At 33.8% G+C, this 72089-nt stretch overlaps 3 protein-coding genes and 1 long non-coding RNA gene across 7 annotated transcripts; 3 read left to right on the top strand and 1 right to left on the bottom strand.

Moving 5' to 3' along the window:
• The first annotated feature begins 23751 nt into the window (after positions 1–23751).
• Positions 23752–33026, top strand: LOC105636105 (uncharacterized). The gene is made up of 5 exons (XM_089722841.1): positions 23752–24353; positions 28401–29109; positions 29643–30009; positions 31876–32245; positions 32777–33026. The coding sequence occupies exons 1-4, from the start codon at positions 24062–24064 to the stop codon at positions 31924–31926; spliced, it is 1419 nt and encodes a 472-aa protein (XP_089578967.1). The 5' UTR covers positions 23752–24061; the 3' UTR covers positions 31927–32245; positions 32777–33026.
• A 10753-nt stretch (positions 33027–43779) lies between these two features.
• LOC149495692 (uncharacterized) lies at positions 43780–47204 on the top strand. The gene is made up of 2 exons (XR_016321165.1): positions 43780–44278; positions 46911–47204. It is a non-coding gene; the product is annotated as an uncharacterized LOC149495692 (long non-coding RNA).
• Positions 47205–50936: 3732 nt separating this feature from the next.
• On the top strand, positions 50937–52182 carry LOC105636108 (hypothetical protein). The gene is made up of 2 exons (XM_012219280.4): positions 50937–51022; positions 51688–52182. Exon 2 carries the CDS (start codon positions 51709–51711, stop codon positions 51928–51930), a length of 222 nt encoding a protein of 73 aa, XP_012074670.1. The 5' UTR covers positions 50937–51022; positions 51688–51708; the 3' UTR covers positions 51931–52182.
• On the bottom strand, positions 51958–63012 carry LOC105636107 (Zn-dependent exopeptidases superfamily protein). 4 transcript variants are annotated; one of them, XR_016321289.1, is made up of 11 exons: positions 62696–63012; positions 62519–62591; positions 62162–62297; positions 61428–61700; positions 60618–60765; positions 60196–60435; positions 59776–59908; positions 56005–56186; positions 54712–54824; positions 54364–54621; positions 51958–52331 (listed from the first exon to the last, which is right to left on the bottom strand). XR_016321289.1 is itself a non-coding variant. In XM_089722753.1 (10 exons), exons 1-10 carry the CDS (start codon positions 62870–62872, stop codon positions 52226–52228), a joined length of 1581 nt encoding a protein of 526 aa, XP_089578879.1. In that variant the 5' UTR covers positions 62873–63012; the 3' UTR covers positions 51958–52225. The 4 variants fall into 4 exon arrangements, 2 of the variants coding, with proteins under 2 accessions (XP_089578879.1, XP_089578880.1); XR_016321288.1 differs by having other exon boundaries at positions 54364–54605; XM_089722753.1 differs by lacking the exon at positions 54364–54621.
• Between the last annotated feature and the right edge of the window lie 9077 nt (positions 63013–72089).

The raw sequence follows: 72089 nt of genomic DNA, 5'->3' as shown, positions 1-72089 counted from the left end.
AGAACGAGGATCATTATCTCCTTCAAATATAGAATGCTTGAAGGTCTTGAAAGAAGCCGAGCTGGTCGGGTGCAGGACATATTCAGTTATGTGAAAATTGGTGGCCGGGTCTTTCTCCTTTACTGCCGCCATCTTGTCGAACCTTTCTTTCAGATCGGCGAGTTGCTTGAGCATATCATTTTCGACTGGGACAGTGTTTCCCACGGAAGCCTGATTACTTGACACAGGTTCCGGGGTCGGTCTCTCTTCAGCCACAGGTTGGCTACCCGAAGGGGGAGTATTCTGACTTTGGGCCCTGTCCTGAGCAAGAGCCGGAGCCACAATTTGAGCAATGGTCCTTATTTGAGCTTCAGAAAATCCGGTCTCATTTTCTGTGTTATCCGCCATTTCTGCTAGATCTGAATTGGGTTCTGAATCTGATGAACTGGACTGATTCACGGAGCTGACTGGAGCAAATTTGGATCAATTCTGATTAAACGCTGACCGGGGTGCCGATTCCAAACTCTCAAAGTAGTTTCCCGGGAAGGATCAATTCTGACAAAAAAATTCTGAGTTACAGAGGGTCCTGCATGTATGCATGTGAAAATGAGAGCACATAGGATGGAGAATGCATTTCTAATGCGCTAAAACCGATATGGAAATAAGATCTCGATTTCAACGACCGGATTAAAAATTCGATATAAATAATGTATCAATAACTTATTTTGTATTTGAACATTTCAAGCATTATCTGTTGTCAATCGTTCCTTTTAGATTTACGGTTGACTATTTTCTCTCGAATCCCTAACTTTTGCCTCGGAATGAAAGAATTTCCGAGCGGGATTTTACTTTTGTCGTTTATTATTTTTATATCCTTACTTTTTGCCTTGGAACATATGGTCCCAAGCAGGATTTTCTTTTATTTTGTTACAAAATTTTATAATCTCTCACTTATTTTCAGATAATGCAAGAAATGTTGAAATATAAAGGAACTGTAACCCCCTTATAACTCCCTTTTCTTTTGGGTATTAGTTCACTATAAGTGATTGTATTATATTATTAATAATGAATTTGAGATCCGGTCTCAACATCAAGATCAAATGTCCATACCGAGCATTAGCTCTTATTAATGCATGGCTGAAAAAGAAAAACGTTACATGGTGCATGAATGTCACAACATATGTACATTTTATAGCAAACAGGGGAACGGGAGTTGGGAAATGCATGCCTTCCAACCTTATTCCTCCCACACACGAATTCCATTGGCATAAATTCCGACATCTGTTTCCTAGGTATTGGTCTAATCTCGACAACCAACAGGGGGTTTTGAGATTGGCGATATAAGCTCTCGGAAATGAATGCGGCATTTCAACAGCAGATAGAATTGGGTGTACCTTAGGGGAAGTAACTAAGGTTTTGAACTACGTGCATGGGCTTTAGTCTTATTGGGCTTAACAAAGTCTAGGTTCCGCAAACAGGATTCGGGCTTTATTGGGCCTACTCCTTTTGACGCACCTTTAAGGTACTAGGCTTGCGGTTGGTAGTAATATTAATTCTCGGATGGATGCACCTAAATCGCATGGTTTAGGCTAGATTCACCGTCAAACTTAACACCAGTACCGAAGGGTGATATGGGTAGAATGAGGTGAGAAGAGAGAAATGCAAGTGAATGCAAAAATCCTAGAAAAAGAAAGGAAAGCAATTAAACACATACGGACGATTAATAATTTTCCATCGGTTTTTTCTAACCAATTTTTATTTAGAAATAATAGGCTTTTAGAGTCAATTCCTAATTGCAACTACTATATTGTTTATTAAAAACAACCGGGGATAGTGGGTGCAAAATCCCCAGTGAAGTCGCCAAACTGTTTTCCCCCCGGAGAAAATCGTTGTTTTTTTATTTATTTTTTGGTTTTGGTGTTTGTTTTTTGAAAAGTGGTGACAAAACCTTTGGATATACGATGCCGATAAGTCGGTCTTATAAATTATTTTTAGTCGCCACCCATTATTTCGGCAATGGGACCGTTTTGATTTTTATTTTTGTAAAAGTGACTCCATTTTAACCCGTTTTATTCAAGGCCTTTTTATTTTTAAAAACTGGTCAGGCGTACCAAGTACGATTCTAGGTAAGGGAATTGGGTACGTCGGCCCGTTGGAAGCCGACGCCCGGATAAACCGGCCTCTTTTAACCTACGATTTCTAATTGAACTTTATTTTAGAAAAACCGATTATTTAAACCCAACCCGAATAAATCGAACCGAGTTCCTATGTGGAAAATTAATTAACCGTCCCAATTAATTCATCCATTGCATTCATCACAAATAAAGCATATCATTCACCATCCATCTATAACACATATTAAGATAAAATAAGAGACCCGCTCTTGCCTTATGGTTAAAGGCGGGCCACAAACCGAATTTGATAATATGATAAATAATAAATAAAGAGAAATAAATCCTAAAACCTCATAATCATTAATAATTAGTCGATTTGATTTGATTAAATATTAATTTGCCCATGTTTGATCATTTTCTGAATTGAAATTAAAGTCTGCTTAATAATATGAAATTAAGATGAAATAAGGAAAGTATGCTGAAATTTTAGGACAGTTGCGTCACGCGGGTGTTCCATGATGAACAGTCGCGTGACGCAGCTCCCCTTATTCATATTGCTGGAAATAGGTACAGTTGCGTCACGCAACTATTCTACGAAGAACAATCGCGTGACGGAACTTTCAGCTGCGTGACGGAACTATTTGCGACTTATTGAAATTCTTAATTTTATTGATTATTCATCCAAAATATCACATTAAATATAAAAGTATCCTGGATATGCGTATAGCTGCGTCACGCAGGTGGTCCAGTCCGAATTAAAGGCTTTTGGACATGAACAGTAGCGTCACGCAGGTAGGAGCTGCGTGATGCGGCTGCTCTGGTCCGCAACTACCATTCAAACTACTCTTTTTACGTGTTCTTTTTATCAACAGAGGTTTAATACAATTCAGAAACGCTCAGAGATGGGCAAAATGTAGTTTAATCAAAACCAAACTAACTAAAATACTAAGAAAATGAGACTTTCACAAATAAATAACTAAAAATGCAAAAGAATGGTTTAGATGATTACCTAACCCTCAGATTTGAGGATTGCATACGATATGGTTGATCTAGGGATGAAGCTTCACGATTCCAGAAATGTTCAATGCCCAATCTTAGCAATAAAACCTTTCTTTTTTATCTTTTCTATCTTTTCCTCTCTTTTCTTTTTTTATGTCCTTTTTATATTTTTTAAGCTTTCAATCTATGTGCCTAATGGCTTAATCTTCCTCAAAGTTACTCACTGGAGTCTTTGAGGAAAAACCCTAGCCGCAATCGTTTTCTTTTAGTCTAAAATGCCTTTGTCTTTTTTGAGAGAAAATGAGAAGAGTTTTCAAAAGTCCCCTTTTTGCTGTGTAATGCAGTATTTATATGGCTAGGGCAATAGGGGAGTTGCGTCACGCGGGTAGGAGCTGCGTGACGCACCCGCAAACCTGTGTGACGCGACTTACTTTTTGTACAGTTGCCGCGTATCCATACAAACAGTGCAGGCCATTGCACGGGCGCGCACCAGAGGTGTCAGCCCTGTTGGAGCTGCGTGACGCAACTAAGAGTGCCGTCACGCAAGTATTAGCTGCATGACGCAGCCCGAACACGGGTCAGACTCCTTTGGGCGGTTTGATTCAATTTTTGATTCAGGCACTTCTGGTTTATTGTGAAACCTCATCCTTTGTCCTCATATCATCATTGGGTTAATTGGAGGCATAAAACTACGCGTCAACACTCTGGTCCGTAACTATCTTTCAAACTACCCTTTTTACGTGTTCTTTTTATTAACAAATGTTTAATATAACTCAGAAACACTCAAAAATGGGCAGAATATTGCTTAATCAAAACCAAACTAACCAAATACTAAGAAAATAAGATATTCAACAAATAAATAACTAAGAATAAAGAGGAGGGTTTAGATAGTTACCTAACCCTCAGATTAGAGAATTGCACGCAGTTTAAATGATTTAAGAATAGAGCTTCACGATCCCAGAAGTGTTTGTTACCAAGTTTTAACAATAAAAACTTTCTTTTCTTTCCTTTTCTCTCTTTTTCTCTTTTTATGACCTTTTGTTTTGTATTTTTAATCTATTATCTCTAATGGCTTGATCTTCTTCAAGGTAACTCACTGGAGTTCCTGGAGAAAACCCTAGCCGCACTAAACTCTTAAAATCTCTAAGTCCAAAATGTCAAAAAGTCTAGAGAAAAAAGTCCCGTTTTAAGAATGAAAATGTTGTATTTATATGGGTAGGGCAACAGAACAGAGCTGCGTCATGCAACTACCAGCTGCGTGCGGACCCGAGAGCTGCGTGACGCAGCTCACTTTGCGTACAGTTGCCGCGTATCCGCACAGAAAGCAAAAACAGTTACACGGGCTTGTCCAAGTGATGTCATCCTGGTTAGAGTTGCGTGACGCAACTACTAGTGCCGTCACGCAACTTATAGCTGCGTGACGCAACCCTAGCGCAGGTCAGACTCCTTGAACCGGTTTAAATCAAATCTTGGTTAAAAATACTTCTGGTTGACCCTGATTCCCTATTCCGCATCCTTATATCCTCATTGGGTTAGGCGGGGCATAAAAACACGTGTCAACAGTTTGCCCCCCCACTTTATCATTAATTGTATAAACGATTAATGTTAAAGTGGTCCATTGACGCGCCTTCAATCTGGCAATCATCCTTGAAGCTCGGTTTGATCGGCTCGAAAGATGTTGGGTTGATTTGATCATCTGGCCACCTTCTTAGCTCGGTTTGATCGGCTTTTGTCGGCTCCAGTCGGATTGGTAGCAACTTCTGAAAATCGGTCTGATTAAATATTAAGACACCTCCGAAGCTCGGTTTGATCGGCTTTAGAGGATTTGGCATAGAAATTGTCTTGATCAGCTTCGTAATACACCATCACTAATCAGGATTTGAGTCAACTTCGAAATACACCATCATTGACTTAATTAAGGATTCCAAAGCTCAGTTTGATCGGCTTTGTTGTCCACCTCCTCGGCTCAGTTTGATCGGCTTTAGAGGATTTGGTGGGCCCTATCGGTGTCGAGGAACCATCACCGGTTGACCTGAAAAATTATTCAAAAGAAAAAAGAGCAATATCTGTGTACAACTCAAAATCTTGTTTATTGATGTTTGCTGAACCTATTTGTGGACAAAAACGCATCCCAAAGCAATTAAGGTTGGAGCTTTGCCATTGGATATCCAAATCAGAACGATTTTATTAATTGTTAACATTTTGGTCCTCTAAAATGAAGTGTCTGGCACCACAGTTAAAGTGGCGGGCACCACACGTAGTGGCATCAGGCCCTTCCCTGATCAGGAAGGTTCCAAATTGGAATAGAGTCAATAGGGGCAGATCTATGGTGAAGTGGCGCGAGCTACTTGCGCCACTATGGCTATTAGCACGCCACACACGCCACACGTAGTGGCTTGCACTACTAAGACTATCAACACGCCACTTCGGCACAAAAAGCCTCTTTTAGTTGATCCCGAGTTTTCCTCACAACCAGACTCAAAAATGGTGATTTAACACCAAAAGAAAAAGGAAAAGAGATGGGGAAATGGATTAAAGGCCCTCAGAAACTACCTTTTTGAAGATTGTTCAAGTTTTTTATGAGAATAGATAAAGAAACCCAAAAGTTGAGTTTTTTATCCAATAATCCAAGTCTGAGAGAAACACAACTTCAACCAAAGAGAAACACAAGTTTAGCTTTGATTTTGATTTGAGTTTTGAAAATACAATAATTTCCTTAAGGTTTGGCCAAAAAATCCTCCTTACAAAATTCCCAATGCCCTATTTATAGGCAAATGGGAATGTATAGCCCTATTTTAGGGCTTACGAGACAAAAATGCCACTGGTGGGCCCCCAAATAGGATTGTGCCCATTTTGACAAAATTGGACTAGGTAGTATGCAAAATGAGACGGTGCACGGGATTTGTGCAGGTGGGCCCGATGCGTTTCTCGAGCCCGATTTCGTTACGAAACGCCTGGTGACTCGAAAAAGTAAAAATGGTTAAACACGTGTATTACCTCAGCCACGGACCATTGGTCCGAAAATCATGACGATCAGAAATCTCGATCCAAACTTATGTAAAAAAAAGGTTTACCATCATTGAGCCTTTAGGGGAAAAATTTGAGCATCTATAGTTAGTTTGAAAAAGAGCAAGGAGAGCTATGGTGTTGTGAGTGTTGGTTCAAAAAATATATTGGCAGAGGTTAGGTGCCAGCCCCGCCGCTCGCCATAAGTCTTTTACTATGGAACTGCAAAGTGCTTGGGAACCAGAATGCATTTCGTCAACTCAAAAAGCTTGTTCAGATTCAAGATCCCAGGTTGGTGTTTCTATTGGAAACTAGGTTGGTGGATACTGAGGTAGAGAGACTCCGCTGTAAATGTGGGTTTAAAGATGGTTTATATTTTCCTGGTGACAGAACAATTGGTCGTAAGGGAGGTCTAGCTTTTCTGCTCTGATTATTTCCAAGTGTAGCTTTTTTCTTTTTCGGCACACCATATTGATATAGAGGTTGATGGGAAATTGAGATTTATGGGTTTTTATGGATGGTCGGAGGAAAATAACAAGCATCAGTCTTAAGATTTACTATGGAATTTGCCTGGACGTTCAAATTTACATTGGTTGTGTGGAGGAGATTTCAATGAGATTCTTTATAACAGTGAAAAGATGGGAGGTAATTCACGACCTCAGGCTAAAATGAACGATTTCCATTTAGCCTTAGATAGTGGACACCTAAGTGATCTAGGTTATCAGGGATATCATTTCACTTGGACTAATGGCGAAGAGGGGAATGATAGGATTTAGGAGAGGTTGAATAAATTTACTGCATCCCTACTATGGGTCCATCTTTTTCCTGATTATGCTATTTCTCACTTGATTCATCATGGATCAGACTACTGCCCTATGTTTATGTCTCTTTTAAAGCCGAATATTGCCAAACGAAGGAGGAAGAGACCATTTCGATTTGAATATATGTGGCTGAGGGATGAAACATGTAAAGAGGTCGTGCAAGAGGCTTGGGAGGGTACACGGGATAACGCGGTATAGGTTCCGTGCAGGAGAAGGTTAAGCGATGTGGGGAAGCTTTAAAGAAGTGGGAGATAATTCATTTTGGTCATGTCTCTAGAGAAATCTTGGATTGTCAAAAACAACTTCATGAGTTGTAGATTGAAGGTCGATCTAGTGAGAGCTTTGCGTGCCAAAAAAGTCTGGAATCAAAATTGAAGGAATTACTTGCAAGAGAGTAAATGATGTGGCTTCAAAGGTCTAGAATTGATGGTTGAGGGAAAGGATAAAAATACTTTCTTTCATCAGAAAGTTAATAGGAGACAAAGAAGGAATCGTATTTTGAAGATACAAGATGAAACGGGTAGGATAATAAATAATGAGGAGGGGATTTGTTCGATTTTTTATGATTTTTTTACGGGTTTAATTTCCTCCTCGAATCCATCTGCCTACGATAATGTTTTGAGTTCAGTAGAGCCAAAGGTAACTATGGATATGAATCAATATCTGTGTCGTCCATACAACAGGGAGGTAATTATCGCTGCTCTGCGTCAAATGCACCCTTCAAAGGCCCCTGGGCTAAAAGGTATGCCCCCTTTCTTCTTTCAAAAATTCTGGTCTATTATTGGTCCTTCGGTTGAATAAAAAATATTGTTTGTTTTAAATAATAATGAATATCTTGTGTATATTGATTCATTTTAATTTATTAAATTAGTTTCCCTTTATTAGACCCATTTATCAATCCTCAAAAAGGTAATCCTTTTAAAAGGGATTTTGTAAACGACTCTTACTTTGGTAAGAGATTCTATTGGAGTCGTCACCCTCTTTAGGGAAAATATCACAAATTAATTATTTCTTTGAAAATAATTCAATTTTAACTAGAGACTGGGTAAGGGAGTTAAGTACGGTCTCACAAAGGTGTTAAGCCCCCAGACCGCCCGATTATAAACCGACCTCATTCGTTGTCTATTCATTCACAATATTGATAATATCATTAACTCTAATTGAGGTGTAAAGCATTTTTTATACAATTTTTGAAAACATGGCAATCAAGCATATTAATTATTCAAACATAACATATCATGTAATACCCACCGGCCAATCCCGGAGAACCAGACGGCGGATGCCACAATCAGTGCCGGAGCACCGTCTTATGTCACTTAGTAAAGCTAGATCACAAATTAGAAGTAGTTAAATTTTCATAAGGAGGCAAGTAATTAACATTTTGTTTTTTTTTTTTTTTTTTTTTTTACAAAAATAATGTTTAAGGAAATTCCTACGAAAATTTCGCAAGAGTTTCCCCTAAAAATTAACTTGCCACACAAAGAAAATATACACACTTCTAATTTTCTCCAAACCCCCAAAACTCCAATTCAAAACAACATACCACAAGCACTTCTAAATATCCATCAACATACGCATAATATTCTAAACACATTCTTTTCAAGGAATCTATAATCATCATACACCAAAAATATAATAAGATGTTATTTCCTTAAATAATCATAACTCTTAATGCATTATAAACTTATTATATCCAACCTCCACAAAACAATATTTATATACATGCCAAAAATCACCATTTACAAAATATCCTACCCAAAATATGATATCTACTCTTATGCTACTCCTCTGGTCTTGAAGAACACCCTCCGCTCCTAACCTGCACGTGATAAAAATCAACGCGCTGAGTGGAAGACTCAGTGGTGCTAAATAACCAACAATTTAATTAACAAAACAATTTAATTAACAAGAATAGCCAAGGCAAATCTTAAATTACTCAACTATATAAATACCGAAATCGCATTCATTTAATTCAAATACTTTGAAAGCAATGAGAAGATTATAAATACAAATATGTCTTCATTCTTTTATAGCAACAATAAAATTTCATTTTTTTATTAAGGCTCGTACTCATGCAGAATGAACATAAGCAGATTTGATCGTGGCCTATATTAGCGCCACCCCCATCACATACTCGTGGCCTATGAAAGCACCACCCCATCACACAAATAAGCGCGTCCGCCTATTTATAAGGGCTGATAACCCTAGCATATGATCATAGCTTCACAATAACAAAATCCATCTCATCATACGACGTCTCAATCATGCATAGTAGAGCCCAAATCAAAATCATTCTTTCACAAAAGCAATAATTCTTAATCAAAACCTCTTCATTTCTTAATACTCATCAGTTCAAAATGTTTACTCAAAACACTATAGATATATATATACTTAATATAGTATAAAAGTACATAAATCAAGAACTTTTCAGCATTTTCATAAACTTGCCCTTTGCTGGGTTTTTACAACATAACTTGAGTTATGGGCCTCCAAATTGAATGAAATCAGATTTATTGGAAAGCTAAGACAAAATGATACAAATGTTCAGAAGGGGCCACATCCCAGATCAAATGGTAAAATAGCAAACAAAAGCTAGGAACACAGACCAACAGATCAGACCTGATTCAACAGAACCAAGTTCAATGTTTCTTGAATTCCTACTTAACCAAACACTCAAATGAAACCAATCTAGAACGCGAGAAGTCTCAAGACATAGGGAAACAACTTTTATGAAGAACTCAGAACCTAATCTTGTCATTATAGTGGTCAAAATGGGCACTCAATTTAGTGATGCTTGTGGCCCATCACAACAGAGTCAGTTTGGGAGTTTCAGCCATACGTTGAGCTATGTATATCCAAATTGGATACAAGAGGATGGGTTGGAAAGATAAGAAGTACAGATACAACTTTTATGAAGAACATAAGACGTTATTTGGCCATTTGAGTGGTCAAAATGGACAATCATTTCGGATATACAGGTAAGACACCATAACAGAACCAGTTTTGGTATTTAACTCATAAGTTGAGCTACAAGTATTGGAATTAGACATAAGAATATGTTTTGGAAAGTTGAGAAATAGAGCTACAATGTTCATGAAGAAGTCAGAAACAGATAGGAAGTATAAAGGGGTCAAAAATGAGTTCCAATCCCACGGCAGAACATATCTCACATTAAAATTCATCAATTTAACCAAAACATACAAAGTTCCCAAAATATATTCAAAACCCTAACCATGTAAAAACAACTTAAACAAGTGAAAGTATTATTGCACTAATCTTATTAACAAGCTTGAATAAGCTTGGAAAGCCTTACTCCTTGGCTTTCTCTTTACCCTTTGAGGATGGTTCTCCAACCTCTTCAGAGTATGAGAAATCAACATTAAAAGCAAAACTTGACAAAAGAAATAGTTGGAGCATGATTTAATGCATCAATAACATGTCTAAACCATGAATTCTACTTAACAATTCACAAAACTCAAAAACCACAACTTACTTGCTTCAATGGTAACTTCACTTCTCTTTGCTTTTAATTACCAATCTCAACTTCTACTACTTAATTCTTAAGAATTAAGTCCTATTCTATGGTTTAATTAGGTAGTTTGGTGATAAATTTGGAGGTAAGAAAATGAAGAAAATGAAAGAAGAAGGAAGAAGATGGAAATGGCGTGGAGAAGGAGAAGAGAAGAAAGAAAAAAGTGTTGTGGTGTTACTTTAAGGTGCCAAAGTCAAATTTGACTTCCAAATTTCATGCCAAATGTGTGGCTAAGATCAAGTCCTAAGTAATCTCATCCAATGGCTCTAAATATTCCTCAAATAATTCTCTTCTACTTCTTATTTAACTCCACCAATTAATTAAATTAACTCCACTAAAATAATTCCTCATTTATTTCTTAATATACCACACAAGAAATATTATGCATTTAAGACTTAAACTCTCCAATAATATTAATTAAATATTTTCTACCCGCCTAAATCATGCAAACACTCTCTAAAAATAGTAAATAAAATAGTAAATATGCATAGTAATTTTTCCGGACTAAAATAATACCAAGTCCTGGACCGATGGTACTATTCACAGACCGATAAATCACTATTACCGACACTAAAAGAAAATCAGTCTGTCAGTCTGTTACATATCATACAAATAAAGAAAGGGGGAAGGAGAAAAGAATACAATCCATCACCTAATTATACAATCTATCCTTTAACCCATTACAATTTTCCAAACCCCATAATATCATAAATATGCAATTTATGGGAACCATTGTGGACCCTTTATGGACCCTTATATCAAGCTTAATATAATAAAGATAAAGAACCTAATATAAGAGAATCAAAGCCATGCATTCAACATGAATTTTAACATAACAATGATCAAACAATAGCATAAAGCAAGAACAACAATAAAGGACACAAAATCAATATTAAAAACATTAATGGTTAAAGGTTAGAGCATAAATGAATAAAGAGCAAAGATAAAGATTGTATAAATGTAAATGAACTTGGAATTTTGGTCATGTTGGGTATGATGTAATCAACCATGTAATGGAGTGGGGATTATATTACATGACTGATTACATTGTTTGGTTAGATTTTTTCTAGACAATGTAATGTGATTGAGATTACATGTATTATCTTAATTACTTAATTTGATATAATATTCATTACATAAAAAAAACACATGTATTGCCCACTACATCAAGTACATATAATACCAGTTACATCAAGTTACTCTAATAAAAACTTTACCATTCAAGGCTATTTAACACTACCACCTCACCACCATCGCTCCACCATCACAGCGCCACCACTTCTTAACCACTACTCCACCACCACCACTGCGCCACAACTACCACCACCCTCACCACCACCACCACTATCGCTTCACCACCACCGCTCCACCAGTCCCACCACCACCACTACTCCACCACCTCAACCACCACCACCGTGCCACTGCCATGACCATCGCTCCACCACCCTCATCGCCACCTCAACCACCACCACCATTACTCCACCACCTCAGCCACCATTGCTCCTCTACTTTAACCACCACCACTCTCACCACCATCGCTACTCCACCATATCACCACCATTTCACTATCGCTCCACCACCATCACCATTGGTCCACCGCCTCCGTCTCAGCTACCACCACCACCACTGCTCAATCACCTCAACCATCATTATTGCTCCACCACTATCACCACCACCACCATAGCTCCACCACCATCAACACTGCTTCACCGCCTCTACCTCAACCACCACCACCATTCCTCCACAACCATCACTAACACCACCATCGCTCCACCACCATCACCACCATCACCACTGCTTTACTGCCTCTACTTGAACCACCATCACCACCTCAACCACCATCATCACCACCAGTTCCCCAACCACCATTATCACCACCATAACCATCACTTTGCATTGTTGCCACCACTACCTCAATCACTCTACTACGACCACCACAACCACCACTCTACCACCACCACCACCACATAATAAAAATTATATTTTGGTATTTAGTATGCAACACAGAACAAAAATTATATTTTATTGTTTTATTTTATTATAGGAATGAGAAGAATATAATGAAAAATAATTAAAAAATCAAAATACCCATAATTTTATATTGTAATTTAATTTACTGAATGAAAATATATGAAAAAAAAAGTTAATTTCTAATGACTTAATTAACTTTTATTTTGTTATATTACATTAGGGGTGAGCATTCGGTTAAATTCAGCCAAACGGTTCAGTTAAATTCGGTTAAAAAATTAATTCGGTTAAATTCAGTTAAATAAAAAAAATTGATTAATTTATTTCGGTTAAAAATTTTACTCAAATTAACCGAATTGGCCGAATGATCATCCCTAAATTACATTTTTTTTTTGGCTTACCTTCTTTTAAATTTTTAGTTCAAATGAATTTATAAATCTAAAAGATCTTTAATAGCTTAGTATAATGAATAGTTTTTAATTTAAAGCAAGACTTGAGTTCATTACTGTAAATCGCAACCTTTTCAACATCAGGATAGCTTCACCCTATGTAGATTCTAATAAGTTGCCGTCTCCTACTCCCTTACTGTGAGCTGACCCATTAAAGTAAAGCTTCCATCATTTCTTTTCTATTAAGTTCAAGTGTTCATCAGGAAAATCGATTTTCCACTGTTCATCATCTTCAACTACATGTGCTGCTAGAAAATCTGCAACTGCTCTACCTTTGATGGTCTTCTTTGTGGCATATTCAATGTCGAATTCAGATAACAGGATTAACCACCTTGCTAATTTCCTTACCAATGCTGGTGTTCCATATAAGTACTTGACCGGATCCATTCTGGAAACTGATATAAACTTGTAAGACTGAAAGTCATGATGAGGTTTTCTAGTTGCCAAACCATAACTAAACAAGTTCTTTCGATCAAGTTATATTTCTGCTCAGTAGGAAGAAGCTTCTTGCACAAGTAGTAAATCACCTTCTCAACACCCGCTTCATCAGCTTATGCTAACATGGCATCGATTTTGGCATCTTCCACTGTCAAATATAGGATTAATGGATTCCCTAACTTTGGTGGGCATAAAACTGAGGGACTTGAAAAATAATTCTTAATCTTATCAAAAGCTATCTGGCAGTGATCATTCCTCTTGACTGGTTGATCTTTCCTTAGTAGCTTGAAAATCGGATCACAAACAATAGACAACTACGATATGAACCTGCTGATATATTGAATCTTACCCATAAAACTCCTTACCTGCTTATTTGTCTTGGGTGGCTCCATTTCTCGAATTGCCTTGATCTTATCCAGATCGATTTCTATCCCTTTTGGACTAACTATGAATCTTAGCACCTTGCCTAAAGTTACCCTGCATATACACTTCTTCGGATTCAACTGTAGCTTGTACTTGATTACTCTATCCACGAACTGCTCTAAAGCTGTTGGATGCTCCTCTAGTGTCTTTATCATAACAATCATATCATCAATGTAGACTTCTAACTATTTATGGATCATGTCATGAAACAAAATAGTGGCCATCCTTTAGTAAGTAGCTTCAGCGTTCTTTAAGCCAATCGGCATCACCCGATAGCAGAAAGTTTCAAATTTCGTGACAAAAGTTGTCTTGGCCTTATCCAACAGTGCCATAAATCTAATTATAATGTGCGAATCCATCCATAATAGAGTAGCATCCTATCATAGCTTTGTTGTCTATTAGAATATCAATATGAGGAAGAGGAAAATCATCTTTCGATGATGCCTAATTCAAGTCTCGGTAATCCACACATATTCTGACCCTTCTATCCTTCTTGGGAACTGGAACTATGTTGGCTAACCAGCCTAGATAGTGAACCACTTCTAAAAATCCAGCATCAATCTGCTTGGTCACTTTTTCTCTAATCTTTTTGGCCCATTCTGGTCTCAAGCTTCTCCTTTTCTGTTTCACTGGCTTGGCTCCATAATACAGTGAAATAGTGTGCTCTGCTATAGATCTGTCAATATTTGGCATATCCTTATAACTCCATGCAAATGCTTCTTTCTTATCCGTGAGTAGCTTTTGAAATTTTATGTTTAAATTCTTGGGTTAGGTTAGGCCCAATTAACAAATTCTATGGGTTATCTTTCATGCCAATACTAAATTCAAGCATTTGTGATGAGTTTATGTCAAAAATGCACATGAGATTATCTACTTGATGAATGGAACCACCAGGAAAAACATCAAACAAATAAGCAAAATTGAAGTTCATTTCATTAAAAAGCATGGCTAGTTCATTACAATTGTCCTCATCAAAATCAGAAATAAAAATAGAAGATGGGGACTCAGCCTCCTCAAAAGCTCTCTTCAATGCATGATCTGATCACCTTCAAGACTTGGCTCACCAAGATCTTCAACTACTTTAATAGTGCTTTCCTTCTTATTCTATCCCTCTTTAATCTGAGCAGCTTGCTCTTCTTCATTCTCAATCTCAGCCACCTTCGGCCCTTCAATCCCTTCTTCTTTCTTCACTTCTTTCTTTTGCTCTTGTCTATCAGGCTCAACCTTGAGGACGTCGATCACATCTGTAAAGATATCCAAACCCGGGTATGTCTTCCTATTGTGCTCAAAAGGCTCTATTATCAAACATGAAGAGGATTGATCACTCAAGTAGACGAAACATCCATCCAAGTTATGCTAGCCAAGTGTGTTCTTTTGCTTTCTTCCATACTTATACCAAGACCCATACGGTGCCTTTGTGTTTGGATGTTTGGCAGCTTGGTTATGCCTTGTTGGTTCTTACCAAGCCCTTTGCCTCCTCAAAGTTTATTCGCTTCATGATGTTAGAGATAGTAGGCATCATATCTCTACTCAAGACTGCTATCTGAAAGTTGATCCATGGAAGAATAATCTTCTTGTCTATGTTCAAGGTGGCCATACTCTTTTCACTCTCAGTCGGGATGGTGATCACTTCTCCATTGAAGGGGAATTTGATTTTCTAGTGTAGAGTAAAAGGAACACCTCCCAAGGAATGATATCACGGGTGCCCCAAGAGCAGAGTAAAAGTCGGGGGAATGTCAATCACTATGAATTCAGTATCTTTCTCGATCGGCCCCACGTTCAACATATATTTAAAAATACCCTCTACCTATCTTTTCGAGTCATCATATAAATGGATTACCACATTAGAAGGCTCTAAATCAGACACATTTAGCTTGAACTTGGACAACAACTTTAAAGGACATATATTCAGAGCAGAACCATCATCTATCATGATGTTGCTAGTCACTCTTCCTCTCACCTCAGCCTTTATGAATAAAGCCTTGATGTGATATGTACCTTCAAGTGGAAGTTCATCATTAGAAAAGGTGATTATGAGGGAGTTATACTGAACCATCCCTACAAAGTCCACTATTGAGATCGATGGTGAGATAGGAATCTCAACCATTGCTTTCAGTAGAGTCTCTCATTATTTCTTCAATGAGATGAGCAAATCCCACATGCTAACATTGGCATGGCTTCTCTTAAGCTACTTAATAAGTGCATCATCTTCTACATCTTGTTTTGGCTTAACCAAAGGGCTTGCCATTTCATTTCCAAGTTCTTTGGCTATGATCATATCAGGCTGGTATACTCGGCCAATGCGGGTCATATTATTCACTTCTTTTGCTTCCTCTTCTTCCTCACTACTCCACACATCAAGATTAATAGGATTAAGCATTAAGTCACCTTCACTTTAAACCCACCCATCAACGGGGTTCAACCATTCTTCATTATTATCTTCCCAAACATTTAGGACCATCACAAATACTTACTCCAAGAGCTATTCTCTCTCTTCCTCTTCAAATTTTGCCATCACCTCCTCAGGAGTCTTGCCAGACTCAACCATATATAAGTTCTTAGGAGGTGGCACATTGTGAATGTTCGGCAGTCAATTAGTCTGGGTACTAGGCCTCAACTTCTCTAGATCTGTCATATTTCCCTCATTAATTAGATTCTGGGTTTCGTGCCTTAACCTTAAGCAATGTTTGTAGTGTGATCGTTTCCTTGATGAAACTTGCAAAATGCATTTTGGTTGTAGTTCTTGTGCAAAGGATTAGGAGGTGGTCTCGATTTTAGCGGTTTTAAGAGACTTGTGGATTTGACCTGTTCAAACACCTTAGACAAAGGAGCACCGAAATTAGAGAACCTCCTTTGTTTCATATTTTCAGCTTGCAAATCCAGAGTAGATGCGGTAGCAGTCTTTTGAGAACTGGTAGATTTTTTGAAAGAACCTGATCGATTGAAATTTTCTAAGCGATGCCCATATCTCTTCTCTTTTAACATTTTATCCTCAATATCAGTCCCCGCCTCATAGACTTAGGAGAACTCTGTCAACGGCATGTTATACATCTTCTCTCTAAAAGCTGGCAAGGTGCCCTTTTTGAAAATCTTGATTTGTTCCTTAGTGTCAGGTCTACTTCTCATTTGAGTGACTTTGGCTCTCTATCTAGCCATGTAATAAAAAAAAGTCTCATCACTCTTTTGCATAGTGGTCTCAAGATCTCTCAAGTTGGCACTCATTTGGAGGTTGTAAGAATACTCCTTCAAGAACACAGTGGCGAGCTCATTCCAATCTTTCCTCACCTTCTTCTCTAAATAGTAGTACCATATCTAGGCTGACCCAGTCAAAAACATGGGGAACATCCTCAAGATTTCCTTAGAAGGCAGACCCGCCAACTCTATTACTGCCTTGTTCTGCATGACATGAACCTTAGGATCACCCGTGCCATCATATTTGGACACCTTGGGCATCTTGTAAGTCAGTGGAATGGTGCTTTTCAGCTCAACCTCTTCATCTTCGTCATCATTCAAGTACAGGTACTGGTCCAACCCCTTGGACTTTATGAAGACATTGATCTTCTCGATCTTCTTGTCCATTTTCTCCAACTTATCAAGTTTCTCAAAAGGGACTACCTCGGACTCGACTTTCTTATTGGTCACATTCTTGGCAAAGAACTCTTCATCTTGTCATGTTTCATCAGCTTGTTCTTTCTTTTCTGACTCCCTTTTATTCTCATTGTCTTCAACATTAACATGCTCTTTGCCCTTATCAGAGCGAAGTAGTTTCTTTAGATTAGTGGCAACTATCCTCTTAATCATTTTCTAATTTGGTTCAGGCTAATCAGAAGAGATTGAAGGTTCTTCAATTTTGACGAATTTGCTATCCATTCTCAACCAATTGAAGTCTTAAGGTGCTTTATCTTTTCTCGGCGCTATCTTGACTGTAAGAAATAAGGGTTAGGAATAGACAATGTCATGATGCATGTATGCATGAATCCATGGAGATGTAAATGTCACATAAAATGTAATCAAGCAACACATCATCATGAAATGCAACTAATATTATATTCTGTCATAACTCTATTGGGACAGTTCAAAATGAAGACTAGAGAAAGGCTTTTTGGGAACTGAAAGAATCAAAACGTGCTTTATTTGTAGTCAAATATTTAGAATGTCTCTTTTCTTTATTTCCTTTTTTCTCTTCTTTTCGCCTCAAACAGAGTTTGAGTATGGTTTTTTTTATATCCATTTGAAATTTTTCTTTTCTTCTTTTCTCTTTTTTTCTAAGGACATTAGAAATATTTGACTCAAAATAGATAGCTTCATATATCGCTCCAAAAATTGACTTTTTTACAATAATCTTTAGGCCATATCTAGATATCTATAATATTTTAAAGCTCAAATACTAAGACCTTTGAAATCGTCTAGCATCCTCTAGAGTGAAGTGCTCTTTTTCCACAAGGCAATTAGCGATGTTGCGCATTAGAGTGAAACGTGCCTCCACACTTTGGAAGAGAGTCATGGCTTCAAGTTGCACTTGCTTAATTTTGAGCAAGAGTTGATGAGCCTCTTCTAAGGGGTCTTCATGCGTCTATAACTGAACTTGAAGAGCTTCCTTTTTTGGCTCTTGAGTTTTGGCCTCGATAGGAATGTCAACATTGGAAAGAGCTCTTTTGGCTCACTTTGATACAAGCACTTCTCTTAGGTCTCTCCATCTTCGACATTTCAAATAGCGGGACAAGACATGATAGAATACTCCTATATGGCTTAAAAAGAAAATATGTTACGTGATGCATGAAGAAAAACACAGATCAATACAAATAAGGGGATGAGAGTTGGGGAATGCATGACCCCCACCTTTATATTTCCCACACACGATTCATGGTCGAAATCTATCTAAAATCCTAGGATAAAGTGGTTAGGACCATAAACCATCATGGAATTTTGGACCGACGTCTATAGCATTTATTGAATGAATGACATTATTTTTTTATTATGGTAACCCTAAGGGAAGGAACAAGGGTCATTACATGAGCGTCGGTTTGGGTTAAATAGGTCTTGGATTCTATATGCGAGAATTAGATGTTTCCTCCCATTTAGCTTTAGGTCTAAGCCAATGGTGATATTGGATTGTGCTAACTCTTTTGATATACCAAAAGGTACAAGGCTTATGGGTGGTGTATATTAGTGGTGGATCCCAACAGTCGAGTAGAGTGAAAGGACCACATCTCCCATAACACTTTTAGGGTTTTTGGGTAGAAAAAAGATTAAGAAGAGAAAAATGCATGAATGATATATATATATATATATATATATATATATATATATATATATATATATATATATATATATATATATATATATATATAATGTAAACTCAATTTTAAGTTAATAATTTTATCAACAAGTGTGAATAGTTGGACAACATTGGAGTCAATTCCTTACTCGAACCCAAAAATCGAAAACCAGATATTCTGGGTTCGATCCCTAGCGGAGTCGTCAGACTGAGGACGATAAGATTTTTCGAGTGGCCAAAAAGCCAAAAAAAGGGGCTTGATTCGTTTTAATTTATTAAATCGATTTTCTTTTATTAGACCCGTTTATTGATCCTTAGAAAGGTGATCCTTTTAAGAGGGAATTTGTAAAACGGCTCTTACTTTGGTAAGATATTTTATTGGAGTCACTACTCTCTTTAGAAAAACATCATGAATTAATTATTTCTTTGAAAATAAGTTTAAACCAGAGACTGAGTAAGAGTTAGGTATGGTTTCAGGAAGCTATTATAAACCAACCTCATTTGTTGTCCATTCATTCACGATATTGATAATATCATTAACTCTAATTAAGGTGTAAAGCATTTTTTATGCAATTTTTGTAAACATGGTAATCAAGCATATTAATTATTCAAACATAACATATCAAACAAATAAAGAAAGGGAGAAGGAGAAAAGAATACAATCCATCACTTAATTATACAATTTACCCTTTAAACCATTATAACTTCCCAAACCCTATAATATTACAAATATGCAATTTATGGGAATCATTATGGACCCTTACATCAAGCTTAATATAATAAAGATAAAGAATCTAATATAAGAGAATCAAAGCCATGCATTCAACATGAATTTAAACAAAACAATGATCAAACAATAGCATAAAGCAAGAACAACAATAAAGGAGATAAAATCAATATTAACAACATTAATGGTTAGAGGTTAGAGCATAAATGAATAAAGATCAAAGATAAAGATTACATAAATATAAATGAACTTGGAATTTAAAGAACTAGAACTTAAAAGAACTGAAAAGTAAATGACAGTAAAGTAAAAATGATGATTTTTAATTTAAAGCAAGATTTGAGTTTAAGAATTTGTTGTTCATCATGAATTATGAACAACTATCACCATCATTACCCATTTCTTGCTCTTTGTTTATTTATCCAACCAAAATGAGTCTTGTACGCAATAAAAGCGAATATGATTAAGGCTTAACTCAAACAGATCCCAGATTTGTAATTGGTTTATTGATTTAATACTTCTAATATTTTGAAATTAAGGTCCGTGCGCCACTATTAGGGCATGGGCATGCCCCACACGTAGTGCCTTGTAGACCTTTCCCCGATCAGAATCCATAAAATGAAGCCTTAAAGTGTCTAACCGTGAGGAAGTGGCATGAGCCACTACCTGTGGCTTGAGCTACTAATGGGAAACACTGCCTGTGGCGTGAGCCACACGTAGTGGCTTGCGCAACTTCTACACAGACAGATCTTTTCTTGGTTGATCACGGATTTTCCTCACAACCAGGCTTAAGAACAGTGATTTAGATCACCAAAAAAGAGAAAAAGATGAAGAATTAAAGGTTTAGACTCTCAGTTTACCTTGTTTTAAAGAAAAACTCGAGATTGGATTGAAAATGGTAAGAAATACCCAATGACCTTGTTCTTTGATCAATGACCCAAAATTTAGTTAGCTGATTATTGTTTAGAGAAGGATTGATTGCAAACCCACTGAAGTTTTTGATAAAAATCTTCTCTCTTCAAATAAATCTATAAAACTTGTTAAAGATCTACATTGAGAGGTTTTTGAGAAACAAAAATTCAAGAGCTTGTTTAGGCATCCAATTTTCCCCCACCCCCATTGGCTTAGACCCTTGGTCTATTTATAGGCAAATGAGTGACTAAGTGACAGTAGGTTTAGGGCCTACATGGCACTAGCCATTGATGGGCCTCGAAACAAGCTGGGCCCAATTTTCATGAAATCAACCTGGGCGGCATGTAAAACAAGACAATGTACCAAGATGCATTACGGGTGCACCCGAGACACTTCCCGGGCCCTTTTTCTGTGCGAACCTAAAAAAGTGAAAATGACTCGACGAGTCACATTTCTTAATCTCGGATCATTGGTTTGAAAATAAAGCTTATCGGATATCTAAAACTCATTTTATCATAAAAAATGTTATCATCATTGAGTCTTTTTAGGGCAAAAATTGAGCGTCTACAATTAACCAGACATTTGTTTCTTTGATTCCTAAGGTTAATGACTCTTATCTTACTTCTTAGTTTCGCCCTACTAGTCTTTGTAATGTGATTTTTAAAATTATTACCAAAGTCATAGCTAATATATTAAAACTTCTTCTTCCTTTGATTATTAGCCAATCTTACTCGGCGTTTGTGCCAGGTCGGTTAATTACTGATAATGCTCTTATGGCCTTTGAAATTTTTCATTAAATGAAAAATAAATCTAGTGGGTGCAAAGGGTTTTTTGCATGCAAACTTGATATGAGTAATGCATATGATAGGGTGGAATGGTGCTTTTCGAGAGATGTAATGCTTAAATGGGGTTTTGATAATAACTGGCTTGATTTGGTGATGAGATGTATCTTTACTATGTCATATTCTATTCTTATCACTAGAGAGCCTCATGATTATTTTTTCCTAACTGAGAGCTTAGACAAGGAGACCCCTTCTCTTCATATATGTTTCTTTTTTGTGCAGAAGCTTCTTCTAATTTAATTAGGAGAGCAGAATTAGTTAGGCTCCTTCATAGTATTAAAATTTATCCAAGGGCTCCGCCGATATCCATCTTTTCTTCGCCGTTAATATTATTATTTTTGGGAGAGCAACAACAGCTGAAATCAATACCTTAACAAATATACTGGCGGAATATGAGAAACCTTCGGGTTAGAAAATCAACTTAGACAAATCTGACGTTCATTTAGTAAGAATATCTTGGTGGTGAATCGAGAGGTGTTATCTAATTTGTTGGGAGTGAAAAGCGTTATTAACTTCTGCAGTTATTTAGGCTTGCCGGCAATCATAGGAAGGCAAAAGAAGCAAATGTTTAATACCCTTGTTGATAGGGTAGCAAAAAAACGAAAGAGTTAGAAAGAATTAGTCCTTTCTTGTACTGGTAAAGAGATCCCATTGAAATCTATGGTGCAAGCAGTTCCCAATTATACTATACTTTGTTTTCTCCTTCCAAAAGAGATTTGTTTGAAAATTGAGGTGATGACGGATAATTTCTGGTGGGGGCAGCGGAAAGAGGAGAGGCGTACTCACAGGGCTAGTTGGCATAAATTGTGTTTATCAAAGTTTTGGGGTGGTCTTGGTTTTAGAAATTTACATTCCTTTAACTTGGCTATATTGGCCAAATAGTGTTGGCGGTAAATAAATAATGGTGAATCATAAATCTTCAAATTTTTTAAAGCTAAGTATTTTCCCAATTGTTCTTTTCAAAAGGCTAGGTCAGTGTACCAACCGAGCTTCACATGAAGAATTATAATGGAGGCTAGATGGGTGGTGGAGGAAGGGACGAGATGGGTGGTTGGAAATGGTTTACGTATCCACATATGGAAGGATAAATGGGTTCCTGGTTTGCATAATTTTAGATTAAGCTCTCTTATGCAATTGGAAGATGAAAATGCTATGGTTTATAATTTAATAGATTTTGAAGCTGGTTGTCGGAATCAGCATGTGATTTTGTCCATTTTTTTCAGCTGAAGAAGGGGAGTGTATTCTTAGAATTCCTTTATGTATGCAGAGGGGGCAGGATGTTTGTAGTTGAGTTTATAACAAGCTAGGTCTTTTACAGTCAAGTCCGTCTATGCTTTTATATTTAATGTGCTGGTTACGTCAACTATGGCCAGTTCATCTGAGTGGGGTGAGGCTTTTTACTGGAAAAAGTTATGGAATTTAGATCTTCCTCCTATGCTCAAACATTTCTTCCATAGAGCTTATTCTAGCCAACTTCCAACCAAACTAGCCTTTTACGTAGAGCAGTCCAAGTGGGCTTGATTTGTAGTAGCTATGGCGATGTGAATAAAGATACGAATTGTCTATGATCAGGCCTTGTCTATGATCCATGATTATCAAATGTCAGGTATGATTTCTGGTGCACCTGTATTAACTGAATCGTTCTCAAATTGGTGCCCCTTGTCGAGTCTGCGGTTAAAATTAATTGTGATGCGGGAGTTTTGAGAATCCAAAAAAGGTGTGATTTGGGTTTTGTGATCCGAAACGAGAAAGGGGAATTGATGGCAATGGGGGCGAAAAGGCTTGAAGGTAGTTTAGAGGTTCAGTGCTAAAGCAAAGGCAGCAATTTTTGCTTCGGAGATTGCTCTCCTTATCTTTTACTCAAGTTGCTGTGGAGTCTTACTGCCTACACTTGTTCGACAATTTGCCTCAAAGAAGTTTCCTCCAACTGAATGAGGAACTAGATTAAGTAGAATTTTTATGTTTTAGCTTCAAATTTCCAGCTTTTTTCTTTTAATCATATTCCTAGAGTGTGCAATAAAGTTGCACACACCAGTTAGCGTCTTTAGCGATGACAGTCTATTTTTTAGCTCATATTTGGGTCCAAGATGGTCCTAGTGACATTGTACTGTTGGTTCAAGTTAGTTCTTCTTTTTCTAATTGTTAATTACGCAGTTTTACCCCTAAAAAAAAAAAAAAAAAAAAAAAAAGTTCCCATAAGCGGGCACATAGAAATGCGGGTAGCTGAATATTGTCCTAATACATATCAAAATGACACGTGCAATAGAATACTACGATGCTGATACACACACGCCATAGTCAAGCTCAAACCCAATCTTCCCTGTCTCTCTATCTAGATCGTTACTTCTCTCTCTAACCCCAAGTTCCAAACCCTAACCCTAAAAATTCCCTAAAAAAGAATAAAAAATTTCTTACATGAAATTCAATTCTCACGCAAACCCTAGATTCCCAATCAAATATCCGATCAAGAAGATAACTCAAGGCATAATTTGATGAGAATAATCAAAGTATTATACTCTCATAATAAACTCTAACGATTTCTCTTTCTCCGTATCTCTATCGGTTAAAAAAAATCTATGGAGGGCTCTGTGGTTGAGGATCTCGGAGCCCCGGAGTCATGGGAGGTGGCCGATTTGGACGAAACGATGAGCCGTTTGATGCTCAAGGATTCGAAGAGAGACTGCAAGCAATCCTCTCAAGAGCTCTCCATCGACTCTCCGACTTCTGTTAATTCGGGCTCGGTTTTGGGTTCTGGATCTTCGGCTTCAGGTACCGGTACTGGTGACAAAGTTGTATCGGAAGATTTAATTAATCAGGTCGATCAGTTCCTTCGGGAAGCGTTGCAGAACCCTCGCGAGCGGCTTTCCAGTAAGTGTACTTATATACATAACATGTGTTATGTTGCTATAAAATTTCGTAGAGTTCTCTTTGGTCTTATAGTTTAAGCGGTTGTCCTGATTGACAGAGTAGTTTAGTTGATTTGTCAAGTCCTGATTGCAATTGTGTGCTTTTATTCCTCAATTAGCAGGTTTTAATGTATTTATGGGGTGAGAGCTGACTAGTTCATCTATTTGTTTAACATGAGACACTAGTTAGGATGGGTCAAGGCTTTTTGGTGAGGATTAAGCGAAATTATCTCTTTCTAAAGCTGAGGTGTTTTTCCTCGTTTGATTTAGTGATATGATGAAGGGGATTTGACTCTCTTTATAAGATCTATCTCATTTCCCTTTGTTACTCGAGCATTATTTTTGAGGGATGATAAGGCTATTAGCAAGGTTGTCCAACTCTCTTTTTTACCTAGAATCGGTTGGCTGTCCACATTTACAAACCGCTTAAAATACAATAACAGAGCTCCATACATACATTCATAACAAGTCAAGAACATAACAAAAAAAAGATAAAAAGACTTTTCTAGCTTCTTGCAGGGCTTTTAATATAGTTTAATTCTTTTCATCCCTTCTTGTTGTTATGGCTTGCTGTTTGTTTGTGGTAAGGAGGATCAAAGGTTATAGGTAAAAGAGGAGCTAAAAAGGAGGAGAGAAGAGTGGGTAGAGAGACAATGAAGATAGGGGATCATGAAAATGGTTGATCCTTAATTGTGTTACTATGTAAATTTTATTTCAATTTTTTTTCTAATTTTTGAGCTTCCAAACCTGGCCCAGACTCATTTGTCTTGTTAATAAGACCAGTCCAATAGCCTATTTATCATTTTTTGGATTAAAAGTTCCAGCCCAATGGACTATTTCACACGAGGTTTAAATTTGGTTCAATTTTTACCATTTTTACTGATTTAATTGATTTTGCTTCATCCAAGAGTTTGACAAATTCTGATTTTAAGCATAAGTCAACATGATTTTGATAACACTGGCTATTAGTGTGGCACCTAGTGGATGCCAACCTGTTTGCAAAAGAATTTCATTTACTATGTGAAAATGTCCATAAAATCTTTGGAAATGGATCAGGTTGAGTAGAAAAAGGTGGTTATTTCTTTGGAAATCAACATGTTTCGTTGCTATCAGTTAGCAGGTTTGATGTATTTAAGGGTGTGAATTTACATCTATCTATTTATCATGAGGCACTAGGTGGGATGGATCAAGGTTTTGCAGGGAAGGTTAAGTGAAATTAGCTCTGTTTAAAGCTAAAGTGACTTTTTCCTCGTTTCATTAATGATAAGATGAAGGGGATGCAACTCATTCTAAGATTCATCTCATTTCACTTTGTTACTTGGGCATTATGTTTGAGAGATGAAAAGGCTATTAGACCATGTTCAGTACAAAACAGAGAATGGAATGGAATGAAATGGTGAATAGAATTCTTAGTCATATGTTTAGTGTACAATATGAAATAGAAAGGAACAAAATGGAAAATTAGTACAAGACTAATCCACCATTTGTTTTATTAAGGAAAGAGAGAAATGGAATACCCAAATGATTAGAGATAAAGGGCATATTTCGTGTTTCAAAAATATTCATATAGAATTGGGATTTTTTTTTGTTTTTTTGTTTTTTTTTTTTTTTTTTTTGGGGGGGGGGGGGGGGGGTAAGAATCTCAGGGTGTGTTTACTTATAGAAAACAGGCCTGTTTTCTATTTTCTGTTTTCTAAGAAAACAGTTTTCTTAGAAAATGAAAACTAAAAAACAGAAATGAAAAATGCATTCACTTGGTAACAATAAAAAATCATATTTTAATTTAACTTCACAAACATATCATGACTTTCATAATTAAAAGAAATAAAATGTTATAAACTAAATTTAAAAATTTTTTATGTAAAGTTTTTGAATATTTATTATTGATTATCTATAATAATAATATCATTTTTATCATTTTGTAAATTTTTTAAAAATAAAGGATATAATGTATTTGTAATAATAAAATTATTTATTTATTAAAGCATAATATAAATTTTACTTATAGAAAAAATTATTTATAGATATTATAATTTCAATTATGAAAATGTCATTTTTTAAAAATGGAAACAGTTGAAAACATGTCTTTTATTATAAAGAAAAACTCTGAAAAACAATTTAAAATTGTTTTCCAAATCTTAGTTAAATTTTGGAAAACTGTTTTCTAGTTTTTCAATTAGAAAACCGACTGATTTGAACATAAAACTCTATTTTCTAGTTTTCTTAGAAAACTTTTCTTGAAAACTACTCCAGTTTTCTACAAGTGAATACACCCTCAATTCCTTAACTAATTCCATAATCCGTTACCAATTTCAAGCCTTAACTGCTACTGAACAAGGGAATTGGGAATAGAAATTCTATTCCCATTCCTATTCCATGTACTAAACATGGCCTTAGCGTGGCATCTAGGGGATGCCAACCTGTTTGCATAAGAATTTCATTTACTGTGCGTATTGAAAACATTCATAGAATAGAAACACTTTTCTTGGGAAATGGATTAGGTTGACTGAAAAAAGGTGAGCTATTTCTTTGGAAATCATCTTGTTCGATTGCTATCTACTTTTCCATTTCTTTTATTTCAGCCATTGTCTCAAAGAAGTCAGAAAGACAGGAATTTGTCATTTCCCTAAAGAACCCACCTCTTTCTCTCCCAAAAAGAAAATACAAAAGATTATTTGAGAGATTTTGAGACAAAAAGGACACCATGTTGTCCTTCTACATTGGAAATGCTCCCTCAGTTCTACATCATCCTCTATGAACCCTATAGATACCCAAGCAAGAGTGAGGCTAATTCCCATGATTTTCTAGGCTATTTATGCCATTAGCTTTACCTTGTTTATTAGGTTTTGTTGGTCTATATATCTTCACATATTAAACACTTCTATGGGCTTACATATTGCAAGCGTACTACAGCCAAGGAAGCTGGTGACTTGATTTTTGGGATTTTGAGAGACGTTGAGTTTTATATCTGCTTAAAGGATCTCGGATCTAGCAGGAGAGTCATTAAGTTGAAGAGTTATTTTAGATGTAAACCATTTTTTGATTGATTTTCTCTGTTTCTGTTTATGGCAGGCTTAAGTTTTCCTGTTTCATTTTCTTATTGTTTAAATCATTAAATATGTAATGGTTTTGAGTTCCTTCCCTCCAACATGGTTTCTTCATTTCCTTTGCAAGAATATCTGCATTAATCCGTATTTAAGGCTGTTGCTATCTGGAATTTTCTGAAAATACATTATGTTTTCACCATAAAATTGGAATCAAGTCTAGGCTTTCTTGTTGACATCCTGAGAATGATTTTTCATAATCTTATTAACTTCTGGTTAAGAAGTATTTCACTGTTGTTATTTGGATGCACATGTAGATAATATTAATTTACTATCCTTTACCAATGTTATTTCGCTTTGCGTTATATTTTGTTTTGCATTGTTCTTAACCTGATCGGAGTGGATATTTGAAACAAAGGATTCATATAGCCGACCTCAACTAGTTTGGGATTAAGGCTTGGTTGTTGTGTTATTGTGAATGGCAAGTTTAGTATGGAATCATTGCTCTGTTGAATAATGAATTCCATGATGTGATTATCCAAGTAATTTCTGTTAATTTTCTTGTAAGTGAAAGTTGATTTATTTTGACAAAATCACTTAATTTAAAATGTGTTAGTCTTTTAATTCAATGCTGATTGAGTTATGTCTGGAATCCATTTTTTAAGTTGTATTCTGCATCAATTTTGTGTTCTAATACTTTAACATTTAACGGTATAAAGTATTAGCAACCTTCTATCGTTTGCAATTTTCTTTTATTTTTTAGTTAATGCAGTTTCATGAAACTACTGTGAGCAGGCTGATGATGTTTGTCATAAAATCAAGTCAGTCATTGTTATTTGGTTCTCAACATGAATTCTTTATGGTATTGGCATTTGAGAAGATGTTCTGATCTTGGATTTGTGTTTATTAAGCTTTTCTCCCTCCTTTTTCATATAAATAAATACAAGTGTTTTTCTTTTCTGTAGTTCTGAGGATGGAGCAAGATGTAGAGAAGTTCATTTGTGATCCTACACAACAGCAATTAGAATTTCAGCAGTTGCCCACTTCATATTTACGGTTGGCTGCACACCGTGTGGCACAGCATTACTCACTGCCATCTATGGTTTTGTTAGACAACAATTTACCTGATGGTTCTGGTTCTAGAATTATTGTCCGCAAGACTTCTGAGTGTAGGCTGCCTTCAGTTCGCTTGGCAGACATCCCTGTAAATTTGCCATCAGAAGACAGCAGCGTTGTTAAGGTTGCAATTAAACAAAGGCCACAGAAGCGGCCCCAAACTGTCAACAATTCAAATTCAAGTTCCTTGAAGACAAATAATTCCAAAAGTGTGGAGGAAAGAAAAGAGGAATACAACAGGGCACGAGCTCGAATATTTAATTCTAGTGGTTTTAGCAGTGGTGCTAGTGGGAAGCCAGAAGGGGAACCAAGATTGCAAGATGGTTCCCAGCATGGTTTATTGGGTATTTTCAAGACAGAAGAAAAACCTGTTTCAGGAAATTTGGATATAAATTCTAGTAGAGGTTCTATTGAATCTTCTATTAGTAGCAATAGGTCAACTAGGACTAGGATAGAAAAAGAGCCAATTAGTAGGTACAAACCAAACAATAGGGTGGCCATATTTCGAGACCGTGAAATTGATAGGAAAGACCCTGATTATGACCGGAGCTATGACAGGTAATTTTTCTTTTTCCCTTGCATGTGAATTTTTCGGACAGATGTTGAAGTTACAGACTTGCACTTAGAAAACATCAAAGATGCTACTGAGTTATATAATAAAGAGGAGGGATAAACGGTATACATGCTGCATAACACTAATAGGATAAGAAACAATGCATTATAAACATGAGTGGACTACTGAGTGATGTCAAAGAGGGGCAATAAATAACACGCTCCTTCAATAATTTTAATGCATATAGCTTGCACATTTTGTTGAGTGCCATCTTATTCCTTCTTACAATGTGAATGACTCAATCCAAGTGCTTGGCGTGGTTTTGATAGAATTGTTTAGATTACATCTGCAAAAGATTCCGTTGAGTAAAAGATAAAAATGGATAATTGGTGGCTCTATATAGTCTTTAACTGCTTCAACTAGTACAGATTTGAAAGTGATTTCTTTGCTTTGAGATGCTCTGATTAGCTTAAGCAGCAGCGAACTCAATTTCTTATAATTGTACAGCAAATAATTTAATAGTAAAGTCTTCATCCAGGTATATGCAAAGATTTGATCCTGGATTTGGATTCAATGGAGGACCTTATACCTTGCAGCCAATGTACACCCCTGCATTGAACTACAATACCGAATTTCCTCAGCTTGGTTCTAGCCATAGGCCACAGATATCCACTGAACACCAACCTCGACCTCTTCCTCAACATTTACATGGGCCATGGGCTGCCCCATCAAACCCTGCTGGAATTGGATATGGCCATCCAGAAACAATGCTGCCACCATTCAATCCAAATCATGTTGGTGCACGCTCCACATCTGCCATTTATCTGCATTCCTCTCAGTACCCCTGTCAGCGCCCAGGAATGCCTTTCATCCATCCTCATGAGCATGTTCAACCTTTTTCACAGGTATGGCATTTGGAATCCCATAATTAATTGTTGCTATTGGAGACCATCGTTTGCAATTAAATCACATGATCTTTGTTGGATGTTTCAATAGTTTTAAGATCTCCAAATTCTCTACGACTCATTTTTCATTGAAATCTGGTCTTGATAATTTTGCCATGCTAGTATTTATTATCACTTATTTTTGTTCTCATAATTAATATTTAAGCAAAAGATGATGTAAATGGTGTATGCAATGAAATACTGCTTCCCCTACTGAAGAATGGAAAGGAACAAGTCATGGAAAGATTGGATGTTACAATTCCTACTTCCAAATTTACTATCAGATGGTAAAAGAAAAGAATGCTGATACCGCTTATTGCTGATTAAATAAAAAGGAAATGCAGTCAAAGAGTGTTCATCCCTCTCCAATATAACTCATACATTTTTGGTGATTGTTTGACATTTGTTAAGTTCTCAAACTTGCTCTTTTGATCTAGAACGTTGAGGAATCCGTACACACCTCGCAGAATTGCCAGATTTCTAGTGCTTGGTTATTTTCAGTGGCAGCCATTAGATTTTCTCCACTAGTTTTCAGAATTATCTCTGTAAAAATATCTATTCTTTGTGACAGATGAAATTTATGCCAAATTTAGTACAAAAAGTTTGATGTGGCGACCATATTGTACTTCAAAATATTTTTTTAGGCTATGTTTGGGTAGAAGGTAAATATGCAGGCATGAAAAAAAATAAAGAAAATAATAAGGAAATGCTATTTTCCATTATTTGAGAAATTGAAAATAAAGAGTTTTCCAAAATTCTCTCTCCTAATTAGAGGGTGAACTGAAAAAACCTGAACAAGAACTTGTGGAGGCAACATAATTGTTGTTTTCCTCCTATATCCAAACACATTACACAAGGAAGGAAAATTTCTTTTTTTTTTTTTTCAAAATTCTTCACACCTCGTTATTTTCCCTCTTTATTTTCTTTCCTCTCTTATTTTGTTTCCTCTCTTATCCAAACACAGTCTTCGTGTGTTTATGGGCCATCACGTTACTTTTGGACTTCAGCTTTCTTTTTTAACATGCTGAGAGGGGAGGGAAACAGAGGGAAGAATGAGAAAGTTGTTGTCCTGGAAATTGCCCCATTAATTAAGAATATGAAATCTATTAAACATGATAAATATGATTGTAACTTCATTCTTGCATTTTGAATTTAGTCATTCTTTGATTCAGGACAATGAAATTCAGTGGCTAGTTTAGGGACTGCATGCCCATTAGTACATTGTGAAGTATGAGATCGTAAAAGTATTTTATTCTTAAAAGCATCATTTGCATAATTAATCATTGATGTAAGAACTACTTAATTACTTAGCAAATTTGTTAACGTGTTGAAACCAAGTACTTTAAAACACGATTCAAATTTGAAAAGCAATTACCAGTACTAATAGTAATAGAAATACTATGTTATTCATTTCATGAATGTATGAAACATTATTTCATGTTCATGATGACAACGATAATTTGGATACTTTATGAATGATCATAATAGCATCGTATATATAATATTTGGTGCTATTTGATAGTGACCAAGCAATTATACTTGAAAATGATCTCCAAGTGATGAAGCAGCAATGGCCTGTCCAATTGTACAAGAGAAAGCATTTATTGTAAATTATGAATATTTGACTTGCGGTTTCAACTTGTAAAATCATATTGATATTATTGTTTAAAGAAATGCAATTTCAACTTGATTTTGCTTGATCTTGAGTTTGTATCTGTTTTGAATTTCTAATTGGTAAAAATTGGAGTCAAGTTGTGATTGTAATTGGAGTGGTTGTTTCCAATGGTTTGGGTCATCTTATCAATTTTCATTTTTGTGCTTTTGCAGTCTCATCAACAGCAACCTGATGCGAGTTTTGGTTTAGCCCGGCCCCGTTGAGGGGCTTGGACCATGCCTGCACCCTGCAAACTGAAACATGGGCTTGGAATGTTAATGTGCTGATACAGCATCACATCGTATCTCAATTTGCAGGTGTGCAGGCATAAGGAGCCGAGGTGGGTAGGAGTGGCTATTTGCAGTGTGATACATTCCCACCACTTTCGGTATCCATTTGAAGCTTCTTCCATGTGTCATGGAGGATGAAGAAGCTCAAAGGCTCAACAGATGATTGAGTGAGAGCCCTGTTATGCCTTTGATGATGATGACCAAAATTAGGGAAAGAATTGTATATGAAAATGCATCCTCTATGTGGTAAAAGGTAATTTTTGTTCTATCACTCTACATTTTTAGTTTATATAGGGTTTATTTTGCATCAATGGCAAAACATATGAATTAAAAACTCTTGAGGCCAAAGGAAAGAAAAATCTGAATGGAAACTGAATGATAATTTGTATAGTTCGCCTGGATCGCGGAATTTTGCTCAATTCAACTTGTTTCACTTATTGGTGAGATATTGATTTGATGGTAAAGGGGTGCTGGTTTTGATTTGAGGTCTGCGTGTAAAAATATGGGTAGACATGTTGGCTTCAGGTGCAGTTTTGGCATTCTGGTGATGAACAAGTAATGGCCAGTATTGGAGTTGTTGCCACAAATTTTTTAAATGGCAATCCTTTGCTGCATATTTGGCCTAAACTGGAATAAACACAATGCGAGACATTTTTTAACTTTGCCAAATTTAGAAATCAAACATTGAAAAACAGCTAATTGTCTCTGACTTTAGCTTCTGGTGCTGTTTACATGTTTTGTTAGATGTTCAGATGTACTTTTCCGGTTTTTTTTTTTTTTGCAGCATGACAGGCAGCCAAAAGCGCAAACAAGAAAACTTGAAGCTTGTTTCTGTTCAAGCTGTTATTTTGTATTTGGCTTGCAGCAGCTTTGGTTATCCAGCAGTCTCTTATAGGACTCTGATCACCACTCATTGTGTTACTAATATGTACTTCCGACACTAGAAATAATGAAGCGACCTTACAGGAAGCCTTCTCGACTGTAATGATATGTTTTGATAACTATATGCAATGTGATCATTTTCTTGTTGCTTATTGCGTCTTTGCTATGCTATTGATTGAAATCTCTGTGAAAATGGATACTATTTTGGTATCCCTTGCGTATTTGGATGTCACAATGACCAAAAAAAAAAAAAAAAAATTCTGCAACTTCTAATGATGAAAGGACAAGATGGCAGTATATATACTGAATCTAGGCTTAAAGAAATCTTTTGAGGTGGCACCTTTTTCCCCCTGGAAAATTGCACTGGCTAATATCTGTTGGAATGTTTAACAGTATTTGACAATTTTGTTTGACGCGCGATAAAGTTAATTTTGTTTCAGGGCTGAATACATGAATTCATTTTTGTATTTTATTATTTTAAAATTGTGGGCTTCTTGATTTTTTTACTTTAAGTCATCTAACACTTGGGCTTGTATAAATATATTATATTTCTTAAATATTTTAACTCACCTCAATTTGTAAAATTAGATTTAATCATACACTTATTAAGATGGTTGAAAAGAGATTTAGCAATTAGCATGTGGCTGGTAGCAAAAATTACTTCTCTAGATTAAGCACCCTTTTCCGGTAACCCTTGAGGTGAAATTCAAAAAAATTATGCACCTAAAGAACATGATATAGGCAAGGCATTTTCTTGAATATGCCACATCAAGAGCTGTGAGAATTCTTTTATACCCATTATTATTTTATTCCTTGATAAGACTCACTTGAGTCCTAAAATTCAATTTTTACTATAAATCTTAGATATAAAAGACAGTTTTCATCCCCTTGCACCTTTTGTGTTGGGAATAGAACAAAACAAATCACAAAAACACTTGTCTCAGTTTCTCTATCCCAAAATCACCCTTCAAAGAAAGGGTGAAAATAAGAAAAAGAAAGTGAGAAGAAGAAAAAAAAAAACATACATAGAAGAGAAGAAAAGAAAAAAAACCATTTAGTACCATTCCCAAACAATCAAAATCCTTATACAAAAGAATTCGGATTGGAGCAAAAGAATAAACTTGAGAAGAGAAAATTCCTTTATTCATCTTAATTCAGGATAGATCACATAAAAAGAAATCAATTTCTTTATAATAAAGTCATTTTCCTGAAGCCTCAGTACAACCCTATTATTTCTTAATCAATGGAGAATGGATATGGAAAGTTTGTTTATGAAATATAATCTATAGAGTGAAGCTTACTAGCTTTATCATCCTAATAAATCACTAATTGTTAGAATGACTCCTTGAATTTTCTGTTTCTAAAAATACTGAAGAAACATTGGCATACAAAGGTTTAGTTCCTAAATGTTATTTATTCTTTTAGAAATTAATCTTATCATACTGGTCCTTGATTTAAATATTAGGGATGACACGCTTCAAAGAAAGAAGAGTTGATTTAATTGTTTGAGGTTAAGCAACAATTCAATCATGGGAGAATTGATTTAATTGTTTGATACTGAAGGCCACATTTATTTATGTTTCAATTGTTTTTTAGTTCCTATTCTTCAATTTGATCTTTATTTGAAGACAACATCATACAATGATATATTTTTATTAATATAAGGACATAGATAACTGTTTGGTTATTTTCATTGTTTTAGTTTCCATTAATGTGTAATTTTATGATTTTGATTATGAAATGATGTCTGTTAGTAATGGATGTCGGGCAATATAATAATTGAATCAACTATAATGTGTTATATATTTTTTATTTGATTTATGTATATTGAAAGCTTGCAGGTAAATCTAGATCCATTTATCTATATGACATTAGATGAGCCAGTCAAGAATTGAGAGGTGAATTTCAAATATCTAAACCGCATAAATTGAGTATTGATTTTGTTGCTAGAGATAGAATAAGACCTTTATGAAAAGGGGTAAACTTAGCCTTAATGTGGCATGAGAATGATCTTACATATCTTATGTTAACTGCAAAAACACTACATTTTCAGAAAATATCACTTAGCAGCACTAAACATGCTACTTCCTTCATCCAGAGGTAATATGATTTATCTTTTATCAGAATATCCACGTAAAAAAAAAAAAGAAAAAAACCTTAGATTTATTATTTGTGACACCCTTCGCCTAGTCTTAAAGGAATAGAAGATAGATGCCACATTCGGTGTCGGAGAAACCAACCTAGCATACAGATTAAACTTAAATCTAAATATGTGAACTAAATATGTCACAAGTGTCACAAATCCATAATTTTAACATAGAAAATAATTTGGAAAATCCTGTGAAAAATCTACAAGAGTTTCTCCTAAAATCTGGATTTAGCACTTCTAATTCACAAACCTCAACATACATCCATGCTACTCTAACATATAAATCAATTTCATTTCGCACACCTCAATATCAATTCAACAATCATCATCATCGTTACTCATATATTTCTCATAAACATTCATACATAGATATCTTAAATTTAATTCTGTAACTTAAACATGCATAGCTCCATAAATTCTAACTTCATATATACTTAAGAATATAAATTTAATACATATCCTTCAAATGAAATACAACTCTAATAGACATAATGTATACATGTCATAATCCAAAATACACGTCTAAAGCATAAACTAAAGACTACCAAAAGAAACCCTTCAACTCTGATGTTGATCCTAGTTTCGACTAGCACCCTCAGTTTACAACTTGCGCGTGATAAACATCGATACACTAAATATAAAATTTAATGATGCTCATAAATCTCATACATTTTCAATGTTACGGTCACAACTAGTTACTAGGACAGGATTTTTTCATAGGTGGGGTGAAAATATATTTGTCTTGATACGATGAATAAAAAATAAACTTGATTAAAAAAGTCTAAAAATAATGTAATTACATGAATAAATATACATTTAATCAAAAATTTTTTTAATAAAAATAGTATGAATAAAGATTTTTTTAGTATACATAATAACTTTCAATAGGAAAGAAATAATTTCCTAAAATTTACACATTAAAAATTACAATGAAAATGAAGATTAATATTTAAAATTTAAAATATGTTTTTTTTAATTTTAAAATTTAATCAATTCAATTTCATATTTTTTTTCTAAAGTTATTAAAATAGAATCATGAATTATAATATTTATTTTATTTTTTTGAATAAATTAAATATCATATGTGTTTATTCAAAGAATTTAGAATTCTAAAGTTCTCTTCAAATTGTTAAATTTTAATTAAATAGCAAATAATGAATAATTGAAATAAAAATTTATAACACCATTATATATTTTATTATTTATTTGAATTTTATATATTCATAGAATGGAATCAAATTCAAAACTAAAATTTAAAAAAAATATAAAATTAAATAAACTAAAATTAAAATTAATAATATAAGTCATTCAATAGAAACAAAAATAATTTATTAAAATTATGGAACTTTATGTGCTCATTTATATATATATATATATATTTAAATTAATTGAATCTATATAAAAATTAACTAAAAATTTTCTTATATATAAGAACTAATTAAAAGAACTATGTAAATAACCAAATTAAAAAAATAAAAAATTCAACCAGCATAGTTTGATCCCATGACCTCAAACTTGAATAATAGAGCCACACCGTGAGCTAACAAAAACTTTGAAAACAAGGGCCCATTTTATATCACCCCCTAGCTCCCCTTGGCTGTGTCAGTAGTGGGAACTTACAATCATTTACATAATTATGCATTCATACTCATAATTATATAATCAGTTAGGATACTGATCACGCATATGCAAATATTTCACATGTTATCATATTAAACATGTTAAATCATGAGTTCTCGTATTCAAGTCATATGTCATCATTTAAAAATACGATTTCATATCCATAGGCTAAAAGCATAAGGTATTAACTTATAAGGCATATGTGACATAAATAATATGAACCCAAGTAGATAGGTTATAAACATAAAATATAAACTTACAAAAAGCATATATTATATAGTAATAGCTTATTAAGTCATTTTCTTTTCTTTTTAACTTATGGGGCTCATATATACTTAGCAGAATAAGAAGCATAAAAGATTACAAAAACAGAAGACTACAAATAACTAAACAGAAGCATAAAGTTATAAATAGTCAGACAGAAGCAGAGGGCTTAAAACCCAATAGAAGTAGATAGAGCGCGTCCAAAGAGCACCCACGTGCCAAGCATATGATCATAACTATATCCATATAATCAGAATGTTATAATTATATATGCGAGCATGCTCAGAAACAGAATAATCTTAATCAAGCATCTAATTCACACCAAGTATAATAAAAGCCCAAAAATTTACTTTCCTTCTTTAAGTTACATGATTACTTATAACTTTACTTTCATTTAATAAACACATTTCCATAAATTTTTCTTAGATTGATTTCAATTAAAGCCATAAGGCACATGAACTTTCATACTTCTAAGACATAGGAGAGATAAAGCATAAAGGTGATTTTCATCATAACAATCATACTTTCTCATGTAACTCGATCAAAACTTCAATTTCATACTTAAAAGTATAATCAAATTCTAAGCATGCATATACTTGAACAATTACTCAAGGTCTTAGCATTTTCAAGTCATATATGTCATTTTCAACATACAAGCTACCTTTTTCCTCATTCAACTCATTCAAACTGCTTATCATACTCAAAGAAACATGTTTACACTTAAAGTATGCATAAACTCATTGACTTTTCAAAAAATCCCTATGGTTCAAGTTATAGAAAAACTTGTTATTTCTTATGATCTGAAAAAGATATCAATGTCAAGTTTTAAATACATTATAAGCATTATCAGAGAATAATAATTGTCACTTAAAGGCTTGGAATTCACAAGGCTACCCTTTTCTCTATGGTTTAGCCATCTAAGGTTCCTTACCCAAAGTAATATTCTTACCCATTCAAGCATATTAATTTCATGGATAACTCTACATACCATAAGAGAACATTCGTTACATAAGAATTCATCTCATATGGTCAAGTCCTACTTTAAGACTTGTTTGAAAAAAATCCTCTTTTCATGAAAAATACATTACTCGGAAAATTTGTCTGTTTCTCATAATCAAGAAGTTTGGAAAACATAATTTAATCAAATTTGCTATTTTTTTTTCAAATGCAAAATCATAATACTCATTCCCAAGTACTTCAGGTAAACTCATAGAAAAAGTTATATGATTTATGTGACAAAAAAAATGTGATTTTTACAAAATCAATTCTTCTTTTACATTTAAATCAACCAAAGTCTTAATTATATATCTAGGAGCATAACTAAACTTTAAGCATGCAATAACTCAAATAATTTCTCAAAACTCCAACTTCTTCAAGTCATGGAAAAATATATGTCACATATATGATTTTTATCATAAAATCTTTCTTCTTCTCATTTAACTTGCTCAAATGCTTATCATTCTTAAAGAAGCATAATCACATAAAAGCATGACAAGGCTCACGCAATTCTCCAAAAATTCCTACATTTCAAGTCATAGAGAAATTTTCAGTTCTTAAGATTTAGAATATTTATCATTACTAAATTCTAAACACATGCTAAACATTTGTATGAAAAGGGAATTAGCACTTAATGGCAAGAATTCATAAAGCTACATTCCCTCTATGGTATGGCCAAGTGAACTTCCAAATCAAGGAGTGCCCTTTTCCAAGATTCAAACATGTCATAATCATACATAAGCTGTAGATAGCATGAAAGAGCAATTAATTCATATAATTCACCTCACACGATCAAAATTCTAATTTTAAGGTCATACAAAAAGTTACATTCTTGAGGATTTAGGTAAAATATTATTGTCAACTCTTAGCCACATGTTCAATATCATAAATTAAAGGAAAATAGCTAATTAAAAAGCAAGGAAAACTTAGGATCATGTCCTTCCTAGGTTCGGCCAACCAAGGGGTAAGAGGAAGGAGAGAATTCCTTTGTGTTCTAAACATTCTAACACCTTTCATTAAGTCTCAATAGCATATTATGTATAGTCAATTTACCTAATTATATACTTTACATCCAAAACCCTCAAAAGTTCATGGTTTTAGTCGTATGAAAAATTAGCAAAGTTTACATGCAAGCAAATTTCCGAACACTTAAAATACATATCTAAATATAGAAGCATTTTCATTAAATAACACGAAGAGAAAACAAGTCTTACCACCCTAGGAAGGTTCCGCCATTTATAAGAAACATGTGAGGAGGAAATTTCTCATGCAATCAAACTTTCTTCTAAGCTATTTTGGTATCCAAGAATACAATTAAACATTTAGAAGACATCAATTAAACCAAAAATCACAAAATCTCAATTCCATCTCCTACTCCAGAATTGGAATTCAAAGAAAAAAAAATAAAAGGAGATGAAATTAATGAACATTAATCTCTTAATCAAACTTAAAACCCATAAACAAACCCAAAACCTAAAACTCAACTTACACGAACCATATAGAAAATTCCAATTTTCTTAAACTCCACAAGCTACTACACTAAGAAAGTCTTTAATCTTCCATAATAATCAATAGCCTTAGGTTTGTTTAGGTTTAATTTGAGTAGTTATTTGGTAGAAATTAAAAAAAAAAAAAAAAAAAGACGGGGAGAAAGCATGAGGTTTGGCCACTATAGCACAAAAGAGAAGAGGCAAAAATGAATTAGAGAGATAAAAGAGAAAGAAAATGATATATAGCATGGGGTGTAAGTTCTAATGGCATTTTAGTAATTTTCACCTACTTCCTTAAAAAGTTGTTGATGTGTGGCTCGGATTAAATCTCTAACTGTTAATCCAATGGCTCACATTATAACCTACAATAACTCCTAAAAATTATATTTTTCTTCATAATATTTATCCACTTAATTTAATAATTTTAATTCTCTAATTTTCTAATTTCTAAAACTACATCGAAACACTGTTCACCAATAATTAATATCATGAGAAATTCATATTTTAAATTTAATTAAATCAAAACTAATCATATATAGTCTAAATGAACTCCATAATTATTAATTATTACTAGTATCATTCTCGGTCTAATAAAATATTATTTTTCTCTCAAGCGGTACATTTCATGACCCGGTAAAATATTATTATTTTAAGATCCTTAAATTTTGGGGTGTTACAATTTTATCCTTCTTAAGAAAATTTTAACTTCAAAATTGAATTCAATCAAATACTAAAATTCTCACAATTCATTTTTGTCTCAATTTAATTCTTCTTGAATAGATTAATGCTTAATATCCTTATGATCCATGTAGAATTCTTCGTAACCACTTCTCCATATACAGGTAAAATCATCCAATCCAAAAATCAAGACTTCCAAATGTGATAATTATACCATAAGTTCATTATTCATATAAACTATTCAGATCTTCCTTAAAACTCCACAAGAGCCACTTACAAGCATCTCTTATCCCTACTAGCATACAATCCAAAAACCACATACAAAGATAATGAGTTACGCTTTAATGTTCAATAAATAAACCCATATAACCAAAACACAAAGAACATACATTTACTCATCTATGCTTATACATATATATCATAATATTTAGATTCATGTAGTAGCACCCACTTAAATTCAAGAGTGAAGTCTACACACATGAATGCAACAAGATGAAATTAATGCAATTCATGAAAATTTGAGATATGTACACTATACCAATTTGCTCATTTATTCAGGAAGATTCGATAAATAATACCAAACAAAATTCATCAAGTCACTACTCCTAAAATCATAGTGGTTTTTTACAACATAAAACTTTCATGTCTTGTAAACAACTCTTTTAAATATTGCACTAAATCCTTCCACCTTAACAATAATTACTTGTATACATTTTAGCATAAAATTCTTTTTTTCATATAAATATAATAAGATCACCTCAAACCATTATTCTTACCGCTTTACAGTTAACCTATATATTCCCAAAATTAACAAGTCTATAACTTGATACATATTACCTCAATTTCCATATATTCTTAGAAATCATGATTTTCTAATTAATCAAAAGTCACCAATTAATGATAACCAGAATTTTTTAGATTTTATCTAGATCATATTAATTCATACTTCTTTCAACTTTTACAGGTTGTTTTTTTTTTTTCTTAATATTAACATAACCGTATTCATTCTTACTTATTCAACTTACTAGCTTGAGCATCAATTTAATAATTGAACAAACTATCCCTTCATGCTCTTTGTCATTCACCAATTCTTTTAATCATCATGATACAATATTTATATAAAATATTTATCTTAATTTTCTTAAAGAAGTCATCACTTTTCTAAAATCACAGAAATCTCTTGTTAAACCAATATCTTTACTTATAACTTACACAGCACCTAGGATCCAATATGTAATTTAAACATCAAAAGACAAATCTTATGGAATTTAATTTCTAACTATACCATATTAAACCATAAGGTGCCGCAATTACACAAGCTTCAATAATTGGCATGTAAGGGTTAAATCAATTCATGTCTTATTAAGAGTTATACTTTTCTTATAATCATAGTAATTCACAGTATCCATAATATCCATATAACTCATAAATGACTCATGAAAAATTAAAATGCACTTTACCTCATAAAATCTTATTATTCCTAATAAATAGTCACCACTTCCCATATTCAAAGTGAACATCATCAAAACATATATCATTTAGGTCTCATAAATTTCACTTGTGCAATTATACTATATATCCTCTTTAATTTACCAAAAGAAGTATTTATCCTTGAAATCATAATTATCCTATAACCAAAATTCATGCAGGTCTCATCAACATTTATATACTAGAATCATACTCTAATTGATATAAAATCCAAATGTCCTCAAGTCTAGATCATATAGTTCATTCACTCGTTAAACTCATTCCCAATATATCCTTCATTAGGTACATATGTACATATGTTCGTGCTTCATGCATACACTTTACATTGAATAAATATTAAACACACATGGCATGCTATCGTCCTTTAACTTCAACTTAATATGCTCACTTACACACTCACTAGCACACACAACCATATAAGCCCACACATTATCATACATGCTTAGATTTCATACATTCATAGATGCATAATCACATGAATCTATACATGTAAATTTATTTTCATTTACAAACAATCTTTTCATCTTTCAAAATCTTTGTAAAATCACATTTGAAAACCAAATTTTCTTACATCCATGTATCTAGGAAGGGAAAATCCTCTTAAGACAAACCAAATCATTCCATAGCCAAGTAAAAGATATATTTCTTAAAAATTCAAGCTAAATGAACTTTTCTTTAACATATCCATACTATCAACATCATAGATGCAAATCAATTTCAAAATCAAATTCATAATTTAAAAATGAAATCTCAAGCATACTTAAAGTACATGGGAATCATGTCTATGGAGGGACCTAATAAACTAAAAATTCATGGATATATTGATGTCAGTTTTCAATCAGATATTGATGATAGTAAATTACAATCTGGATATATTTTTACTCCAGATGGTGGAGCAGTAAGTTGAAAAAGTTTCAGACAAAAACCACCGTAGATTCTACAACTGAAGTTGAGAACATCTCTACGTCTAAGGGGGCACAAGAGGCAGTTTAGATCAAGAAGTTTATTACTGAACTTGGTGTGGTTTCAAGCATTGCTGAACCAGTTACTTTGTACTGTTACAACAATGAATCCATTGCACAAAGGAACCCATATCTCATCAAAGATCCAAACATGTACTTAGCTGATCCATTTGATCAGAGAGATGATTAAGAGGAAAATGTAGAGATAAAGCGAGTACCCATTGATGAGATTCTTGAAGATCCTCTTACTAAGGCATTATTCTAGAAGAAACATGATTGCCATGTAGATGCTTATGGGTTAAGGCATATGGGTGATTGATTTAATGCAAGTGGGAGATTGCTAGTTATATGTCGTGCATCCAATTGGTTGGTAGTATGTTGACATATCGTTTTCATGTATTATGTAGTTTATTATTAATAAAAGATATTTATTTATCTTGTATATTCAACTAAATGAATCTCGAGTAGAATTAAAGTCCATGAGACTATATTACTTTGCAAAGAAAATTATAATGTGGTTATAATTATGAGTTTCTTTTTGCATCAAAGCAATGTCTCTAAATATTTCTGGGCAATGCTCTCCTCATTATTGGACAATGATTAGCTGTTAAGACTAGTACATATTATGTTCGTTTCTTTGTAAAAGGAAGCAATTATTCTCATAAGCTGAGATATATGTAATATCTAGAACTAATATGAAGGTGCTTGTTATATAAACAAGTTCACTATTCCATAAGGAAAGTTACATGTGTTTATGGAGTATTCAAATTATGGTTGTGTAAATGGTCCTTTAACTTGAAATCACTAAGCTATCTTATATAGGGATTTCAATGTTTTGATTCTTTTTTTACATTACTCATTTTATGAATAATAAGCAAAGAAGAATTGGATATAGTATGAATTATATGTAGGTACTTGTGTGATTGAGATGAGATTCATTATCGCAGGTAAATTAAAAAAAAATATTCTAATTGTTTCCTAGTATTATTGATTATGAAATTCTTACGTAAGATAGAATGTAACCAACAAATTGAATTTTGAATTTCATTCAAGAGATCAATAGCTATTGCTAAGAGAACTAACAAGATTCAACATAGCAAACATGCTCCATGCTTAACTTGTTAAATTAGAATATTATTGATGAAAGGGACATCAGTTATACTAATAAACCATGCATTGAAAAGTTAAGTCAAACTACTATTAACTTTCCAAATATTTGGATAATCTTAGCATGTCACTAGATAATGCTTCTGAAACGACCCGAAAATTTAATTTCGTAGAATTTTCATTTAAAAACTAAATTTTTTATTTTCAACCAATGAGATTATACCAGCTAGTATTTTATTATTGCTAAACTGGACCCATTAACCAATTTGATTTTTCGAAAACCAAGCGAAAAACTCGAAAACCAAGCAAATTGAGCCGAATCATTGAATTAGACCAAACCGGTTCGAATCGAACCGGAATGGTCTAGAAGCCCCAAGATTTTTTTTTCTTTCTTTTCTTTTTTTTTTTTCTTTCCTTTTTCCCTTCTTCTTCCTTGCGCCAGCACCAAGCGCGCGACCTCCTCTCCCCCTTTCCTCTCTTCGTTTCCGGCCACCACGCGAGGAAAGCAAGGCGGCGCTCAACTCCATTCACGCCACCAATCGCGTCTCTCGCTTTTCTTCGCGCCGAACGGCCTTGCAGTGGCGTAGCTCGAAGCTGCCTCCTTCGGCAACTCCCTCTCCTCCGGCCTTTCGGCGACCGCTATCAACAAGGTGAGCCGATCATGACTCCCTAACCTCCTTTCTTGGATTTTCTTGTGTCAATAGATAATTAACTGTGGGGTTTAGGGAAATTCCTTGAAGAAATTTTGTTAAGGTGTCAAAAATTAAAATTTGGGATTTCATTAGATAATGGCATGATTTGTGTAAAGTGAAGAGGAATTTGTAATTTTCATGGAAATATTAAGCAAATTAGTGTCGAAATTGCTTGATCCCGGACTGCCGCCTCCCTCGCCACCCTGTATGGCGGCGATGCCGGCGGCCAGCGGTTGTTCCGGTCACCGGAGCATGGGTATGGCAGAATGTTGACCTTTTTATGTAGATTACGAATATACAGTTAGTTTTGCAACCCGAATTCAATTGACCTTCAAATAATTATTCGACACAAATTTAGAAATTCGGTGTTATAGCTGAAAAAAAACTGTAGAAGTTTAGATTTAGTGACCTTAGCAAATTTATGTGGATTAATTATCAAAGTAGGTACAATAAAATAATAAGATTTAAATTATTTAGATAGGATTATATATAAGTAGATTTAATTAAATAACAAGAAATAAGATTATCGGAATAGTCTATATCTAAATAGAATATTTTTACTCTTCTGTAAATAATTAAATTTGATTAGTCTGTGGTATTTGCGGTAGCCGGATATGTTTAATTTATTTGTTTAGAACTTTAGAAAATTTTAAGTGCTAATTAGATATTTACTCTTTGAATAGGAGTCAAGGATTTAATAGTTTTTAAATAATTGGCTGTAATGGGGTGTATGAACTAATTTAGTGTTTAAGCCCAATGAATTACAGTTAAATAGCTTTTTATCGTTGGGATTGATTTAGAAGATAAATATTTATATTGTTGAAGGTTCTTAGAAGCTGGTATACCTGATGAAATTAAAAGGTAGATAATTATACTTGTTGGGGTTGGTATAAATGTTTAAGCTGTGTATTGGATTACTTGAGAGATGAGATTACTAAATTGCAACTTAATGGAAACATTGGTTTGTAATGCCTAATCTAGAATTTTAGTAATGATTAAAGAATGGTGGATATATTTTGGGTATTAAATAGAGAATTTTGAATTCCTTGAGTTAGCAGCAATTAATTAGTTGGTTCTTTGAATCATAATGTTTGGGATGGGTATTTGAAGTTGTAAATGAAGTTCTTGTAGGGTAGTGAGTTAGCTAGTGTGTAAAATATGAAAATTTAATCATGAAGTCTAGACTTTTAGATTTGGCAAGCAATTATTTCAATTTATTTATTTCTGGAAAATTGTAGCCTAGTATAGTACATTGAAGTTATAAATTTGATTTCGATAGGAATAGTTAGTTAATGTTTAATCCATGATTTAGACTTAGAAAACTTTTATTTCTGCAAGTTGGCATCAACCATTTGAGTTTTTGTGTTGTATTAGAAGGATATATATATATATATATATATATATATATATATATATATATATATATATATATATATATATATAAACAAGTAATGTATAATGGATAGACAATTTAAATGGTTTGTTAGCTATGACATTGCTATTGAAGGAGGATGGGAATTAAGTTGATTGATTGCCCGACGGATGGGCTGTGTGTATTGATTGATAAATATATAATAATACTGTGTTATCTAAACAGGTGGATAGTCCAATTTTTAGGGGAGGTGCTGCTGAAATTTCGATAGAACTTAGACTAGTTGTAATTAATAATATAATTAATAAGTTTATTTAGATAAATTCTATAATTTGTTACATAATAAATAAAGTACTCTAATTGTTTATTTATTGTCATTATTATTCATTTAAGCATTCCATTATTCATTTATTTATTTTCATTATTTTGTTCATTATTATTATTATTATTATTATTTATTTTATTATTGTTAACACTATTTACTTATTTATTTGCATTTGAAATTGGATGTCTAGTTGTGCATTGCATTACGATGTTTAATTGATTAATGTGCTTGCATTTAATTGCAATACTTGATTAATTGTGTGTGATATTGCTGTGCTTTGTTTGTGTGGAGTTGGGATGAAGTGGGTCACCATGGGTTTGTGAGGACGGTTGGACCGTCGGTCGGGTAAATGGGAGATCGGCGCCCCCGTGTGTACCTACCATTGTGGTTTGTATGATATGGAAAACCACAGGTTGGCTTCTTTATTGGGCGCACCTGATAATCTAGATTTGATCGCAGCCCGCAGGGTGGCCTCCTGTTGTGAGCGCCTGATGATCTAGATTTGATGGAGATGACCGGGTTGCCTCCTGTTGGTATGGAAAAGAAAAGAGAGAATGGAAAAACAACGAGAGGGCTAGTCAAGTGAGGATTAGACCGGTCGGCCAGTATGGGGGATCGGCTCCCTGGTGCACACGTTATGAGAGGATGGGCCATGTGGGAGGACGGCTCATCGGGGGTTTCGGTGACGCCACAGACCAATTTCCATGTGATGTGATTACATGAAGATGTTAATGATTGTGGGTGTTAATGATATGCCATTTGTGTGACTGACTGCGTGAGCATATAACTAGTCGGATGACTAGATTGATATATTTATTCATTTGTGTGAATGCGTGTGCGGTGCAATAGGTATTATTTCTTAAAAGGCTCACATATCTTGTTTGATGTTTCAGGAAGTAAGTTCTTCTTTAATCCAATTTAGGTTATGTTCCTTCGGCGGAGGGCAACAGAGAAATTTTTCCTAGTTCCACAATTATTTGCTATGTAATTATGTATACCAAAGAGTTAGTGACTCCGCAGTTGTAGGATTTACATATATTTAGTCGTGTATTAACATAGACAAAATAATTCTGTAAGCTCATGTTAGAAATGTGATGTATTGTAAATTGGGCCCGAACTATAGAATGCTGTAGAAGATAAACTTGGGCCGAGAAATAATAAAATATTGAGGTTATTTTTCATTATCATATGGGCTGAATGTTGAAATTTATACTGAGATAATAGATTCTAGTGTTTCAGGCTTACTACGGGTCTCGGAGGCCTTAAGCTTATCTGGGCCCTAGTACCGGTCCGGCCCATGGAATTGGGTCGTGACAGCTTCTGACCTTCAAATATAAATTAATTAATTAATTGTAATTGTCGCTAATATTATTTGAACCTAATGAGTCACACATAAGAATTGATATGATAAAGTAAAATGAGAAGATGGAAAACGTGTGAGTTGATTATAAATAAGTTTTGAGACATTATAGGAAAATTTTTAATTTATAGGAATTACTATTTTACCTAAAAATATTAAGTGAAGACTTAATTGAAATATGTTCTAAAACTTATTGCTTTTAAAATTTTAGATAACTTTAACCTATTGTTTTAATTATCATTTGTTTATTTAAATAATTAAATAAATTTTAAATAGGCTAATAAATAAACAAAATTAATTATATTGTAAACTTAATATTTTAATTATAATTTATTCACTTAAAAGTTAAATAAATAAATAAAATTATTTAACCTAGGATGTTAACATAAAAGGCTTTATGAAAATAGTCTAAAAGAAGAAACCCCAAAAAGTCTCTTGATTCTCTAAAAAAATTTTAGAGAATTGTCGGTTCATGTGGATACTGTTAGATACCATATAGTTACTGTTAGAGACTGTACAAGTGGACGATTGGACAGTTTGTGATTTACGACAATCCAACTACGAAGAAATACGGCTTTAGAATATCCTTGAAGACTTAAATCAAGGTACTGTTCATAAAACGATTAATTTGTTGCATTTTTGTTTAAATGTAATCGGTGTTGGTTTAAAATTAAACTAAATTTTTATTCCTACTGTGTTTATGATATGAAATACATTAACAGTTTTGTCAGAGTCATAGTTTAAACAATTAAACTGTAAATACAATCTATTAATTATTGATTAATTTTAAACAAATATTTATGTGCCGAATAATTGATTTTTTTACAAAAATTTTATATTAATTTTTCAGAATTAATTTGATTATATTATGGATTTAGTTTCTATTAAATATGATTTAATAAAGTGGCCGGACCCGCGGAGCACGTGAGCCGCAAGTGGCGGGCCGGGCGTCGGACCTGTCCCGAAGTGCGCCGCCTCTTGCACGAGCTCCGGTGGCCGGCGTGGTCTCTGTCAGCCGGTGGTTATGGGTTTTATAAATAAACAAATAAAAATGAGGCAGACACGTTTTTCCGGCGAGACAATCACGGCTGGCCTTTGCTGTAAATATTTGGTGCGGCAGCTAGGGCATCTTCAACAAAGAAGATGATGTTTGGTTGTTATTTTTGGTAAAACTACAGTTTAGTCCCTATAAACTGTCACTTTTACAGAATGGCTTAAAATTGTTAATTTGATTATTTAAGTCTTTAAATTGATTTTATTGGCTAATTTTAATTAAAATAGTATTAATTATATCTTGAAGGCCATTAAAATTTAAATTTATAATTTATAATATTTTCTAATATAGTTAGAAAAGAAAATTAGAAGAGTTTTAATTTATTATAAAATTATTTTGTAAATTAATCCTTAATTGGATTAGGAAATTAAATTAAATGGTTTGATAATTTATTAATTCTAATATGATTAGAATTGTAAAAAAATTGGTTTATAAAATAATTTTATAAATTTTAAAATTATTTTTTAGTATGATTTGATATATAAATAAAATTGTAAGTTTTTTTATTCAAATTACGTAATTTAGCATTCTACAATAACTAATAAATCAAGAGATTTATCCTCTCGTAGAGGATAAAGATTCTTTTATCTTTCCAGCAAAATGTGCTTTCTGAAGATCAAACTTATTATCATCTTTATATAGATTAAGATTACTAACCATTTCAACTAATACTTTGACCCATTACTTTGTTACCTTATAAATTAACAAGCCATGCTTGTAATATAACCGTTCCCTTTACCTTTTTGTCATTTTGAAATTATAATCAAATAATTTTTACCTAACATATTCACTTAAGAAAGCCATTAAAATAATTAAACTAAACATATCCAGACATAGTCTAATGTTAAGTAAATGTTTTCCATGCTCATATAAAAGAAAAACTAAGCTAAACTGCGGGCCCTGAAACTCATAGAATGGAAGACATAGCCTACTGTTAATGTGCAATGATTGGGATGACCTGGCTCCTCGCATTGCCAGCCTGGATTTAGAAAAGGATTCAGCTGGCGCACGTGCTCACCCTTCAACACGTGATGTTTCAATATAGCTCATTGTCTGTACTAGCAATCGTCCCTCGTTCTTCGTCTTTTAAAGAAGCTTCTTCCGGTATACACCACATATTTTGTCATTTAACTCAAAGGGTTAACAAGTCACTTCATTGTTTGCAGGATTGATTACACTAACACATTTTTATCATAAAGCAAACTTTACACTTTAAAAACATGGCAATGTTTGGATAGAGGGAAAATATAAGATAAAAGAAAATAATTCGAGAAAATTGTAAGGAAATTTCATTTCTCTTTATTTAATAAGATAAAGGGAAATAATTAAGGAAATGAAAATCAAAAACCAAACAATTATGATAGCTAATGAATTATAATATTAAGTTTTCAACTTCAATAAATACCCATTTTCATCCAACTTTTTTGTTGAGATTTCCCTGATTTAATATCTTAAATTAGTTAAATGTTGTGCAAGAAATTTAGAGAAAAAATTTACATTTAAAGTTATTTTTTTGAATTTTTAAATTATTATTATCGCTTAGATATCAAATGTCACGGGGTAGGAGGTCAGGGTCCACTTGTAATTTAGGTCATTCTTGCATTGCATCCTTCAAGTATCTCAGCATATAATCCAACTATAAATCCTCAACTTGCCATATACATAAAGGTTTAGCACATTCGAGTCTAAGCTCGAGGCTTTTGGAGCATTTCGGATTGTGTAAGACTGCCTCTACTAAACCTTCACCTACGAAATAATGCGCACTATAGGATTTTAGTTTTGTAGTGTCTATAGAGCTCCTTCACTATGGAGACACCAACTCCTCTTATTAGAGTATGATATGATGCCTACAACCTCGTTTAGGCTAAGTGTTATTTAAATCCTCTTATTTTTAAGGATTTTATAGATAACCGAAAGGTATGAATTGTATTGATTCAGAAATTTCAATTTAAATCGTTAACATCTTTATGTATATGCTTCAATTCATAAATTTACAATAGTGGCTGTAATAATATTTTCTAGTGTGAGAATAAAAGGTTTCTTTTTACCTAAATCAAATAGATGGATACAAAAATTTATTGCCTTATCTCAAACCAACCCCTATCCCCAAAAATGTCTTAATTCGATATGCAAAAATCAGTACATGATATTACTTAAAAGGGAAAAAGAAAGACAAAAAAAAAAAAAAAAAAGCAAAAGCAATCTTATTTTTATTTTTATTTTTTTGTTAGTGTAGCATAGCATCTATGCACATCACTCATCTCTTTTACGTGCGTTGCCCCCAAAAGCTCCACTTTTGAGAACGCATATGGTGACCCGTGTGACGTGTATTATCATACTAATAAACCGTTAAAGTTTCGCATTTTGATCAAAGATTTCGTACAGGAAAAAGGCAGACAAGGGGGCTTTGCAGATTGGTGTCTGCTGTTTTGAGTGAGCCATCTACCCTTTGGACCCCCTTCTTTTGTCCCTTGTATCTACTGCTCTCTGTCCATACATGTATATATATACATATTTTGAAATGAGACCTATCTTCTAATCTAAATAACCTTCTCCCTTCCATATGCTTCGCATCAATTAATATATAATAGGTATGTTTTTCTTCTTTTTCCTTTTTCCTCTCTTCAGAAAATATTATTATTCTATTCTCTTTCATGAATTAACTTGTATCATATGAACAATGTTTATCAATACATCAGAGAGGGATGATTTGGATCAAAACTTTAAGCACTATAAGGATTAGCACTCTTACCACTGTAATTGTGTTCAGCAATAGCTTTTTAACTAACTATCAAACGGTAAATGCTATTTTTTTTTTATAGTATTCGATGACATATCATTTGAACTAGCTTTGATAAATTATAGTGTCTTATAAAAAGTTAATCCATATACCATGAGTTTAACTTTTAGCGTTTTATGAAACGCTACTTAAACAGTTAACAGCTACCAAAACCGCTAATTTTGCTGAACAAACCCTCAAACTATCTGGTACCATCCAAGAATGATCTGAGTTACTTTATGTTAATCAAATAGTTGATAAATCCTACTCCTTGAGAGCACGCGATGACTCGATTCCCTTATATATTTGAAGCAGAAACTGTTTAAGTTAACATCTAATATTGAATGTGCATGTTGATTTACATACTTTAGGATAAATATGCCTAAACATGCATATCTATCTATATAGAAGAGTTTAAATGCCGTTTTCTATGCATGGATATAGTTAGAAATCATCTAAGTCAATCGGTGGTTTCAGGGACAATAAACGTTGAGCAACATGGACAAGGTGAACTCACAGCTATATCAGCAGAACTGTTATATAATCAGACAGAATGAGATGCTTAGAAAGAAAGCTAAGCAACTAAACCAGGAGAATCAGGCTCTGTTATCGGAGCTGAAGCAGAAGCTCTCCAAGGCAAACTCGAACCACAACAGTAATCCTGACATCAACCTCAGCTCTGCTTCCACCACTGATCCTATGAATTTGAACAAAACCTGATTCTATGGAGACTTTTAGTTCAATGAATTCCTCACAAAGCAAGAAGATTCAAATTATTGTTAGTTTTTCTTCTACATATTAGTCTTTACCTATAGTTACATGTTGAAGCTCTTTTATATCTTCATTTTTGGATTCAAGATTATGCTTGCCAATAATAAAAATGTTTGATAAAGCAAAATACAAAATATCTTCTGTTCTCCCTCTCTCTCTCTCTCTCTCTCTCTCTCTCTTCACGCTGCACTTCAACCCAAACCTAAAAGAAAGCACACCCTTGAAAATGATAATTTCTGCTGGCTTAATCCACTTGTAGTTTCTTGTCTATGCTTGAAAAGTTTTCGTAGAATGCCTTGAAATGCTTGTAAGCAATGTCTATGTCCTCTTTTGCACATACCTCTCTCACACTGCATTGTGGAATGGCAAAATATAGAAACAAATAGAAGTAATCCCATAATAAGAATCAAAATACTAAATAATGAAATCCCAAATACAAGCAATGATTTATCAGCATTGCAAATAACACATTAAACTCCTATTCAGTAGCTCTATTTTGGGAAAGAAGGCTGAAAATGGCACGGGGTTGGAGTTGTCCCTGCCTCAATAGTAAAATAATAGTTATATATTTATATATATATATATATATATATATATATATATATATATATTGAAACATTACATCTATTAAAGGCAAAGAAAAGTAAAATTCAATACATTTGGAGATAAGGACATGCATATACATGGTATCAAAAGCTTTTGTGATTATATTCTTATTATTATATCAACAAATAACTCAAATACCAGACAATTTTACGTATCATTTGGGTTTGGATTGCTTTGTGAATATGAATGATTTTTTTTCTTTGTTTTGAAGACTTCTTTTTCGGACATTCTATCATTCATCATCTATTTGTTCTTCCCAACAGGATACTTTTAGTATGAATTGATTGAACTCCTTTTAAGTCTTTAACAATATCATTCAAGTAATATAAGGGACAATAATTAAGGCCCTGAACCAGGTAGGGTGAAGCTGCACCCATAAATATCCTCCTCTAGTTGGAGTAGGGGCCACTTCCAGAACATAATCTCTTCTTTTCTTTGCATCAATAAAAGCTAGAATCCAACTTTCCTAGAATTGTGTGTTAATGAAGGGTTTCTTCATTTCCTATTCCACAGTTGATTCGGTTCCAATAAACAAAGTAGTCACAGGATGAAATTAGTTGAGAATTTGTTGACATGAATCCTTAAATGTACTCTTGAGCCCTTGCATTTAAATAAGTTAGAAAGAATAATCGCTACTCAACTTTTTACTTTACCCTCAAGTGTTCATGTTAAACAAGGATACTTCGACATAGACACAGCACTTTGACACATAATAGTAGGGTAATCTGCAAAATTTAGGAAAATAAGTAGAGATGAGAATTTTACTCACCTCAAACCCAACTGAGCATCTTTGCCCTGTCAAGTGGGGAATGGAAGGGTTTAGGCTGCTGCCCTGTATTACCATGCCCAAATTTGGTCCCGATTTTTAACATATTATATCTATATAGAATATATAAAAACTTGTCTTTGAAATATACAATTAGTTGCTTGATATTATTATTTCTTTCTCAACTATTAACTAACAGCACAACCCAGCCCCAGTTTGTAGTACCCCAGAATCATAACTGGATGTGCAGCTGGGTCCACCCAGATTTAGGCCAGTTCTTCCGATGACTTGTTTTTTAAAAAATGTAGTTTGAAATCAGGCAGTTGCAGCTAGTTTTGTGAGAATAAGGGCTTCTTCCTCCCAGCTGTTTCCAATCCTGTTTGGAACTGCAGGACCACAGTTCCAGTCCAACCAGTCCGGTTCCCAGAACTAGCCCTCAGTCAAGTCTACTCCCATCATCATTTCTAAGAATAAACGAGTGACCCTCAAAAAGGTACCCATGCTAGATACTCATACCCAAGTCCAGGTAACAAAGTTTATTGAGGCAAGCAATATCCACTTTAAAGTTTAAACAAAAAACATAATCAGACTAATGATTTTAGATTTTTTTTTTTTTTCAGATATTATGGTAAAAATCTGAATCAGAACATATGTATTTATGTATTAAAAAAAAATGCAAATTTCTAAAATTAGTATAATATTAAAAAGTATATTCATATGCATATTTTGTAATAATAATATTTTTAGTAGTTCAATTTGTTTTGGTTCTTCATATTTTTGGTTCAGTTGAACTCTCTAAAAAAACTTAAATGGCTATTTTAATTTTTCTAAATTTCAAAATGAAAAAAATCGACATTCATAGACTATAAGGGAAGCCAAAGCAAATAGAGGAGAGAAGAAAAGAAGTTGTTCAGATATTTGTTTTAGAGAGACGAAAATATATCATAGTTTTACCGTTGGCAAGATTGATAGATGGAATGGAAACTCAAATGACTTGAACTCCAATTTACCTCAATGTCTCTATTTTGGGTGGAAAGTTAATTGGGTCAATTTCCCTCCGTTTCCATTACTCCATCCCTTGCTCATTTTAAGACCAAATAGAGGAAATTTAAATTGGATCAATTTCTCTTGCATTTCTCCCCATTAATTTCTTCTACCTTGTCTTCATTATTATGCCATTTCCTTTCTCTTGTTTTATCTCTTACTTTTTGAGATATATATTCTGGTTGCGTCATCAACTGTGATATATATTCTGGTTGTGCCATCAACTGTGTTAATATGATTTTGGGTTTATCTTCCATGAGCTGAGTAAAAAAAAAAAAATGAATATTTCAAGAAAATCAATCACTATATGATACCTGTGCATGGAAAGTTGAGCAATGCCGCAATCAACAGTACGGATGCCAACACCAGAAGCAAGTATAGGACCTATGGTGGATCCACATCCCATATCGTTCCTCACCACAAATTCCTAGAAATCACAATGTACTCATATGTAAAGAATTAAATTCCATAGTTTAGATTCAAATTTCGGGACAGCATAGGAAATTTTAGGACTCAAGTACTGTAAAAATTAGAAAACATATGTCAACCAACTAGGATACAGTACAATTCTACTTCAAGATTAGGGACATTATAAGAAAATTGCATGATGTTTATATCAAGTCCTTAACCTGTCTCTAATAGAAGGCATCAATGGAAGTTTTAACAAAGGTTACCGTGAAGGCAGAGTAAAATGACAATCCCACCACCCAAAACCCACTCAAAAAAAAAAAAAAAGCCCCACAATTAGAGACGAAATAAAAGATGCATCGTAAGCCTGCGGGAAGCAGGCGAAGCTAAGGAAAAAAAAAACTTGAAGACTACCACTTAAAATGGAACCATTATGACCAAGAGGTGATAATTGAAGATGAAACCTAACCACCCTAACCTGACATACTCTACTGACTTGAAGTTGCAATTACAAAATAATTTCTTGACGAGTTGGTTTCAGTTTTAAGAGCTGGGGCCAAGTAATTATGGATCAGTTTCAAAAACCAATCGTTGCGTTTCTTTCTTCCTTTTCTCTTTTCAATGCTTACTAACTCAAGAGAATAGAACCTAGGTAAATGGGTCATGTATACCTGATTGGAATCAGGTAAATTAAAAGAATTACAGGGAAGCAAGGCAGAAGCCAGAAATCTCTCTATAGAACTCTGAAGAGAAGTATCAAAGTTATTAATTTTATGAAGCTAGATCAAACATAGTTGATTCCTTACTCTCAGTGCCCACCACAAATAGGAGAAAGAAACCTTTTCTAATCCACCAAAGGATATTTGTGATGTTCCAGCATGACTCCCATAAAACTGCCAGTAACTACTCCAGGAATTGCACTCATATTGAGACTATGATTAATGTTACCTAAGTGACTCGGCAAGCAAAATTGTCTATTTTATATTGACAACTTTTTAGCATCATCAAAATTCACAGATATGCCATGTTTGGCAACACTATGTGATGATAAGTCCAATGGAAGTACAATTGAAACTGAATGTCACATTTCCGGTGCTTTATTTTAAGCCATTATTTATAATGATCCTAGTTATATGCTGCATACAAAGTAGCCTGAGCACAAAATAAAAGGCCAATAGCACTATTTCGATAAACGTTACCTGAGTTGGAAGGCTCAGGATTTTGCCAACTTCTTTAAAGAGAAAAGCTGTGATCCCATTGGTAGCATATCGCTGGTTTGCATTGTGCTTGATAACAAGCCCCTTTTTCATTTCTGGTCGATGGTGTTCTTCATGCTTGTCCATAAAATTTGGATGAACTCCATGAGCCATGTCTGCGGACACTATACCAAAAAAAAAAAAAAAAAAGATTCCGGAAAAAACCTTGAGGCCTTGATACAGAAAACATGTTAATGTGTCTAATTTTCCAAAATTTGCATGATTTTTCATTAGAATTTTTTGAGGTTTGATCTATCTTTTTAACTGAAAAAATTTTAATTGTTTTAATTTTAATTTAAAATTTTTAAGATATATAACATCATGATATCAAGAAAAGCAGTTGAAAACAAAATGAGAAATTAAAAAAATAAAACCATTAAAAATTAGTGGTTAATAGGTTAATCCTACTTCCATAATTAGAAAATCATTACAAGAAAATATCAAACCCCTTTTCTAGTACTCTCATAAAAACTTTCTGAAGGGAGATATATATTCCACAACTAAACAAGCAATACAAGTTTTGTTAAAATAACATATTGCTGAAAAAGAGACTCAAAAAGATATGAACTGGATATGCTATTAAGGTCATAGCGATCTGTCCACACCCATCACAAAAACATAATGTTGTTCTAGAAAGAAAAGTCAATGACCTACTCAGATTTTACTTATGTTGACCCATCCAAAGAACATACAACTGATTTGCATGATGATGTAGAAGCCTAAGTTCAAACTCCCAAAAACTTCAATTCAACTAAAGCCTATACCAACAGAGGCTACAATCTCATGTACAACAATAATTCAACAATAATTATGCTTTAATCCCAAACTAGTTGAGGTCGGTTGTATGAATTCTTTATTTCCATTCTGCTCTGTTCAATAGCAATATCTTTCCTAATGTCCAAAACAATAGATCTTTTGGAACAACTTCTCTCCATGTGGTTTTGCGATGGCCGGTTATTGAACCGATAACGGCAGTTCAAAATTTTTTAAAATGTGAATCTAAATCGGCTCTTGAACCACCGATTCCATGGTTTCAGCTCTGGTGTGGTCCGACAATTCCAGCGGTTTCAGCTCCAGTGTGGTCTGACAATTCTAGCGATACACATGTTATTTGTTTCCAAAAAAATAAAAAATAAAAATTCGATTCTAGGATTATGTCTTTCTTCTGGAAAAATTTAATGTGAATTTCATTTTAAATAATTTTTAGAATACTTATACTCATATAAGAAATAAAATTTTATAAATAAATACAAAATAATCAAATTTATTTTGTCTAAATGTTATTAATTAAATAAGTTGTTAGAAAAATTTGAAAAATGTTTCAATGGAATATTGGACTAAGTAAAAAAGTTTAGAAGGAAATAAAAAGCGTTGTTAAAATCCAAGTTGTATCAAACAATATAATTTTAGACTAAATATTTCACTTTTTTTTTTCACTTTTACTTTTTAACATTTTAAGTCAAATGTATCATGTAGTACCAAATTTATTTGGACTTTTAGAGGTGTATAAAATAAACTAAGCGATTATAAGTTTTTCAAAACAAAAAAAAAGAATTTCTGGTTAGGTTCATTTTTTAACATTAATATGAACCTTAATGACCCACAAACTACTGGTTTCAGTTTAAAATTTTGAACCAACAGTTTTGGTTTAGTTCCAGTTCGAACCGAACCGATAGCCATTCCTAGGTTTACCTTTTCACCATTTGACACCCTCAACCATTAGTGTATCACACTTACGAAACATAGTACATGGGGATCTATGTAGGATACAATCAAACCACCTCAAATATCTCTCTCATTTTATTCCCAACTTGTGTTATTTACATCTTTTGTCAGATGTTGTCATTTTTCATTACTAATTAATCAGATAAAAATTAAATTTCTCAATGACCTGAATAAAATATAAATTTATTAAATTTTATCACTAACAGAAGAGATTATAGTGGATAGATCCTCTCCAAGACAAGTTAAGATCATTTTCAAACTAAGGCTATGCCTATAATCTAATAATCGATGTTATGATATGAAGCCGATGTACCCTCTTGATGTGTTTCATTCTCCATGATATCCTTGTTTTCTAAATTATTCAATATAGATATCAAAAACTAATCTTGCATCGATAAATTAAGGAGAATAGTTTAAAAAGCTTAATAAATTAAATGAAGTGGAGTCTATGATCAAGGGGAGACCACACTTTCTTAGAGTCTTAAACACCAACAACTAACGACTGAAAAAGATCTACCAAGAAACTTCAACCACCATCTCCACATAAAAAGACATGCATTTCAAACACATCATTTTTAATGTAATTTTGAAATGCTTTTTTTTTTATAGAACAAGTTTGTCCTGAAATCGCAGCAGATGAAAACTTTGATTCTTAAGCACAAATATATTGTCACAACAACAATTGCACAATGACATAATTTGAAGCTTCTTTTCTTCCTTGCCAAAAGTCTAAACTTTGTTCTTCCTGAAAATTCTCTAACGTCTCAAACATTTCCAACGTTCCGAAAAAATATATTACAAGAAGCAAAGTGATGAAGAAATGGAAAATGAATTCCAGTTATAGCAAAGATCTCATGTAAATACAGAGCTTTGTTAGGTCTCTAATTCTCTGGGGAAACTTGTCAATATATAGTCTTCTTTAATTCCTTTGTTTTCTTACAACTTCTTCTAGATGTAATGTATAGTTTACTCTGCTTGATAACAAGCGTTCCAACATTATCCTCCTACTCCTCTAGTAATTTAGAAGAGAAGAATTTCGGAATCCCTATTTGATAACTAGAAAAGGTAATTCTCATATTTTGTTTAATATTTTCTTTTCTCATCTAAATTTGAAGCATATCTAAATCCACTTATTGATAACTTCACCAAAAAAGCCTTAGTAATTGACTAATTGTTCATGCTGCAAAATATCATATCACATATTGCACAAAGGCACTGATGATAAAGGACGATCAAGTCTTCATTCTAATATGTTTTATAGAACGCCAGTTTAAGCTGTAAAACAGCAGATACTAAAAGCTACTAGGGTTGGCCTGAAAAAACCTTGCATGATACATGTATAGGCTAAAGGGCTTCATTTTAGAAAAATAAATATTATAAGGGTAATCAAATTGGATGTATTCTAGAACTAATGGATATTGTAGAATTAGTTGATACCAAAGAGAACTGGGAAAATGGAAACCTATGAACCTAGAGAGCACTCCAATATATTCATCACATCTAAGAAAAAGATACATTACCCCAACCAATTTATACAATCTCACCACATAATCTTCTGGTTTTAACTTACCAGATAGTTTACAGCCTTGTATATAATATGAACTATATTAATATGTGAAGATATTTCTTGAGGATTCCCACTTGACAATGTGCCTTAGTACTATGGACATGCAGCAAACTTAGTTTACAGTTAATTACACCTAATCAGGTGCTTCTTAGAGATAAGGACTTCTTATCCATATTCCTTAACAGTGATGTACTCTCATGGGATACCTCTACTACTCATTGACAAGGGTGTCATGAAAAGAAACATTCTATGGTAGAGGAAATCAAAATCACAAGAAGCCTGCAATAAAATGTTCCAAAACATTTTTGGCTTTCCTAATGCTGCATCAGAAAATGCCAATAAGCCAATGAAGTGCAATCAAAACTTAGTCTAAAGAATAAAAATTTAGTTGCTAAGCTCAAAAGGTTTCAAAAGAACCATACCAAGAAAAGATTGCCGAATTGCACGCTCAATACCACCTTCACTAACTTTATTATGAGTCAGGCATCCAACTATTCGCCTCATGGCCTGAAACATGGTTGGTGCACCAGCTCCCTGAACTGAACCTGAACCCACCTAAGCAACAATATTTAGGAATAACATGATGCAGTCAATAAAAAAGGACTAGTATTATTTAGGATTCTCTTTATAAAATTCCAATTTAGAGGTTGTAGTCCTGGTGGAACAAGGATGTAGTGCCTAGAAATATTTATATTACCTAGTTATTCTAAGACTTGAATTAACAAAGTACAATCAAATTATGTGGCTTTTGGAAGCAAGGCAGATTTATTCTAACTGTTATTAGTAAACATGAAAGAAATGTATATACAACCAACGCTACAAGTTGTTCAAGAATAAATTACCTCTTCATTATCAAATAAAGCAACCATACGAATAGCGGGCTCACTCGATAAATCATTTGAAGACTTGGATGAATCAATAAGAGCTCTTAATGCGCAAAAAGTTGAAGCAAGATTATCCAATCTTCCAGAAAATATAAATTCATTGTTTGCACCGCCAAGGCAACTAGCTTGTGTATCACAAACATTCAATTCAATACTAACTATTTCATCAATGCCACAATTCAGCTCATCTGACAAGATCTGAATCAAAGCAATAGTTAACATCTAGAAAATTGCTAATAACCACTCATCTGATCAGTGCAGCATTGCTAATTCAATCGAAGTTTAATGAGGAAAACCAAAACAATTTGCCTGCGTTGATTAGATAATACAACAGCAGAACACTTCGCAAAAATGATCAAACTGAAAGAAAAATAATATACCTGCATAAGCAGTGGATGATGAACAGCTTTTGAGGAAGCTGCAGTATCTTTATCTTTCAACTCTAGAGATTTTTCCTCAGATTTTATTGAAAATAGTGGAACAAGATGAGTTTCCAGATTTGGTTTAAACCCATCCTTATTCACTGTGCTGAAAAATCAACAAAGTATTAGAAATAGAAACTAGAAGATAATATAAATTTACACGGTCAGTGTTCTCTACTTGAAATTTATCATTTTTCCCCCCTGTCCAATACGAAGACAGTAATTAATCTTCTTATGATTCTACTGTCCCCTCTTCACACACACACACACACACACAAAAATCTTTCAACTAAAACAGCATGCAACTGCCATTGTTAGTCCAATTGGCAGCTATATACCATTTGCTTCAATATCTTTTGTTTTTTAAAACTTATTTTAACAAGTTTTGGTTTTTTCATGGAGAAAATGCAATAATAAGAAATTATTATTGGTAAGTACATAAATTTTGCTTCATATGAGAAAAGCTAAAAAAAGCTAATTATAAAACAGAAGATTTTTCTTCTTTCCAATAAAATAAATTGAAACATTTTTTTTCTAAAAGATTTCTTTGTTTTGCTTTGATATAAGCAACTTTAGCAAGCCAAACTAGCAATCCTATGTCATAAAAGCATAACTTAAGACCAAGCGTCCAAAACTTGCACATTAATTGACTTGTCACATCAATGTTAACCAGAAATATACAATAACAGTTCTCCATATAAAATCAACTATCAGGTAATTAAAGCCACAGCACATAAATAAGAAATTTATAAGGAAGCAGGGGAAAACCGATCAAGATGAATTGCCAACGTCGGTACACGTAGCAAAGATCTCTTTACTTTGACAAGCTTGTGCACAAAAGAACCATCAGTGCCTCTCACTATTACCCTTCCTGCAACACTCAAGTCTCTATCAAACCAAGTGTGCCATAAACCACCTCCATAGGTCTGCACATTGACCATTAGGTAATTAGATTTGGAGGATGCAGATTTTGGTTTGAGCTTCAAGCATGGGCTGTCTGTGTGTGCAGCTATCACATGAAAACCATTTCCAACAGTGTACCTGCAAACCTAAGCCTATATATAATTATACAACGACAAATAAACTTTATGTATGATAAGGACAATGATGATAGGGAATATAAAACCTAGATAGCTTTGAAAAAGCTCAGATGCTAGAGAGAGAGAGAGATTCCAACTCTAAATATAGAAAGCTAAGAAAATAATGCCAAGGAAAACACATGAAATGAAATAAATGACTGACAAACGATTGCCAGGAAAATTGGAATCGCAAAAGTGCGGATTCCGGACCCGGAAGTATTCAGAGCTGGTTAACTTTGTTTAAACTGTTAATTAGACCAATCCCTTTCTCATTTCATCATGGCGTTATGGAACTGATTATCTTGAGATGTTCAAGTGTGTTTCGTTGCTTATACAGCCTAACTCAAGAAATGTGTTTCTTTCACTATTATCTAGTTATCTAATGCAGTATGAATTTATGTATAAAGGAATTCTTTGACTCACTTCTCTCCAACAGCAAAAGCAACCAAGCAAGACATGTTCCTTGTAAAGAAGTAGCGTCCGCCGGGCTTTAGGTCCCATTCATCATTTTCATTAAGCAAATGAAAACCAGCAGCAGTAAGTTGCCTTTTTGCTTCCGCTACAAACAAGAACAAATACAACACACCACATCATTTTCAACGTATATCATCAATAAAAAAATCCCATTTTGCATTTCCAAAAAAACTCACTTGAACTGTTGAACAATCTGTAATAATTACAATTTAACAACTGGGTTCATTTAATCTGCTCTAATTGAACTTTATCATCAATAATAACACCAAAAAAGAAAAGAAACAGAACAACTAAAATTAAACCAACCAGTTGCGTGAAACTGAGTCCACGATTCGTTGAGATAGTCCAGCAGATCCCCAACAATAGACCCATCACAACTCTAATAAAAAAATAAATAATCAATTCAATGACTTCAAAATTTCTCAATATACTATACAAAACTGACAAAACATGTTCAATTTAGATACATATATAGAATAGTACCTCTTGGGTTTGGCTGTGATTCGAAGCAGAGCAGGGAGTGGTGGTGGTGACTGAGAATTTGCGGGGACGAAGAGCATGAGAAGGTGAATTACCGAGTTTCAATAAAAGCATGGAGGGTTTGATGATGGGTGATGATGGGTGACAGAGCTGCAACCGTGCCATGGTCATGGCTGCCATTTTTGCTCAGCGGATTACTAGCACTCAAGTGTGCTAGGATTCAATGGAATCAATTCACTTGCTCCAAGATACTAGGCCAGGGCGTTAGATAACGTGCATTTTAGCCATCCACGAATCCTTTGAATTAGTTTGATTCAAAACGAAATGTATTTTTAACTTATTACGAGTAAATAAAATATGAGGAAATTAAAATTAATCCTCAAATTATAATTAAATTAATAGACGAGGACTTTTATTTTCAAAAATTAACTATGATATTCTTAATTTATAATTCCACCAACACTTTAGCACTTTCATAAAAACAATAGTCTCTACTCCCTACTAAATCCACTACAAAATTGGTCCCTAAATCACAATCAAACTAATTATGAAGTTTATAACTTAAAAATTCATTAACACTTTGGTCCTATTATCTTTGACAACACTTGAACAAATTCAATTGATATGTCTTTGGTTCAATAACCTATATACCCTTCAATTGCCTATCCATAATCCCGAGGCTCATTCCTAGATCAATATCTATGTCATGACCAGTCATTTTGGACTGAATCGGTACTCAGATTTATAAAAGTTTAAAGCTTTCGAAACCTGTAATAAACGTCATCATTTAATACTCAATTCAAATCAATTTTAGCTAAGATTGTTATAGTCACTTATTTCACTAAAATTGTCGGAGTGGTTATTAAATCGTATTATAAAACCGAATTCTAAAATTGTAAGATTTTATAAATTATATAATTAAAAAAAAATGAAAATTTTTTAAACCCCAGGTTTAAGCAACTAATTTATTATTAATTATTATTTTATTTTACCAATAAAACAATCATATTTTTAGTATTAAGAAAAATATAACAAGTTCTTATTGGTAAATTTTATTTTTGACTAATTGTCTTTGATGAGTTTTAAATTTATAATGCTTTAGTTCTGAAACAACTTTGATACTATTAAAATTCATTCATTAAGGGATAAAAAAAAAAAAAAAAGGCAAATAGTGCTATGTTTCACTAAAAGATAAACCACTCACAAGAACCCTCTCCTAAAGTTTTCTTACTTTATGCATGTGTTGCTAGTCTTGCCATCTGCATGTGAATTTTCGTTGGAGATCTGATCATGGATGACTTCAACATGCCATGAACTTGGGAGACCTAACGCTTTCAAACGAGGAGGAATCTCCGATAGAGGTACAAAGCGAGGACAAGGAGGAAGTGGAGATAGACTATAATATGTGCCTTGTAGGGTGATGATTAACGAATAGGCATGTGAACTATAATGCAATGAAGGTTAGTTGGCAAGCCTTTGGTGTCCTGGGAGGGGCATCTGTATCAGTGAACTCAAACCGAAATTGTTTCTTTTTCAACTTGCGATGGATGTCAAAAGGGTGTGGAACCATGGCCCCTGGGCATTCAACAGTAATCTGCTGCTAATGGATAAATTACTGTAAGGAATAGAGCCTTTAGACGTACCATTATTCTTTGTTGAGATATGAATCCAAGTGCATGATTTGCCAATGGGATTCATGTCTGAATCAATGGCTAAATAGCTGGCTGGCCTTTTAGGATAATTTGTGGACTATGACACGAATAATGACAGTGGTGGTTGGTCGCGATACATGAGGATCTGTGTCTGACTAGATGTTAGGCAACCCCTTAAGAGAAGGAAGAAGTTACGCACCAGTAAGGGTGTGGGGTGCTACATTAATTTCAAATATGAGAAGTTGCCAAATTTCTATTTTATTTGTGGCTGCTTTCATCACATTGACTCATTTTATGAATAACTCTTTTGCGTGAAAGAGGAGGAGGTAAAGCATGGTCAGGGTGTGTGGCTGCATGCTTCGATGAGGCAAGTTGGAGGTAAAGCATGGTTAGGGTGTGTGGATGCATGCTTTGATGAGGCAAGTTGCAGCGGGGAGAGAGGATAACGGATGGTTTATAGTGTTGGTAGGAATGGTGGACATGCGATACTCTGGAAAGAACAAGATTGGGTTCGAATTAGTTCGTACTCTTCTCATTTTATTGATAATCACATTAAGACTGGTAATGGTGTTAGCTGGAGATTCTCGTGCTGATCGTAGTCGACATGCCAAATCGTGGGCCTTACTTCAATTACTGACTAATCGAGATAATCTGCCATGGGCTATTATGGGAGATATTAATGATCTACTGTATGATAAACATGGAGGGGCTGATTATCCAGTAGCGTAATTGCATGGATTCAAGGAGAATATTGATGACTATGATCTTTTTTATTTGCCAATGTATGGATACCCGTTTACTTAGGAAAGACACAATGGCGATCAACGGCTTGAAGAGAAGCTAGATAGAGCTTTTATTTCGCAGGCATGGTTGGAGTTATTTTTTAATAGCTCTTTGGTCAACTTAGTGACAACATACTCGGATCACTCTCCTATCGTGCTACAATGTGTACTGTCGATGAGAAGGTGGGGGGCTCAGCAGTTTCAGTTTGAAAATCGCATGGGTTCGAGAACTAGATTTCTTAACTGTCATGAGTGAAGCTTGGGTGAGTAAAGAGCAGACTAAGATTATGGCTAGAATTTGCCAAACTAGGCAAAAGATATCGGCCTGGGGTTGAATTTACTAGCTCGTTTTCACACAAAGGTGAAACGTCTTCAATGACGTCTTGAGCAATTGCATGACGCTACTGATCCTTATCAAGTGTCACAATTTCATGATCGTAAGGAGGAGTTAAATCGTGTGCTAGCATAGGAGGATTTCTGAAAGCAAAGATCAAAGTTTCTATGGTCACATGCAGGTGATTCTGATAGTCATTTTTTTTCATACTGCAGCAAAATCTCATGCATGACAAAATAGAATATCAAGACTTCGTGATGAGCATGATGCATGGAGAGATGATGACGAGGGCATGTGTACATTGGTTAATGATTATTGTGGAGCTATTATCAGGCATCTCAATAAAAAATGAACATGCGATTAACAATGTAGAACCTGTCATTACTAGAGAAGATAATAATTTTGTACTTGGTCCATTTGTGGATGAATAATTTAACCAAGCCTTATTTCAGATGCACCCTGATAAGGCCCTAAGACTTGACGGGATGAATCTGTGTTTTTTTCCAAAAATCTTGGAGTGTCGTGGGAGCTGATATTATTCATGCTTGTAAGACATGGCTCTAAAGAGGTGAGTTTCCCCCATCTCTAATGATACTAATATTTGTGGGTTCCGTATACGTATGGCACAACCCAAGAGGAGGGGTAAATTGGATTTTTGAAAAATAAAATTTTAGCTTTTAAAACCAAAATTAGAATTCTGTTGCAGCGAGAAAAGTATGCATTTGTGAGAGTAAGTTATTAACGTTAGAACTTCCTCACAAAACTCTATGCAGAAAATAGAAAGACTTTGTAAAGAATAGTTATAGATTAAAACTGTTTTATAATATCTTATTCAATTTCAAAGCTACTTTATGAAGGAAAGCTATTACTTTTAGAACTTCCTCATAAAGTTTAGATATATTTTAAAGACCATGTGAGAGACAGTTATTGAATTCTGAACTGCTTCACAAAGCTCTAAGCCAGATTAGAAAACTGATTAAAACCCAAATAGTGAGATATACTGAAAATAGAAGCCCAGTAATAAAGCTTGGTATATTCACTATGCAGAAGTCCAGAGTTCTAATGTTCAGTAATAGATAAAGCTTATTCCAGTTTAGAACATCAAAACCATTAACAACTTTAGCATTTCTAAAATATAAACAGAAGTGTGAGTAAAATAGTATCAAGCAGAAATTCATAAAATAAAAAGATTAACACAGTGTTTTATAGTGGTTCGACATTAACTAGCCTACATCCACTCCCCAAGACTCGTCTTGAGATCCTCAACTATATTATCTCTTTTCAAGGGCAAGAGACAAACCAACAGTACAAGGCAATAGATCAACTCCTAAATCTACCCTTTGTCCCACTAGATTTTCCAAATGTTCTAGTTAACCTTAACCCTTTCTGTTTTTGGCAGAGAATAGAAACTCAAATCAAGACATTAGAATCTCTCTCACGGAGAATGTTGCTTGATAACCTATTTCACAATAGTTTTTCACCTAAGCTATTACACAAATGTTTTATCAAATAAAAATCTATCTACTAAAGAGTACAAAATCTAAATAGACAGACAGAAATGCAAATATAAGCACAGGAAAAACAATATTTAAGATTAGAAAATCGTAGGAAAAATAATATTTAAGATTAGAAAATCGTTTTAGAGTTCAAAACTGTTTTTCAAAAGAAATTGTTATAAAATTTATTTTCTCTTTTAAAGATAAAACGTAAAGTAATAAGATGAAAAGAAATAAGGGGGTTTGAGAGTAAGTTTTGAGAGATAAAAGATTTGATCAATGGACGTATACTCTTAAAACAAAAACCCTTGCGTCATTTAAAGAGAAAGACGCCTTTTATAGAGAGGGATGAGAATCCCATTTTAGAAAGTAAGATATCTTCTTTTCAAATCAGAATATTGACTTTCCAAATTTAGAAGATATGGAGATCTTTGTTTTTAAAAATTCTTGAGTCAATATCTTTTTCGTTTAAGGCAAGCGAATAAGAGAAGATTTTAAACTTTCCTTTAAAAATAATTTTCGAAATTAGGAATAATAAAAAATCTTCTTCGAAATATTTTATTACCAAAAACGATTGAGATAAAATCTCTTTTATTTAGGTAAGTAGATAAAAATAAGATTTTGGATTTCCTTAAAAATTTGTTTCCGAAAATAAAAACATAAAGATTTTATTCGAATTATTTTATTACCAAAGATGATTGAGACAAAGTCTCTTCCATTTAGGTAAGTAAATAAAATTTGAATTCTTTATGAAGATATTTTTCGAAAATAAGAAAAATTTTTTCTAAGAATTTTATTACCAAAATGATCGAGACATAATCTCTTTCATTTTAGGTAAGAGAATAAAAGAACAAAAAACTTTTAATTTCTAAGGGACCATTTTTCAAAAATACTTTTGATAAAAAGAGAGAAGACTAATTTTGTGCTTATAAATGAACATTCTCTCTATCCTATAATAAATCCTAAAAAGCTAACCACTAAGATCTTCAATGATCTTCATGATCTTTGTTTATCCTTGGATTTGTAGGATTTTGCCTTATTTATTTATTTTCCATATTTACATCTACATAAAATGATATTAGCACAAATAATATAATTTAAATTTATTTGCTTTGTTTTAATCACCAAAATCTCGAGATAACAAATTAACCCTTGAGCCAACAATATAGTGTTAATTTTGAAAGTCTCAAATCCATAATCATTTATGGACTTTAGGGCCATTTCTTTATGCAATGTTGTCTATAAAATTATTGCCAAGTTCTCGCTAATGGATTAAAAGTTATTCTGGATAAAGTAGTTTCCTGTTCTCAGCTGGCATTTGTCCTTATTAGATTGATAACGGACAATATAATGATTGCTTTCGAATTAATCCATTTTATGAAAAGGAACTATAAAGGTAGAGAGGGTATGATGGATTTAAAGATTGATATCTCAAAAGCTTACGACCGAGTTCATTAGATTTTTTTGAAATCCATGATGTTGCAGCTACGCTTTGTAGGGATTAGGTTGATTTAATCATGTTGTGTATTTCCATGGCTACGTATTCAGTTATATTCAAGGATAAGGAAATTGGGCCGATTATTCCTTAACGAGGTTTATGTTAGGGAGATCCCCTCTCCCCATATTTATTTATTATTTGTGTCGAGGATTGTTGATTTTACTACAGAAAGCAGAAGAGCGTGAGAAATTACATGGATGTAAGGTTACTAGAGCATCTCCCAGTTTTTCACATTTATTCTTTGTTAGTGACAGTTTCTTGTTTCTTAAAGCCTGTGTTGCAAAGAGCACTAAGATCAAGCAAATCCTTTATGTGTATGAGACTGCATCAGGATAGCCTATTAATTTTAAAAATTCTAGGATTTTTTTTAGCACAAATGTAGACCTTGAAACTAGAGCTAGCATTTGTTTGACTATTGGGGTGCAAAGTTCACTTAATCATAGCAAGTACCTGGGATTACCTTCATTGGTGCGAAAAAAGAAGAAGACTATTTTTACTTTTCTTCATGATTGGATGTGGCATTGTATCCAAGGGTGGAAAAATAAATATTTGTCCAAAGCGGGAGAAGAAGACTTGCTTAAAGCCATAGCGTAAGCAATTCCAACATATTGTATGAGGGTTTTCCTTTTGCCCAAAACCATGTTTGATGAGTTACAGAAGCTTCTTAATGTTTTTGGGTGGGGGTCTAGGACTATAGATAGACAGGCTATCCACTGGCTATGTTAGGATCGATTGTGTGTTCTAAATGGGTTTCGTCCTTTTCACAGTTTTAATTTGGCATTTCTTGGCAAACAGGGTTGGCGTCTTCTCACTAACCCAAGTTCTCTTTTAGCTCAAATCTACAAAGCTAAATATTACCCTGAGGGGGATTACATATGAGCCACCTTACAGTCTAATCCCAGTTTTATATGAAGGAGCATTATGCTTGCTAAAGACTTGTTGGTAAAGGGTGTAAGATGGCACGTTGGTGATGGAAGAAAAATTTCAATGTGGAACAATCCTTGGTTGCCTACGGGCGCATCATTTTTTTATTAATTCCCCAATCTTAGAAGGCTTTGAGGGCCTTGTTGTTGTGGACCCGTTGAATGAGGAACAAAAGGAATGAGACTATCACTTCATTTGTGGGCTGTTTGTTCCAGAATAGGCAGCAAGAATCTTGCAAATCCCAATTAGCCTACGATTGAGGGAGGATATATTGGTTTGGCATTGATCTTGAAAAGGGAATTATGAGGTAAAAAGTGCTTATAAGATTGCTTCTCAAGCCCCTTTATAACATTTTTTCCTGTAGAATCAGTTATTATGGAGAAGGATATGGTCACTACATGTGCCACCTAAGGTGAAATAGTTCATTTGGTGGGTGTGTCGAGACCTGTTGCCTAGTAGGGCTTGCCTGAACACTAGGGGAATTCATGTTAATAAAGCTTGCGAGAGTTATAACGTTTCTGAGGACATGTTGCATGCCTTATTCACTTGTTTCAAAGTGGCTAGGTGTCATTCGGAGATGCAGGTTCCTACGACAGATGCGTCGGGTGGTGATTTTATCAATTGGTTCTCATTGCTACTGCAAATGGGTACCCAACATCAAGCTGAGGAGGTGACAATCTTACTATTGTATGTTTGGTTTTATAGGAATTTGATGATTTGGCATAATGTGCAGGTTTCTCCTGGTTTTACTTGTTCTCAAGCTCGTAAATTTTTAAGAGATTAGTGTACTACGAGAGCTAGTGTTTCTAATGTCAATCTGATTCCAGCAAGTAGGTTAAGTGTTGTTTGGGTCCCTCCAAGGGTTGGTATACTCAAATGTAATATTGATGCTGCTATTTATAATGGAGCTGAGGGGGCTAGGTTTGGTGCTGTTGTACGTGATGCTCAGTGTCAGTTTGTTATTGAGATTATAGGATTACTGATGGTAATAAATGAGCTAAGATTTATGTAAAATTCTTTCATGGCTAAAGGGTCAGAACTTTGGAAATGTTTTGGTTGAAGTAGACGCTCAAGAAGTTGCGATTGCTATGAACACTAGCACATAGGACTTCTTTGAGTTTGTTTGGTGATTAAAGACTATAGGTCCTTATTATCTCTGACTAATATAATCTCCTTAGCTTGGGTCAGTTGACTAGCAAATAGGGTCGTGCATGAGTTACCTCGAGTGGCTCGTTTTTAAGCTAGTTTTAGAGTATGGGGGAGTTTACCCTATAAAATTTATGCTATTCTTGTAACTGGCATTTTTGTAACTTAATGTTAATCTTCTTTTTACAAAAAAATTCATTCATCTATATATATACCTTTGAATAAAACTTATCATATTTAAATTGGCCCATTAGATTAATAATACAGGTCTAATTTGTCTTGTTTTCTTTTAAAAAGAAAATAAATGGATATTTTTAAAAGTAAACAATATAAAGTTAAATTAATGTCATATTAAAAGTCTAACATATCAACGTCTTCTTTGTTACTCCATGCAGGGGTGCTTTCTATTTTTTTTTCCCTCGCTGCTGCTCTCTCTCTTTCTAAATGCAAAGGCAATCTTTAGGAATTAGGCTAATAGGCTCACTAATTTAAAAGCTTCACAATCATGGACGAATAATGAAAGACATACCACTATCTCAATTTTTCAAGTTTATTTCAAGAATTAGTATCATAAAATCAAAAAAAAAATTGAGTTATAGTCTTGCAGCTTGCTTGCATCTTCCTCTAGAATGAAGAGAAGCTAAAAAAAAGGAGAGTCAAATCTCTAATGGTCTCTTTTGGTTCATCAATTAAAATTGATCCTAGTTTACCATTTCTATTGTTTTTAACTATTTCACTAAGTTCACCAATGATTTCACTTATTCTGATAATTTGTGATTTTAGGTTTGACTGAACACATTTTGAGTAGTTGGAGTGTTATACTCGTATGAGTTTACGATTCAATTCGCATTTTTGACAACCATGGTTTTAAGCATAATACCATATTTTATCATACAGTTAGCTTTCTAGGCCCTAATTGTAACCTGTTATATAAATTCAAGGTTCTTAAGCCTATCATATAAATCCTGCTATAATGCACTCAAACTCATATCATCTTAACATTTGCTCAACATCCTGAATACGATTCTGTCATCCTCTACCACATATTCATCACCTCACAAAGTAATTGTATGATTAATCGTCTAACAATTATGGAACTCTAACTAATTGTAAAATAGATTGGAAATTGATGAAACTACTTAATGAAGAAGTCACAATGGAAGAAAGAAGAACTGAACTTCACTTGGCAACTTCATCTGAATCTGGATAAAATAAATTTGATCGAAAGGAATAAATAGTTTAACAGAGTCAAAATATTAAGAATAAATCAATATAATTGTTAAAAAAGAAACAAAATAGTAATTAAAATCGAACATTCATTTACGAGTTAGTAGCATTTATCCCTAAAAGAAAATTTTTTAAGTAAACAAAGTAGTTTCTGGATCATTTTGATCTAAATCAAAAGTGAAGAAAATTGGTTTTAGAAAATGACTTGTCACTATTATCTTTGTTAATATTTGATAGCTTCCAAAGGTGATTATGAATTTCAAATTCATAAATTTATCTCTATCTCTTATCAACTAACACCAACCAACACATTTTTAATATGTTTTTGCATTATAAAG

The sequence above is a fragment of the Jatropha curcas genome, chromosome 6, assembly GCF_041381405.1.
Source record: "Jatropha curcas cultivar XTBG-Jc1 chromosome 6, XTBG_Jcur_1.0, whole genome shotgun sequence".
NCBI classification, from domain to species: domain Eukaryota; kingdom Viridiplantae; phylum Streptophyta; class Magnoliopsida; order Malpighiales; family Euphorbiaceae; genus Jatropha; species Jatropha curcas.
The sequence above is the reverse complement of the archived record's forward strand: the minus strand, read 5'-3'. Positions and strand labels throughout refer to the sequence as shown.

Coding starts and splice junctions, on each gene's coding strand:
- LOC105636105 (XM_089722841.1), top strand. CDS start 24,062: ATGGAGGGCTCTGTGGTTGAGGATCTCGGAGCCCCGGAGTCATGGGAG. Junction 24,354..28,400: donor CCCTCGCGAGCGGCTTTCCA/GTAAGTGTACTT, acceptor TCTTTTCTGTAG/TTCTGAGGATGGAGCAAGAT. Junction 30,010..31,875: donor ATGTTCAACCTTTTTCACAG/GTATGGCATTTG, acceptor GTGCTTTTGCAG/TCTCATCAACAGCAACCTGA.
- LOC105636108 (XM_012219280.4), top strand. CDS start 51,709: ATGGACAAGGTGAACTCACAGCTATATCAGCAGAACTGTTATATAATC.
- LOC105636107 (XM_089722753.1), bottom strand. CDS start 62,872: ATGGCAGCCATGACCATGGCACGGTTGCAGCTCTGTCACCCATCATCA. Junction 62,592..62,695: donor ATCACAGCCAAACCCAAGAG/GTACTATTCTAT, acceptor TTTTTTTATTAG/AGTTGTGATGGGTCTATTGT. Junction 60,436..60,617: donor ATCATCCACTGCTTATGCAG/GTATATTATTTT, acceptor GCTTTGATTCAG/ATCTTGTCAGATGAGCTGAA.